At 42.5% G+C, this 71,842-nt stretch overlaps 6 protein-coding genes across 18 annotated transcripts in view; all 6 read left to right on the plus strand.

Moving 5' to 3' along the window:
• LOC146968600 (uncharacterized) overlaps window positions 1-7,376 on the plus strand; it is a 25,037-nt gene extending 17,661 nt beyond the window's left edge. For all 5 annotated transcript variants that reach the window (XM_085760009.1, XM_085760012.1, XM_085760013.1 and 2 more), the window contains 8 exons: window positions 267-308; window positions 548-3,976; window positions 4,058-4,166; window positions 4,792-4,908; window positions 5,003-5,311; window positions 5,476-5,592; window positions 5,686-5,807; window positions 6,701-7,376. In XM_085760009.1, coding sequence (XP_085616135.1) covers window positions 267-308; window positions 548-3,976; window positions 4,058-4,166; window positions 4,792-4,908; window positions 5,003-5,311; window positions 5,476-5,592; window positions 5,686-5,807; window positions 6,701-6,775 — 4,320 coding nt within the window. In that variant the 3' untranslated portion in view covers window positions 6,776-7,376. The remainder of the gene's footprint in view (window positions 1-266; window positions 309-547; window positions 3,977-4,057; window positions 4,167-4,791; window positions 4,909-5,002; window positions 5,312-5,475; window positions 5,593-5,685; window positions 5,808-6,700) is intronic.
• Window positions 7,377-15,563: 8,187 nt separating this feature from the next.
• LOC146968601 (uncharacterized) lies at window positions 15,564-23,197 on the plus strand. The gene is made up of 10 exons (XM_085759283.1): window positions 15,564-15,680; window positions 17,106-17,296; window positions 18,864-19,004; window positions 19,099-19,237; window positions 19,380-19,557; window positions 20,738-20,879; window positions 21,218-21,381; window positions 21,511-21,564; window positions 22,802-22,881; window positions 23,108-23,197. Exons 1-10 carry the CDS (start codon window positions 15,564-15,566, stop codon window positions 23,195-23,197), a joined length of 1,296 nt encoding a protein of 431 aa, XP_085615409.1.
• Window positions 23,198-38,840: 15,643 nt separating this feature from the next.
• On the plus strand, window positions 38,841-40,947 carry LOC146968602 (integrin beta-like protein E). Its single transcript, XM_085760377.1, has 6 exons — window positions 38,841-38,954; window positions 39,187-39,327; window positions 39,447-39,585; window positions 39,722-39,899; window positions 40,307-40,448; window positions 40,779-40,947. The coding sequence occupies exons 1-6, from the start codon at window positions 38,872-38,874 to the stop codon at window positions 40,945-40,947; spliced, it is 852 nt and encodes a 283-aa protein (XP_085616503.1). The 5' UTR covers window positions 38,841-38,871.
• Window positions 40,948-46,121: 5,174 nt separating this feature from the next.
• LOC146968603 (uncharacterized) lies at window positions 46,122-51,645 on the plus strand. Its single transcript, XM_085760014.1, has 11 exons — window positions 46,122-46,322; window positions 47,612-47,802; window positions 47,972-48,112; window positions 48,231-48,369; window positions 48,506-48,683; window positions 49,100-49,241; window positions 49,579-49,722; window positions 49,855-49,913; window positions 49,998-50,813; window positions 50,925-51,004; window positions 51,236-51,645. Exons 1-11 carry the CDS (start codon window positions 46,206-46,208, stop codon window positions 51,323-51,325), a joined length of 2,097 nt encoding a protein of 698 aa, XP_085616140.1. The 5' UTR covers window positions 46,122-46,205; the 3' UTR covers window positions 51,326-51,645.
• A 3,655-nt stretch (window positions 51,646-55,300) lies between these two features.
• On the plus strand, window positions 55,301-60,481 carry LOC146968604 (uncharacterized). Its single transcript, XM_085759284.1, has 12 exons — window positions 55,301-55,417; window positions 56,491-56,678; window positions 56,904-57,044; window positions 57,165-57,303; window positions 57,450-57,627; window positions 57,887-58,028; window positions 58,333-58,488; window positions 58,617-58,663; window positions 58,761-58,823; window positions 58,956-59,822; window positions 59,934-60,013; window positions 60,251-60,481. Exons 1-12 carry the CDS (start codon window positions 55,301-55,303, stop codon window positions 60,338-60,340), a joined length of 2,208 nt encoding a protein of 735 aa, XP_085615410.1. The 3' UTR covers window positions 60,341-60,481.
• A 4,421-nt stretch (window positions 60,482-64,902) lies between these two features.
• dysf (dysferlin, limb girdle muscular dystrophy 2B (autosomal recessive)) overlaps window positions 64,903-71,842 on the plus strand; it is a 143,544-nt gene continuing 136,604 nt past the window's right edge. For 4 of the 9 annotated variants that reach the window (XM_085760239.1, XM_085760242.1, XM_085760246.1 and 1 more), the window contains exon 1: window positions 68,519-69,047. In XM_085760239.1, the coding sequence (XP_085616365.1) occupies window positions 68,975-69,047 (73 nt within the window). In that variant the 5' untranslated portion in view covers window positions 68,519-68,974. Of the gene's footprint in view, window positions 65,285-68,518; window positions 69,048-71,842 lie in introns of those variants that run through there. The other 5 variants (XM_085760245.1, XM_085760237.1, XM_085760241.1 and 2 more) reach the window with 4 other exon arrangements.

The following is a 71,842-nucleotide window of genomic DNA, read 5'->3' on the forward strand; positions in this document are numbered from 1 at the left end:
TGATATAAATATTTACTTTTACCATTAGATTACTATTGCCCTAATCTGAAGGATTTAGGCGTTTTGTGTGAACAATAGAAAAAATATGTTTGCCAACAAGTGTTTTTTTTTAATGTGTGTTAAAAAAAAAAAAAAACTTAACAGGTGAAATTTTTGTTGTTGTAGTGTTGACCTGCGTTTTGCCCCATCATTATAGACTTGCAGACTTTGTTTAATTTCACCTGCCACTAATCAGCATTATTTGTCGTTGCCTATTCTTTTTGTAGAGTACAAGTTCCAAAAGTCCAAAGGATAGAGATGCATCACAGGTAAGAATCAACATCTTTGTTTTTTAATCAAGCATCTTATACTTACTGACTGTTCCTCTAGAATTAGACCCTCTACCACCAATGATAGGCATTTCCCAGATTTAGCTCAAGACACTTTTTGTCTTTTTCACCAGTATTTTTCAAAAAACTGTTTGCAATAAACAAATAGGTTAAATTATCAATTTCATCTTATGAGTTAGTTGTGTCAGAGATTGATTCCTTCTTTTTTCTCGGTCCAGGGTCAAGATGACTTTACTGATGACTTTTTTGATGAGCAAAATTTCAACTTGGAGGACTTTGTCACAGTTGATGAAGTTGGTGATGACGTGCAGGACAGAAGCCCTGACCATCAGAGGTCCTCCTCTCCCAGGCGGTCGTCCAGGGGGAGAAAAGAAAGGCAAAGCTCAGACACATCATCTACTACCAAACAGACAAGGTCGTTGAAAGACCCTGTGAGCTCAGCCTCTTCCTCATCTTCCTCCTCATCCAGGTCGACTAAAGACTCAATGAAGAGAAGCTCATCTTCAAACTTGTCCTCTGTGTCACCGAAAAAGACCAAGGACTCATCTGAATATACAAAATCTCCCACAAAATCCCCATCCTCTGCCAGTGTAGGTAAAACCTCTGCAGTCTCCTCTTCGCTGTCTCTTGAAACCCCTTCCTCCTCTGGTCAGAAAGCACAACAGAGCAAAACAAGATCTCCAGCCAAAGCATCTAATATGTCATCCTTAGGTAGGACTCGATCGTCTTCGGCTGCATGCGAAAGGGAAAAGGTGGTATCACCTGCAGCTGTCAAGGTGTCTAAAGAGAGTCATCCTCATCAAGAGGCAAAAGCCACAGCAAGTGCAGTGGAAAAGACTTACCACAAGATGTCAGCAGAGGCCATTGCTGCAAAAACTGTTGAGTCAGAGACAGAAATAGAAACGCCATCAGAGATGCATCCACCTGCACAGGAACAAGGGTTAGAACTGAGTCAAGCCCAGATTTTGGAGATTGATTTTAAAGACGACACGGTCAAAGACCCGGAGAGAAGCGAAGAAAGAAAGAAAGATGATGGAGTTGACAAATATCCAGAGGAGGATGATGATGACAGTGACAATTACCAAATCCTTGATTCACTTGACGAAACGGATGAACAGATGGATGATAGGGACAAAGGAGGCAGCTCTGAAACACAGCTTACAGAACTTGAGCAGAAGCCAACTTTGTATGAGGGAGCCTTGGACAAACAGGCCTTAAGCAGTGTCAAAAATGAAAGCAAAGCTTACCTTGAGGGGAGCAGTGAAAAGGGAATGGATGTTTCTTTTCAAATCATCGACAGCACTACTGAAAATCAAGCCACAACAGGTTTAGAGGACCACCACTCAGTTGAAGGTAACAGTTCTACAGTAAAACAACAGCCTGAAGAAGATGTGATTCAAGCAGGGAACAAATCTGATGATACATTTTCAGGTAAAGATGTAATAGATAAAGATCAAGATATAAATAATGAAGATAGAGCCCAAGTGTTGGATACAGGTAGCAGACAATATCCAAGAGGTAAGGGAGATGGAAAGAAGGCAAAGCAAAAAGAAGAGGTGGCCAAAGGCGAAATTATTTCAACAGAGTCCTGCAAAGTCTCCAAAGACACGGAGAGCCCTGGTGTAAAAGAAGACGACCCTTTGAACAACCTTGACAGTGACTTTACTGAACAAGAAACTTTTGAGATACTTGATTCAATTGATGATCAGGTGGCAATGGAAGAAGACAGCCACAACCTTGAAACTCCCATTAATCAGACGCCTCAAGAAGACAACAGGCAAATAGAGGAAGAGGAAGAAGACTCCTATCAGGTGATTGATTCTGTGGAAGATCAACAAACAACTACAGAGGCAGATTCTGCTTCTGACAATACAAAAGTTGTGGTGACTGTCAGACAAGATGATAGATCATCAAGGAGGACCAGCCTCAGGAGCAGAGGATTGAAAACCGAAGAAAAGGAGAAATCACCAAAGAAACAGAACAGGTCAGTTAAAAAAAATGAAAGACAAACAAAGACTGACACCACTGCAAAAGGTCCTAAATTAGACAAAGACATAGAAGACATCACCGGCGAGATGTATGAAATTGTAGATTCTGTTGAGGATGAAGTGGTTCAAGATGCACCTGTCACAGAAAGGTGTGGTAGAAGGAGGAGTGCTAGAGGAAAGAAAGAGGATAAAATTACTCAGAATCTCAGTGAAGAATCTGAAAAACCTTATGAAGAGGAAGCTTCCTATGAAATTTTAGACTCTGTAGAGGATGAGAGTGCTGCTAAAGAACCAGCTCAAATGACAAGATCTACCCGGGAAAGAAGGGGAAGAAGAAATCAACGAGATGCTACGGATGACAAAACAAAAAGAGAGGACACACCAACTGCTAAGAGGCACAATCCTGCTAGGGGATCAAAGGAAAGAACATCAAGAAGAGATGAGAAAACACCTCAAAAAGAGAGCACACCAACAAAGCAGAGTGAGGTAGGAGAGGCAAGTCAGGAGGATTCAATCTACAAAATCTTAGACTCTGTGGAGGACGAGGCTGCTAAGGATGAGCAGCCTGCTACAGGAGGAAAACGGAAAAGGGGAAGACCAAAGAAAGAGGTCAAATCATCTAAAAATGACACAACACCACTAAATGATGAAAAAGGTGCATCTGAAAAAGTTGGTGATGAAGATGAGGTGACATATCAGATTCTGGATTCTGTGGAGGATGAGATGGTTGACAACCCCCCCTCCACAGAGCAGACTAAGGAGGAAATTCCAGTAGACAAGGACGAGCAAACAAAGGAAAGCAAATCTCTCACCGAATCACCCAAAGATGAGGAGGAAGAAGAGGAGCCAATGTATGAAGTTGTAGATTCTCTTGAAGATGATCAAGTTCAGGAAGAGCTGATGACCACAAAGGAGTCAAGTATAACGGAAAGAGTTATGACAGAGGATGAAGCTTATTCAAAAGTAGATGCACCAATATGTAGTATTAATGAAGCAGAAGCAGACATAGTGGTCATCAGGGAGATAACTGATGGTCCATCTGGTCCAGAAGAGTCTGATATGGAGAAAAAAGAAAGAACACCAAAAACGGACATTGATGAAGATGGAAATATAACTGCAACAAACTCTCTGGTAAACCTGGATGAAGTGAGCGAGGAAGAGGAGGATTACCCTGACGACACGGTCGAGAAGGAAGAACTGAGGAAGAGGCAGGCTGCTGCTAAAGACAAGCAGCTCGCCAAGGAGCGGGAAGATAGGAGGACCAGGGAGAGGGAACGAAGGAGCCGGAGCAGCAGCAGCAGTAGCAACAGAGGAGGAGGCGGCAGCAGCATGGGAGGGACAAGGAAGGCCAAAGAGAGGAGAAGGGAAGAGGAGGAGAAGCTAGAGGTAGACACCAAGGAGCTGGTAACTCTGGATGAGGTGGGAGCAGATGAGGCTGAAGAGGAAGGAGCCTCTCAGGGTCAAGAGTGGGATGGTGAGATCACGGAGGGAGAGCTGCAGACGCTCGTCACTCTGGATGAAATTCTAGAAGATGAGGAGGAGGGCAAGGAGGAACAAAGCACACAGGAGGCCCACCCACCCAACATGGAGGAGCAAAGTATACAGGAGGCCCATCCACCCAACATGGAGGATGAATCAGTGGATTCCCTAAACCCAGAGGTAAAGATGGAAATTTAGAAATTATACACACTGTAAAATGCAGATTTGGCATCACAGAACATATCTTGTCTCTGTTTTTAGACTTTGGTGACTTTAGATGAAGCCGCTTGTGATGAAGAAGAGAAGGTCGACGAATATGAAGCTCTGAAAGCCTCAACATCTGCTGAAGACAAATCTGACGTTGCTGCAGGTTTGTCACATTAACGTGCACTGAATTATTTTAAAATTGGCCCATTGCCATAATCCTTATAGTCATAGCAGTAGATTTGTTACCTTTAATTGTCGGTGCAAGCTATTTTTAGAACGGTGGAGCAGAGCCGTGAGCTGCTCAGAGCTACGCTACGGAGGCTCATGGGATTTCTTGGTTTCCCTCATCAAATACACAATCCAACAATTCCAAAACGCTCTGGTAGACAAGTTGTGACCTGCACATTCACCACGCTATGAGATAATAACAGAACGTTACCAGACAGAGTTGTTTTAGAGGCAAATGCAGAGACTCCGACAGGAACGTGCATCAGCGGTTTTGCATGAATTTACCTCTAAAACAACTCTGGTAACGTTCTGTTATTATCTCATAGCGTGGTGAATGTGCAGATCACAACTCTCCGTAGCATAGCTCTGAGCAGCTCGCGATTCTGCTCCGCTGTACTAAAAATAGCTTATACCGACAAATAACAAACCTACTGCTATGACTTTTACAATCATGGCAATGGGCCAATTTGCCAAAATGTTGAACTATCCCATTAAGGTTTTAGTGTTGATGTAAGCCTGAAAATGTTTTTATTTTTTTTTTATTTTTTTTTTTACTTCAGATGAGAGTGTGAACTTTGTCACGGTTGATGAGGTGGGAGAGGTTGAAGAGGATGAAGAGAAGGAAACAACCACGACGAGAAGAAGCCGAGCCAAGAGGAGGACCAGACAAACCCCTGGTGACACAAACACACAAGTCTTATCTCTGGAGTCTTACATGAAAGATTTGTCATTTGAATGTTTGCTTAATAGTTTCATTGACTTTCACCTTAGTGAGAAAATCTACCCGAGGGAGAAAAGTTGGTACAAAAGATGAGGAAAAAGAAGAAAAGGAATCGACTGGTTCTGATCCACCACCAGTTGCTTCACTCGATGACTCATCACCTTCGGGCAAAGATCCACCGACGTTGTCAAGTCCCAGTGAGCAAGAGATCCAGACGGCAGAAGTGGAAAGAGCAAGCGATAGCAACATCTGTGTAGCTTCTGGTGGACAGGATCTGCAGCCTGAGAAGCAGAACCTGGAGCAATGCATGGAGCAAGGAGAGGAGGAGAAGGAAGGAGGGAGCGGGAATGACGTCAAAGGTACAGAGATGAGAGGATGACAAAAGAGTTGTAGCGTATATTTACTCAGATATATCAGTCAAGTGATTATCTACCAGTCGAGGTAATTGACTTAACATTGCAGCCCTAGTACCATTGCCAGGGTTTAAGTGATCTGATGGGTCTTCCCTCTTCTCCTCCTTCAGCTGTTAGTAAAAGGAAGAGTGAGCTGGTCGGACCTGAAGCAAAGAGATCTCGTTCTCAGTCTCCTTCTGTTGCTGCCGACTTCAAACTGCCACCGTTCACCCCTCACAACCCCCTCGGTGAGAAACCAAAACATTGATTTCATTTTGTATCGATTAGATTGGGTTTTGTTCTTCTGTTTCTTTTAAACTGCTGTTTCTGTTTCTGTACAGGTCAGGAGTTTGTCGTCCCCAAATCGGGGTATTTCTGTAATCTCTGCTCTGTTTTCTACCTGAATGAGGGAACTGCCAAGGAGCTCCACTGCAGCAGCCAGAAACACTACGATAACCTGCAGGTATGCAAAAACACGTAGAGTTGAGAGATCAAAACATCACACAAAAATTAAGGAAATTAATGTTTTTTTGTTGTAACAAATAAATCTTATACCATTGGAAAGCCTGTTTATTTCCCTTTTTGGACAATTTTTCATGGGCGCACGTTCCTTATAAATGTGACATTGTTTAAAAGGGAAATAAATAAAGGCTTTTTAATGGTATAACATTTATTGCAAAGAGGCATTGTTACAACAAATAAATAAACTACTATTTCCTTACTTTTTGTGTGATGTTGACATGAAATGCAGCGTGGTCCCTCATTTATTTGAACCTATCAGAACGACAGCAGTCGTGATCGGTTAAGTATTCTCTACTTGTCCCACGTTTCGTTTCGCTAACACACAAAGACAAACCAAAAGGGAAAGATTAGACATTGTTACATTAGAGGATGCGGACACCGTGGACAGTGAACGGATGAGTCAGTTCTCACTTCCTGTTGGTGGCCAGCAGAGGGAGAGTCAGAGGCAGCAGGTCCCAGTGTGGTAAGAACAAAATAAATAAACGCAAATAGGTTAACATTCACATGTATTTGTTGTTGGTCACACCCAGTCGGTACTCCAGGCCAAATGCTAAATTGGACCCATGAATGATTTCATGTTTAATTTCCATTTCATTGTAATTTAAATATTTACAACAGAAGTGTAGAGTGAATTGAATTTCTTAAGGTCCTCTCCAAGCTAACAGAGTTACCGCCAGACTAGCCTGAAAGCTGTAGCTCATTCACTTGGTCGCTGTATCTGTAGACTTTATAAGAAGTGATATAACCATTATCTCCCGCCGTCAGTCCACGCTTCCTTTACAGACTCTAAATTAAATTGTAGATTGTTTATGTTGCTCCCCTCTCTGTTTTCAGAAACACTACCAGAAGCTTCAACGAAAACCATCAACAAGTTTAACAAAACATTCGAAAGGCTCTGTTTCTGAATGATCCTGACTTCAGCTGACCTTTTGTTTTGTTCTAGAAATAAAAATGTGAATACTGCAAGTGTACTACAAATCAGTTTGTAAAGGTCACATAAACTAATGTCTGTCTGGCATCATCTTTGATGTAAATAATTATAAATTATACAGCCACCATAACTGGACGACTGGAGAAATATTTTTGGTCAGAATGGTTCCATCGGGAAACTTGTGTGTCTTTGGAGTGAGAAAGAAGAAGATGGCTGCGATTAATGTGAGGATGATGTTATAACTACTTAGAACAGCTGGAGGTACACAAGGTGGTAGCTATCAAAATCTTGTAAGGTGTTTTAATGCAGAAATATTTGTCGACAGAAAAAATCCTATAATTTTGCCATGCAGATTAATTCAGTTGTCGTTTAATTAATCAAAAATCATAATATGAGTCCTGTGTTGTGAAAGGTCAGTGTTCACACTGACTTGGTTACGCAATTTTTTATTTATTTGGCCCAGACCAGGTCACTTCTGGCATTGGTTGCTGTGTCTTTTAACAAGGGTCCAATGTGTTGAGTAATTTCAGTTTGCCTTGTTTTCTTTTTATAAAATATAAATAAAATGAGAGTGTCTCATGATGTCTGGCCAGTTGTCGTCCTTGTCTTCTAGAGCTCAGTCATCGCATTGAAGATCAAACATCTGTGACTTAAAAACCTTGAAGCTTAATCTTTAATTTCATGAATACATTTTGCAGGAAAATCTTCCTTGTATCTCTGAGACTCTGTTCAGTAAGACAAATACATGAACTGCATTTAATGTATTTAATTATCTCATTCCAAAAAGCACACAAGCAACATCCAAGGCCAAAACCACATATTTTTAAGTTTGAGAAAAATAGAAATTTGATTTCTTTATATAAAATCGATTAAGAAAACTGTATGTAGACAAAAGAAACCCAAATTTATTTTTTCCACAATTGTGCAGAGGTAATTCTTTGATGGTGAGTGAAACCACTGAATCAGTTGAGAACAGGAACGAAAACTGCTGCATGCATGACCTGTCACACCTACAGACAGATCCAAGGATCCACCCATGAATCATCCATGCAGACACAAAATGTGTCTTTGTTTTTTTGTTTGTTAGCCGACTGAGGAAGCTTTAGTAATATAACATTTGAGACGAGACAATGCTTAAAGGCAACTTTTCATGTTCATTCAGGACATTAATTGGCTTGATCCTCTGCATCAGTGACCAAACTTACCTTTGCAGCATTAAAGAATTGTTGCATTAATTTAAAATGAAATGTTACCAGTCAAAGCAAAACCAGAAAGCAATTAATTTTTAAGCAACAAACCTTGACCATGTAGCCGCCACTATTCGTGACCTGTAGTCTATGTTGCACTTGCTCTTGACTCGTAAAAAGCCTGAGGGAGGTTTCTAAAGGAGGAACTCTGAAGAAGCCTCAGGTAGGGATTTCACACTGGCTGAGCTCCGTGATGGTTCCGGTTCGCAAAGCCAATTTTGAACCACCCCGTGTATTCTATGAGGGGCCGTCAGGGACATAATTCAGAATTACCACTCACACACACATGTAAAACAAAACACATTCACACACAATAGTAAAAACTTCACACACTTACAAGTGAAATGCTTCCAAACACACAACTGAAACGCTTTCACACACACAACTGAAATGCTGTGCTCTCATACACACAACTGAAACGCTCTCATACACACAACTGAAACGCTTCCACACACACAACTGAAACGCTTTCACACACACAACTGAAATGTTGTGCTCTCACACACACACAACTGAAATGCTTTTATACACACAACTGAAATGTTGTGCTCTCATACACACAACTGAAATGCTTCCACACACACAACTGAAACGCTTTCACACACACAACTGAAATGTTGTGTTCTCACACACACAACTGAAATGCTTTTATACACACAACTGAAATGTTGTGCTCTCATACATACAACTGAAATGCTTCCACACACACAACTGAAACGCTTTCACACACACAACTGAAATGTTGTGCTCTCATACACACAACTGAAATGCTTCCACACACACAACTGAAATGCTTCCACACACACAACTGAAATGCTTCCACACACACAACTGAAATGCTTCCACACACACAACTGAAACGCTTTCACACACACAACTGAAATGTTGTGCTCTCATACACACAACTGAAATGCTTCCACACACACAACTGAAACGCTTTCACACACACAACTGAAATGTTGTGCTCTCATACACACAACTGAAATGCTTCCACACACACACACAACTGAAACGCTTTCACACACACAACTGAAATGTTGTGCTCTCACACACACAACTGAAATGTTGTGCTCTCATACACACAACTGAAATGTTGTGCTCTCATACACACAACTGAAACGCTTTCACACACACAACTGAAATGTTGTGCTCTCACACACACAACTGAAATGTTGTGCTCTCATACACACAACTGAAATGCTTCCACACACACAACTGAAACGCTTTCACACACACAACTGAAATGTTGTGCTCTCATACACACAACTGAAATGCTTCCACACACACAACTGAAACGCTTTCACACACACAACTGAAATGCTCTCAAGATTTCAGTGTAACAGGAAGGCGTTTCAGTGTAACAGGAAGGCGTTTCAGTGTAACAGGAAGGCGTTTCACTGTAACAGGAAGGCAGCTAAAAAGAGGAAGTGTGGGCTATTTTTCTTCTTTGGAGCATTCTGAGGAGGCACATGCGGCCTACATGTAGCCTACCACGTTTACATGATGTTTTTTAATTCGGAATTAATTATTCTGAATGAAATAGTTCGGAATTAAAATATTCTCCTTCGAGTTTACATGGAAATAATAATTCCGAATTGGGGTTTACATGGAAAACACATTAAATCGCCTTTATTTAATTCTGCTTAACGTCTGGGGGTCGGGAAGCGTTCTGATTGGACAGGGGGTACACGTGTTTATTTTACGTCTACCGGAAGAAAACAAACTCCATTCTCAGTGTGTGAAGTGAACAGCTGCAGCCGCGAGCCGCTCCGCTGCTCCTAAACTTAACAACAACTTAGAAGCAGAAAGTTTCTCCACTGCCAGGATCGCCAAAGCTCACTGATCGCCAAAGCTCACTGATAGCCTTCCCCGCCTGGCCGCCCCCAGCGGCGGCGGCGGCCAGGCTCACACACCCTCACTGCCAGGATCGCCTGCCCCGGGTGTGTGAGCCTGGCCGCCGCCGCTGCTCCGGCGGGGATCCTGGCAGTGAGCTTCGCCTTCCCCGCCGGAGCAGCAGCAGCGGCGGCAGCCGGGCACCGGGGTCTGTGAAGCGGGTTTATGAAGCCTGGTTGTCCCGACATGACTCACTCACTGCGGCTGTAACGTTGTGTTGTAGCCGCCGCCACTGCTGCTGCTCCGGCGGGGAAGGCGAAGCTCACTGCCAGGATCCCCGCCGGAGCATGGCGGCGGCCAGGCTCACACACCGGGGAAGGCCATCCTGACAGTTAAGAGGAGAAACTTTCTGCTTCTAAGTTGTTAAGTTTAGGAGCAGCGGAGCGGCTCACGGCTGCAGCTCTCTGAGCTCGGTTCACTTCACACACTGAGAATGGAGTTTGTTTTCTTCCGGTAGACGTAAACAGGGTGCGATTTGCCGGGGGGGATGGGGGGGATGGTGGGGATTCCCCCCATCCCCCCCCCCCCCCCCTCTGTTTTCGATGTCCCCCCCTCTGGTCATTTATTATTATCCCCGGTGGGGAAACGTGTTGTCCCCCCCTCTGGTCAGACAGAGCCTACTTTAGATCAAGTCTACATCATTTGAACCGTGAGCCTTCTCATCCCCCCTACAGTAGCGCACAGCGTCTCCCAGACCGTAACCCAGGCTACTGTCAATTCTGGAAAAAAAAAAAAAGGCGAGAGATGCCGGTTGCACTGGGTCGGGTCTGTCTCCAGGTTTGAGCAAATAAAAGCCGGTCTCAAGCCGGGTCGGTTCTCTATATATGCTTAATGTTTGGGTGCAACAAAGTCATTAACAAAATCAACATAATCTGTCCCTTCAAAATAAAGTTAGTGACGTGTCTGTTTGGAGCAGCTGCTGACAGATGGGCAGCTGACAGTGACAGTTTCCTCATCACTAAACCTGGGCCACCATCCGATCCTTCCTTGGGACAAAGTCTCTTGGACATATATTGTTCTGTGTTTTTCCTCTCTTTAACCGTCTCATTTCAGTTTTTGTCGGTTGGCAAGCTGGTGCACCCGCTGTTTCTCTCCGCGCTCGCTCACTCACTCACTCACTCTCGATGCGCATATAAATGTTATAAAACAAAATAAAAAGGAAAAAAAACACAGATGCGCAAATTGAAATGACCTATAGGCTACTGTAGTCTATTCAATGACCAGCTGATCACCATGCTTGTTACGTCTCTATGAACACAACTACAGGCTTTCTTTTATTTAGGCCTATTTATTTTTGCCGTGGTCCGACCGCATCGGGTCCAGGGTCAACACGGTCGGACCTGGTCGGGTCTCTGCTCATTTGCTCAAACTCGGAGCCAGACCCGGTCCACTAGGAGACCAGAGTCTGTTTGAGAACGGTAGTTGTCAGGTGCGGAGGTAGGGGGGGGGTGACTATAGTATAGTATAACCCCACCCACCGCAAACTATCCCCCCCTCTGTTTTTTTCACAAATCGCACCCTGGACGTAAATACATAAACACGTGTACCCTCTGTCCAATCAGAACGCTTCCCGACCCCCAGACGTTAAGCAGAATTAAATAAAGGCGATTTAATGTGTTTTCCATGTAAACCCCAATTCAGAACTAAAGCCGCAAGCGGCTATGACGCTCCACGCCACTCGGCGTCGCGCTCCCACGCCCCCCGCCACCCCCGGGGCGCTCTTCGAAACCCCACGCACCACCGGACGTGGGCAGCTAGTTAAGGGTCGTTCCCTCATCAAACACGTGAAGCTTCGAGCAAATCGGACAATGTACGATGGAGTTATGGCAAGTTTACGGTTCGTCCACCAGGGGGCAGTAACGGGATGTGTGCCGTTGCGTTCAGGGTCGTTACCTCATCACACATGTGAAGTTTCGAGCAAATCGGACAATGTCGATGTAAAATATGGCATTTCCTGTGTCCACAAGGGGGCGACTTGAGCGAGCTTGCGTATGATCAAATGGAGGTCACGTACATAAATTCTGAAGCAGTTCGGACGAAGTACGTGGGAGATAGAGCAGCTCGTGTATGCATGGCGAGGCCTCAGAAATGGCGGCAGCCACAGTGGCCACGCCCTTTGACCGACCGACCTGCAGAGCACAAGCTGTAATCAGGGCGGTCTGAGGATGATGTGTAGCGAATATGAAGCCGATCGGGCGAAACCCCTAGGAGGAGTTCGTTTTCGATGGACCGCAATTCCTGTCGCCGCCACACGGGGGCCATTAGCCGTAGCCTCAAAGCGTTCGTAATGTAGCTTCACCGACTTGTTTTGCAGAAGTGGAACGAAGTTGCTGGGGTGAACTATGTAGTATTAATTCATGTTAGCATAATTAATGTCGACTTCCTGTTACCACCGGGGGGCGCTATGAGTAAGGTCGGAAGTTAATAGGTCAGATTGTTCAGGAAGGAGTCATCATCATGTCTAGCAAGTTTGAAGCGGCTACGATCAAGTATGTCGGCGTGAGAGCCGTTGAACTGAAATGGCGCCGAACACGAAAGTCGCCAAAATGTGTGGCATCATAGCAGCCACGCCCTTTGACCTATAGACACGCAGAGCACAAGATAAGATCAGCATGGCTTCTACATGGTCCATAGCCAATTTGAAGTCAATCGGATGAAATCTCTAGGAGGAGTTCGTTCAAATAGGAAAAAACTACAAATCAAGATGGCGGACTTCCGGTTGGGTTTAGGGCATGGCTCCAAGAGGATTTCTTGTTTGTCTCCCCATGTTCTATAACCCCACCAAATTTCATGCATGTAGGTGAAACACAGAAGTGGGGCTCGCCGTTTCCAACTTTCTAGGGGGCGCTATTTAGCCATTTTGGCACGTCCATTTTTAACGACTTTATCAGACAAAACTTTTTGCGTATCTCAGGTGCGTGCCAAAAATCGTCCGTTTTTGAGCATGTTCAGGGGTCCGTATTTCTCGTTGATTATTTTGGATTTCGAATTTCAATAGGGTCCTCCCTGTGACGTTGTCACTGGCTCGGGTCCTAATTATTATTTCCATGTAAACTCGAAGGAGAATATTTTAATTCCGAACTATTTCATTCAGAATAATTAATTCCGAATTAAAAAACATCATGTAAACGTGGTAGGCTACATGTAGGCCGCATGTGCCTCCTCAGAATGCTCCAAAGAAGAAAAATAGCCCACACTTCCTCTTTTTAGCTGCCTTCCTGTTACAGTGAAACGCCTTCCTGTTACACTGAAACGCCTTCCTGTTACAGTGAAACGCCTTCCTGTTACACTGAAACGCCTTCCTGTTACACTGAAACGCCTTCCTGTTACACTGAAATCTTGAGAGCATTTCAGTTGTGTGTGTGAAAGCGTTTCAGTTGTGTGTATGAGAGCACAACATTTCAGTTGTGTGTATGAGAGCACAACATTTCAGTTGTGTGTGTGGAAGCATTTCAGTTGTGTGTATGAGAGCACAACATTTCAGTTGTGTGTATGAGAGCACAACATTTCAGTTGTGTGTGTGAAAGCATTTCAGTTGTGTGTGTGAGAACACAACATTTCAGTTGTGTGTGTGAAAGCGTTTCAGTTGTGTGTGTGAAAGCGTTTCAGTTGTGTGTGTGTGGAAGCATTTCAGTTGTATGTATGAGAGCACAACATTTCAGTTGTGTGTATAAAAGCATTTCAGTTGTGTGTGTGAGAACACAACATTTCAGTTGTGTGTGTGTGAAAGCGTTTCAGGTGTGTGTGTGAAAGCGTTTCAGTTGTGTGTGTGTGGAAGCATTTCAGTTGTATGTATGAGAGCACAACATTTCAGTTGTGTGTATAAAAGCATTTCAGTTGTGTGTGTGAGAACACAACATTTCAATTGTGTGTGTGAAAGCGTTTCAGTTGTGTGTGTGGAAGCATTTCAGTTGTGTGTGTGAGAGCACAACATTTCAGTTGTGTGTGTGGAAGCATTTCAGTTGTGTGTGTGAGAGCACAACATTTCAGTTGTGTGTGTGAAAGCGTTTCAGTTGTGTGTGTGAAAGCGTTTCAGTTGTGTGTGGAAGCATTTCAGTTGTGTGTATGAGAGCACAACATTTCAGTTGTGTGTGTGTGAAAGTGTCTCAGTTGTGTTTATGAAAGCATTTCACTTGTAAGTGTGTGAAGTTTTTACTATTGTGTGTGAATGTGTTTTGTTTTACATGTGTGTGTGAGTGGTAATTCTGAATTATGTCCCTGACGGCCCCTCATAGTATTCAGCCCAAAAAAACAATAGTTTCAGAACCTGAAAAGCTGGTTCTCAAGGGAACCACAAAATGGTTGTTTCTTTCCTGGGAACCATGAAATCATCAGTTGGCGTGTCTTATTCTAGGCTGTGAGGATGAGCAGGAAGACAGAGCCAGTGACTGAAAACATGGAGAAAAAATACTTTGTTGGGGTCTGTTAAGGAAACTTTGGTGGTGGTTTGGGCAAGAAAAGAAAAGCTAGAAAGCAGAACAAGAAAGAACAAGTGGCATGAATTTCCCTTTAGGGCTTAATAAAGTAAAGCAATTATTTTCTTTGAACTCTGGGAAGAAATGGACAAGGCTGGGTTGACTCCAGCACCAGACCAAATAAAGAATAAACTTAAAAAAAAAAAAAAAAGCTTAAGAATGAATACAGAGACAGCAAAAGAACAAAAATGTGTAGTAGTAACATACTCTCACTTTGGTTCCACTTAACCTGATGTGAATGTGGCCTGGTTCACCAGAAAGCACCAAGGTTCGGAGACTCCAGAACCAGAACCGTGTCTGTCTGAAAGCACCCTCAGTGGCTCCTGCCAGAGCTGGAGGCAGGTAGATGAACATAACCACTTTAACAAAGAGTCATAGTATGCTTCACAGCCAGATACTGTCAAGTCAGTTTTTAAAAGAAACCATTGATGTTCTTGATGAAGTAGTGAGATAAGACAGATGATTTCTACCTTCTGTTTACAAGTGAGTCTCATTTCTTATGGCGTTCCATGGGGTGAAAAGCTGTCAGTAGCCAGAATGCACAACGCAAATCAAGCCACTATTACCTCCTGGACTTCGTCATTAGAAAAAATTAAGAACCTTTTGTGCCCCCAAACTGATGTCTAGAGCCTTGTATGTTGTGTGTTTCCTCTGTTTGTTTTTTTGTCCAAGTATAGTCTGATGTTCTGAGCCTGTCCTTGTACTGATGTGTCCTTGCTGCCTGGGGTGGGGTGGGGTGGGAAGGGGGATGTCTTTTCCTTCTTGTATTTATTTATTTTTATTTTTATACATATATAATTTCCCTTTTTGCCTTGTTGTTGTTGAGCCCTTTCTGCTCTTGTCCTGTTTTTATGTTTTCCGATGGAAACCAATAAAAAGTAAAAAAAAAAAAAAAAAAGGTTAGTCTCATTTCTGTGGAACAGACAAGTGGTTAAGACAACACCATTCTTTTTAGTCCCTTTTGTCAACATTGAAGACAATCTTTTAACCATTACACAAGATGAATGTTTCCTCATACCAGAATAGCTCTGGTTGTTTGATTGACAACTAAGTGCTAGACAAAAAAACAATGGGTGGTGGAATCGGGGGTTGTTCTTGTACGTGTTGGTATTAAAGAGCTGCCTTTGTGTAGAGAGACTAATCCGTTCACCATGTCGCTCTCTCTGGTGCTGCTGCTGCTTTTCGTTGGCAGCTCCCAGGCTTCTCATTTTCTGGGGACAGTGATGACCTACCATCCAAAAAACACTTTCTCAGATGGATCTGTCCAGGTATGTTTTTATTATGTTTTGTTTGTGTGTTTTTTGTTGTTGTTTTGCTATTAAAATAACTTATTGTAATTTGTAATAACAGTATCTATGTGATGTTACATTATTTAAGGTTTAAAAGTACAGTAAATGTTTTATTTAAAGGGATAGTTCAACATTTTGGCAAATTGGCCCATTGCCATAATCACTATAGTCATAGCAGTAGGTTCATTACCTTTAATTGTAGGTGTAAGCTATTTTCAGTACGGCGGAGCGCAGCAGCTGGCTGCTCAGAGCTACGCTATGGAGGCTAACGGAATTTCTTGGTTTCCCTCATTAAACTCATCAAATTCAACATCCTAAAACTCCACAGCGCTTTTGTAGACAAGTTGTGACCTGCACAACCACCACGCTATGAGATAATGACGGAACGATACGAAACGGAGCCGTTTTCGAGGTAAATACAGGGTAAATACGGAGACTGCTTGCTGAAAAACTGTCCCTGAACGCAACGCGCATCAGCGGTTTTGTATGAATTTACCTCGAAAACGGCTCCGTTTCGTATCGTTCCGTCATTATCTCATAGCGTGGTGGTTGTGCAGGTCACAACTTGTCTACAAAAGCGCTGTGGAGTTTTGGGATGTTGAATTTGATGAGTTTAATGAGGGAAACCAAGAAATTCCGTTAGCCTCCATAGCGTAGCTCTGAGCAGCCAGCTGCTGCGCTCCGCCGTACTGAAAATAGCTTACACCTACAATTAAAGGTAATGAACCTACCGCTATGACTATAGCGATTATGGCAATGGGCCAATTTGCCAAAATGTTGAACTATCCCTTTAAAGTCTACAGTCACTCTATATGCTAAAAAGAAAAGAGCAGTCAGGATAATTATCAGAGATGGTTATAGGGATCATATAAATCTATTGTTTTTACAGTCAAAGTTATTGAAAATGTATTGGTCAATTACAACATATAACTGCCAGGATATATTCAGAGCATGATCAGTCACAGAGGGAACATACGTATAACTTCAGGAGATTGTTTAAGTTCAAGAAGGCCAAAGTGGGAACTACCAGTAAAAGTTTTTGTGTGTCTGTATGTGGTGTAAAACTACTGTGTGAATGATGAGCGCAGAGAAAGTCTAAATATAATTTATGGAGAAAGGGTAGGATTAAATAAGCACTGCTTCTTCTCATTCCTTTTCGAACATGTACAATTGTATTTTTTTTATGACTTGCTTATGTTACTTCATAACATTCTACATATGAACTTACATGTTCTAAAGAAATTCATTCTAATTCAAGAAAAAGAACAATGGGAGATTAAGGTAAAGATGATGAACAAAACAACAGAAGCAAACAAAGGAGAACATAGAATCATTTGATTAATGGAGGTCTTGAATATCAGCAGGATAAAAAAAAAAAAGCATGTCTTCACTGTTTTACTACAGGTGGTGGTTCGCTACAAGTCAAACTTTGATAATTGTCAACATAGGCTAATTTGGAGTTGCCACAGTGGCGTTTGTGGGACTGAGAGTTTGATAGTGACTAATGTTGACATGGAAAACACTAATGGCGTGTGGTGTCAGACTGAGACAAAGTCCACTCGGCTGGTCCCCAGCAACGCTCCTTTTCAACTCAGGTAAGGGCATCACGAATCTGCAAAATGTCGTAATGCTTTCCATCTAATCTGAAAATTCAATTGTTATTGTATTCTATTTGCTTGTTCCTTTTTTTGTCTTTGATTAATGTGACAGTGTGTTGAAACTTTATGTGCTGTCATTCTTGGCCAGGTCTCTCTTGCAAAAGAGATCTTGGATCTCAATGGGACAAACCTGGTTAAATAAAGGTTACAATAATAATAACTAGAAAATTTCCTCTCGGGAAATTTTGAATGGGCCACGGGAGCTACTGCGGGTTGTGCCATCTCTGTCAACATGGGAATCAAACCCACGATCTTAAGGTCAAGACAGAGCTGATCAGACAGACACATGATCATCTTTCTATAAGCACTGATATGGAGGAGCTGTAACCACATTAGGTTACCTGTGTGTGTGTGTGTGTGTGTGGATTGTTTATGAAGTTAACGAGCTCTGGCCTGAGGATCAAAGAGGTTACCACGGCGATAGAGGCCCCCGCAGGCTGAGACAGACAGAAACGTGGAGAAAAAGAGCGATTTTCTGCCTCTGCACCGGTCTCACATTTAGGCTTCGCGTGACAAAACGGTAACTCCTATCAGAACAAAACACAGATCACATTGCTCTAAGGACTTCCTGAAAATTTCGGTACGATTTGGTGTTTCTACAGTAAATATTTTGGAGAGGATGGCAGTTTTTAAACATCAGGCCGTTCTGCTTCTCTCAGAAAATATTTGTATTGGAGTCAATGAGGAGCAGGGACAGACGTGGCCGCACTCAGAGGCTGATTCTGTCAATTCTGTAAGTCTCTCTGATATTTTGAGCAGATGATGAGATCGAGGATGAGCTCGTCTACAAACGTGGCGGAAATTATGTGTGTAAAAAAGTCTGGAGTTTTTCTGGCCTCTCTCCCACTCTAACCGATGATGTCACCCGCTCTGACACGAACATTCCGTCCAATACACACCCATTATAATCTCATAATTTCTCCAAAAATGATCATGGTCATTGAACAGGGATTGATCAAAAACTATATGACCTATCAAAACGTGGAGTAATACGCCAATACACAAGACTTGTGTCTACTTTTTAAAGTTTAAATTGAGTCTCTAGGTGAAAGTATGCCTGAGCAGTAGAGTTTGTTAAACTCCAATGATTGGTCTTTTTTGCTCTTTTTTTCCCGCCCGTCCCATTGACTTTAATGCAAAATTTTGCGCAATTCGTACACTGTTGAGAAAAGTAATAGCACACCGATCCTGATCGAACCGCACGTTTTGATATATAATTTGTCCCCGAAAAAGCGTCCGGAAGATGAAGGAGAATAATAAGAAAAAAATCCACACAATAACAGTAGTGCCCGGGCGGGACCAGTGCCCGGTGCGATTGCCCGTGGCCCTAATAATCTATTGTGTGATGAGGCTGAAAAAGGAGTAATTTTAGAATTTAACATTGAATATTCAAATCGAAAATGTTCTAAATAAGATATAGCATCCAGATGATTAATGCCAATGATCAATGCTGCACTGCTGCAGGCACAGAATAACTGATATCATCTGTGACCTTTGACCAAAGAGCGAATGGTGGTAACTGGATCAGTAACACCAAAAATAACATCGTATCATGGAGAGCTGTGACTACGGTTGAACTGAGAAACCGGTCAGACACCAGCAAAGCCAACACATCGCCACAGACTACCATCATACCTGCTGTGAGGTAAGCCTCCTCCCTGTTTGTCAGTAATCATACATCCATATTTACATGGGGAGTAATGAAGAGGGTTACACATTTGTTCCTGTGTTCCTCTCAGAGTTCCTTCAAACTGTCAGAGAGATTTCAACCTGTTGGCATTTGACCCTGATGGAGACGAGGTCAGATGCAGATATGGAAGCACACAACTGTCCGAGTGTAACCCCTGCACACCACCGACTGTCCTCAGCCTCACGCCAGTGAGTAACCAGCCTTATAGTGTAGTGGCAGAAGGATTTGAATACATTTCATTCCAAATTAACTGTACCATCTTGCATTTTATCGCCTGGGAGAAAATGTTTGCTCATGTACATACTGTGTTTTTTTTAAATTGTTTTTTAGTCGTGTACGTTGTCATTCAGCCCCACCATGAGCTCAGATGAAGGTCCGTACGTCGTCCAGCTGGTGATGGAGGACTTCCCCAGACAGAACATCACCCTGACTCATACTGACGGTTCACAGGAGGTGAAAACTACAAATGATGCTATCAGCAAGATACCTGTCCAGTTTGTTTTACAGGGTAAGAGCTCATGTTTTCACAGACTGGAGTTTTGCAATTGCTACATTGGCAATTTTACCTTTAAAGGGACATTGTGTAGGAATTCCTCCCATCTAGCGTTGCGGTTGTATATCGCAAGCAACTCAATCGTATTTTTCATGCTGCATTCACGTGAAATTGGGCAGACGGCAGACGGACGACAGCCGCTGCACGTAACGGCATAAACAAGCCTCTATGTAAACAAGTGGTCCGTCAGCATGAGGCAAAACAATACACGTGACAATATGTTGTCATGGCAATGTCGTATTGTTTACCTGACCCACGTTTTACCGGCTTTCTCTCGACTTCTGTGACTAAAATGACATCTGGTTTGTTAGCGACGGCCGTCTGCCCGACTGCAGGTGAATGCAGCATCAGTGTAACGCTCCATTCCTCCTCACTGCGTTACCGCGGTGACTTTTCACAGACGCCACCTCCACCTGAGCCGACAGCTCCGGTGTCTCCGCTGAGTTTCCGTGGTTTCCTACCGTCACGCTGCCACTGAACGTAAAAACATGGAGACACCACATGGCAGCAGCACCGAGCTTACCCGCTCCATGTAGATATGAATGATATGAACGGCTCATTCAGAGCTGAAAGGAACACTTCAGTTTGTTGATGGGGGGGATTACTGATTAATGAAAAACATACTTTTGAACGAAGTAATCGATTTTCCTGAATAGATAATTGTAAAAAGTTACACATTGTCCATTTAAGAGGTGGAAATGTGAGCGTACTGTCAAACTTTATTCTTTTACTCACTAACAGCTGTCCAGTTCGGGAAAGTAATCCTAATATTAACTCCTGACTGTCATGACTTTTCTTCTGCTACAGTTAGCAGTCTAACCAGCTAGCTGCGGCTCGTCTTGTCACTTTATAGAATTGAATATTCTAAATGCTAAGTGCTGCTCAGAGACCTTATTATAACTTCTTGTGCTAAAACAGTGACCAAAGTTCTTGTCGAATGACAATCACCACCAGCTGTGCTCGACAATGTACCCCAAAGTAAACCTGTGAAAACCCAGTAAAATGAGCCCTGTATTTTTTAACAGCTGCACGTGTCACATGGTTGAACAACATTTGAAACTTACTCCCCTCAGGCGTTCATGGTACGAATATTTCTGCTGCCCTCATGGACGTTTCGTTTTCCTTGTTGTTCAAGTGGATCCAGCGGCACCGTCCTGCACAGATGGAGACTATCTGCCCAGGTTCCTCTGTCCAACCCCAGCCCACAGGACTCAGCTGTACGCCCCTGTGGGTCAGTCCCTGGAAATCAGTATCAAGGCCCAGGCAAACTCCTCCAAGTAAGTTAAAAGAAAACCAGCAGTTTTAGAAACAGTATGTTGAATATAGCCGCAGACGCTTTCAGGCCCAAGAGAAAACATGGAAGACTTTCTACAATGCATTGTGTCACAAGTGTTGGTGGTAGGTTGTTGAGCTAGTTGTAGCATAACAAGCTCAGATTTTTTGCCATGTTGTTAGACCACAAATGCAAAAACAACAAATATATCCCCACCCTCTTTAACAAGAAAACAAGATTCCAAAGAAATCTGAGTCATCAAACGTTCTCTTGTTTAGGAAAAACCTGCACTGCACCATTTGTTGACAGGTAACAAGATCTTGCTCTCCTTGTTTTTCCAAGTATCAGTGAGCTGCTGTTCAGTGGGCCGTCCAACATGAGCGAGAGCACACCTGCAGCAGAAGAGTACATCCTGCGTTGGACACCTTTACAAAACGAGGAAGGAGAGAGCCATCCTGTCTGCTTTGTCATTCAGTCATCCAACATGTCAGTCTCTTGTCCAATAAGTTAAACCCTAAAGAAACCTCTGTAGAGGCACTTAAACTAGACTAAAAATCTATCTGAACTAATTCTGTTGACCTTATGAAAAACAGTTACTAACTAAGTTCCTGTGTTGGTTTGTTACCTCAGGACAGACAGCAGGAAGTATCACTCGGAGCTTCGATGTGTCGTTGTGACAGTTGGAGAGGGTCGGTCCAGTCTTGACTTGTCTTAATCGTGATTCATCTCAATCCACAGCTTTGATGATGTTAAGGATCAATGTTTGACTTTGATTCCTGTTCACAGCCCCAATAACAACTGCAACTACGATTGCAACTACAACCGCACCAGCTACAACTACAACCACACTAACTACAACTACAACCTCTCCACCAACAACTACAACCATACCAACTACAACTACAACCACACCAACTACAACTACAACCACACCAACTACAACTACAACGACTCCACCAACAACTACAACCACACCAACTACAACTACAACGACTCCACCAACAACTACAACCACACCAACTACAACTACAACCACACCAACTACAACTACAACCACACCAACTACAACTACAACCACTCCACCAACAACTACAACCACACCAACTACAACTACAACCACTCCACCAACAACTACAACCACACCAACTACAACTACAACCACTCCACCAACAACTACAACCACACTAACTACAACTACAACCACTCCAACCACAACTACAACCACTCCACCGACTACAACTACAACTACAACCACTCCACCAACAACTACAACCATACCAACTACAACTATAACCACACCAACTACAACTATAACCACTCCAACCACAACTACAACCACTCCACCGACTACAACTACAACTACAACTACAACCACTCCACCAACAACTACAACCATACCAACTACAACTATAACCACTCCACCAACAACTACAACCATACCAACTACAACTACAACCATACCAACTACAACTATAACCACTCCACCAACAACTACAACCATACCAACTACAACTACAACCATACCAACTACAACTATAACCACTCCACCAACAACTACAACCATACCAACTACAACTACAACCATACCAACTACAACTACAACCACTCCACCAACAACTACAACCACTCCACCGACTACAACTACAACCACACCAACTACAACTACAACCACCCCACCAACAACTACAACCACTCCACCGACTACAACTACAACCACACCAACTACAACTACAGCCACTCCAACTACAACCACTCCACCAACAACTACAACCATACCAACAACAACTACAACCACTGTAAACAGCACAGATCAGAGTGAGTATCAAATCCTACTCAGTCATGTGTTGATGGATGTTCAGTATATAAAAGAAAACCACATTGTGACACACTGGCCTGCTGTATAATGCTGAGTCATTGTTCATCTAGTTGTCTTGGGTCTGAGAATAAGAATCACCTCTTCAGTTCCACTATCTGATGACGACATCAGGAACACTGTCATACAACAAGTGAGTTTCTTCTTATCTAATATTGTTAGATAGCTGTACCTGCTGCAACTAGTTGTGCAACATATGAAACATAACACAGTCATATTCAATTACTGTCTGCCTCCACCTCTATGAATACCTCTCATTATTCAGAAGTATCATGCAGTGATGTTGCCAGTTCTTTTCATGCCCATCATATCTCAGTACACTAAATCAATCACATTATGATTTTTATTTCCTTCTCCAGCTGAAAGAGGAACTGGTAAAACAAGGCCTGTCACCTGACAGCACCCTGCGCCTCTTGAGCTTTACTTCCCTCAACACGACTGTGACATAGACCCCTGGTGACTCACTTTGAAAGTCTGTCTGCCAGAGCTTACAGACTCTTTTCTGCTGGAGAGATCAACAAGACAGGGCTGTCCCCTAAGTCCAATCTTATTTGCGATTTTTATTGAGCCATTGGCACAATGGATTAGACAGAACAACAAAATCACTGGTATAAACATGGCAGCAGGTGAACAAAAGCTGGCCCTTTTTGCGGATGACGTGCTTGTTAGCCTTTCAAATCCAATAGAATCTCTGCCAGCGTTGATGTCTGTTTTAGATGAGTACGGGTCATACTCAGGCTATAAATTAAATACAAAAAAAACCCAGGTCCTTAGTTTTCAATTTGATCCCCCTCAAAGTCTCCGCTCCATTTACCATCTAGACTGGGACAAAAGTTCTATAAAATACCTGGGAATTCTCCTTCCCCTAGATATATCAAAAATAGAAGAAATTAAAGCAGATATCAGTGGCACGGCCGTTTCGGCTAATGCTGTGTTCAAGGCAGGCTTTTGAAACCGTAAGTTACAGCTTCAAGTCACAACTACGACTTGGTAGCGTTCCAGGTAACCCGTTGCTCGTGTTTTTACCGTCCTGTTGTCTGTGAAAGGTCCTTTTAACGGCCACTCGTAACTTCCGACCCGTGAACTCGTACCAGATCGAACTGGTATGACTTCACAGGAAGGAAAAACACAAAGTACGAGTTTCCTTGAACGCACCATGAGTTAGCAGCCCCCGCCCTTGTCAGGCATCAATTGGTCCTCGTGCTACGTCACCACATTCACACGCATCCCTTGGCTGCACACACAGCCCTTCATGCCGTTCTCTCCCCTCATTGGATAACACTTGTATCCCACAAGGAAAATTTTCTCCTCGGGTTACAGCAGAGCAGAGTGACGGAGAGACTCGTGTTTAGGCTGAAATACTTCATGTAAGTGATTGCTGACGGAAAATAGGACTATTTAGGACTTATATTAACAAAAACATTCCACTGATATCTGCTTTAACTATGGCCCTCTTAAAAAAGAAATTATAGCAGATATCAACAGATGGAACTTAATCCCTTATTTAAATATCAGTTCTCGTATAGATTCGGTCAAAATGAACATTTTACCAAGACTTTTATATTTGTTTCACTCTATACCAATTGGGAAACCAGAATTATATTTTCGAGAGTGGGATAAAATTCTTTCCAGATTTATATGGGCAGGGAAGAAGCCAAGAATAAAATATAAAACTCTACAATTACCAAAAGAGAAAGGTGGTCTAGCCCTCCCCTGTTTGTCAAATTATTATAGAGCAGCTCAAATTAGGCCATTAGTGGGATGGTGTACACGAAATTATAGCTCAAAATGGAAAGAAATAGAAATGGCAATGGGAAAGGGGCCACCAGTTAATAATTTAGTTGGAGATCCTTCATTAATTAACCTCCTCCCAGACCCCCATAACCCATGGATATCTGGCTCTTTGACAACATGGGGTGAAGTTATAAAAAAATATAATCTGAAGAGAGGAGCCGAAATGTTTAAATGGTTTGCATATGATCCAGATTTTGTGCCGAAAAACTATGACACAAGGTTCAAAAACTGGACAGAAAATGGACTTACAGCCTACTGCACACTCTTTGATCAGGATAAGGTTTTGAGCTTCCAGGACTGGAGGACAGGAAAAATTTGGTTTGCACAATCAAGATCACTTCAGATATTTACAAATTAAGGACTTTATGAGCAAGAAATTCCCAAGCGATGTTACTACAGGAAGGGATGAAATTCTTACAATTTTTCAAAGAGCCTACAAGAATGTCACCCTCCAAAAGATAATATCTAAGTTATACTCCGCTCTTCAAAATCTTAAAAGTGATCATACTTTGGACATTAAGGAAAGATGGGAAGCAGAGGGAGGCTTCACAGTCTCTCAAGAAGATTGGGACAGGACCTGCAGACAACAGTGGTCAGTGACAAGCTCCCCCTCCTGGAGGGAATTCGGTTGGAAAAATGTCACTCGATTCTTTCGTACTCCTGCACAAAAGACCAACTATTCAAATCAGACTGCCTGTTGGAGATCCTGTGGGAATACTTCAGCAAACCATTTCCATATCTTCTGGAACTGTCCCTCTGTGACTCCATTTTGGAGAGAGATTATTGGAGTCCTGGAGGATGTTTTCAAAAGGAAGATGTTTTTAAATTTCAAAGTCATATACCTATGTGATCTGGATGGACTTGATCTTCCAAAGAGAGACAAATACCTTCTGAGAGTGTTGCTAGTGGGGTGTAAAAAGGCTCTGACCAGAAAGTGGTTTAAAAAAGACAAACCAACAATTAATGAATGGATTGATATCATTTATAATATATATGTTATGGAGAGAATTACATTCAAACTCAAAAACCAATATGATATTTTTGAAGAGAACTGGTTGAAATGGCTCAGCTACGTGTCAACTGTAAGACCTGATTTCATATAGATCATAAAGATAAGGCTAAACTCTTGATTAAGAAATGTTTTGCTCCATATCCTCAAGAAACATCCTTTTATGTATGATGTGTTTATGCCTGACTCGGATGCTCCGCTTAATGAACAAATCCTCCCCTTGTCATGTTACGTTTTGTTAACCTGTGTGTTTTTGTGCCCTGTTGGCACATTTTGTATGTGTATTAAAAAAAACAATAAAAAGTAAATTTAAAAAAAAAAGAAAGTCTGTCTGCCAGTACAGTTTTAACAGGACACATCCCTTCCCTCCTTGACAAGTCACACAGAAACTACCCAGCCTGTTCTACCCAACCATGTTCCCCAGACAAAAGCCAAATGTGGTAAATGGCAAGGCATACATACATCTGTGACTGGGCCAGATTAAAACTATGATCGGTTTGAATGCAACTGATTTTTAATAGTGTTTGGTCATCTTATATGTTTTGTGCTGTTGTTGTTTTTCTGAGTGTGTTTCCTGTCTCCTGTTTCCGTCTGGTCTGCTCAGACCAGATGTATAGTTAGTCCATTAATCTTATGTTTCTGTGACACTGAGACACTTTATATTACAACCTAATTACAAGAATGAAATCTACACATTTTATTCTTTTGTCAAAATGTTCTGTGTCAACATTGCGTCCCTTAATGATTCAAGACCCAGCTTCAATTCAAGCACTAATAATTTCTCAAAAACCTCAAGTTTATTTCCAAAGCACATGCACAAATATCCGAACAACGCTGCTTGCCACATTGTCTTGATGAGACAAGACAGGAGATGGACATCGCCATGCCAACAAAGATGACAGAAATGGCAGATGTGGTGTTGAGCCAGCTGCTAGAGACAGTAACCTGCTGCTGCCACAAGAGGGAAGTAAATTACAAGGTGCTAAGAGGCAGCAGAGCCTTTATAAAGAGGGATTTTTCCTCCATTTCTTATTGAGCACCCAAGCTCTGTTTACCATCTGATATCAAACTGTTGATTATTTTATCCACACATTTTCCTTTAAATTAAATTATGATAGGATTCCTTATTGTAAAATGTCAATTTGATTTGATGGTAACGCCAAATTAAAAAACACTGCAGCTCTTGTAGAGAACCGGTGTCCAGAGTAGGTTGTGTTGGTTCCTTCAGGCTTCTTTTATCAGCTCTGGGGCAATATGATTCAATTACAGCACCCCCCCTGAAGAGGATCAGTAACCTCTAATTGATTTGATGGAAGATGCAGGTGGCTGTCATTTCTAACAAAGCATCACATGAAAGCGGATTAGTCGTTCAATGGAAAGGAAGTGACATTTCAATGTGACACTTAAAGGTATAATATGTAGGAATTACCCCCATCTAGCGGTGCAGTTGCATATCGGAACGTATTCTTGATGTTGCATTCACGTGAAATTGGGCAGATGTCAGACAACAGACGCTACACAGTGGTGACAGTTTTAACTGGCACTACCTTGAAAACTTTCTCCCAGAGCCGACAGCTCCGGTGAGTTTCTGTGGTTACCTGCAGTCATGCTGCCACTGAACGTGAAAAATGGCGATGCAACATGGTAGTCTCGGTTCGGTGTGTCCCTGACTTATGTATTCGTAACAACTTGTAACAACTCATTCTAAGGTACAAGAAAGCTTTCATTTGCATGTGGGTGTGATTCGACTTCACTGAAATACGTATATTTATGAAAGCAATATTTGATATTTTCTAATAAAAAAACAAATAAGTTACACACTGGGGCTCTAAAGTTTAGAAAGCATGAATACATTTTACAGTGTCACCTGATGGAAAACCAGAGAAAACAAAGAAGTAACAATTTAAAAACATATATAAAATTATAATTCTAACTAGTATATTCTATATTACAGATCAGCTGTGCATATCCCTATAACATATACAATATGGAACTCAATATCATGTCACCGAATAAGGTCAAGGACTCATCTGAATCTACCAAATCTCCCACTAAACCCCCAACCTCTGCCAGTGTAGGTAAAACCTCTGCAGTTTCCTCCTCGCGGTCTCTTGAAACCCCTTCCTCCTCTGGTCAGAAAACACAACAGAGCAAAACAAGATCTCCAGTCCAAGCATCTAATATGTCATCCTCAATTAGGACTCGATCGTCTTCTGCTGTCTGCTGCATGCGAAAGGGAAAAGGTGGTATCACTTGCAGCTGTCAAGGTGTCTAAAGAGAGTCATCCTCATCAAGAGGCAAGGGCCACAGCAAGTGCAGTGGAAAAGACTTACCACAAGGTGTCAGCAGAGGCCATTGCTGCAAAAACTGTTGAGTCAGAGACAGAAATAGAAACGCCATCAGAGATGCATCCACCTGCACAGGAACAAGGGTTAGAACTGAGTCAAGTCCAGATTTTGGAGATTGGTTTTAGAGACTTTTTTTTTTTTTTAAAGAAACATTGAAGCTAAATCTTTAATTTCATGAACATATTTTGTAGTAAAATCTGCAAAAAAAAAAAATGTGACTGTTTAATGAGACAAATACATGAACTGCATTAAATGTATTTGTCTAATGATCTTATTCCAAAAGCACAATGGAAACATCAGGACACTGAATTTCTTTATATAAAACCCAAGAAGAAAACAGTATGTAGGGGAGAGTGGGGCAATGTGAGACACCCCCTGTATCTAGAAAACGAAACACATTTTTGGTCATGTGACCATTATGTTTTCAAGCCCCTTCCATTTCCCCATGGCCATGAAGGAGAGGACCTCATGATGCTGTAGAAAGCATGTTTTTTTTCACAAAAATGTTATTTTTGCATGTAAAAGTAAATTTTCTTGCTGTCAACTTAATCAACTGTTGTGCCAAAGCAAATTGATTCACGTAGAAAAACTTATATGATACATGATGATGAACTACCAACACATAAAACCATGTGATGATGCTGGCTGAAAATTAGCCTGAATTTCTAAGAGAGGTCGTTTTTTCTAAAATGGGGGTGTTGGGGTAAAGTGAGACAAATGCTGCGGGGTAAAGTGAGACCATGGATGTATTATAATAAATCCATGAGTGAGACACGTGACCACACCACACACAAAGATTCACACTAGAATCTCATCCCCCAAGCCAGAAATCTTGATCAAACATGATCTGTAGCCATGCTATACTCTCAGTCAGCTCGCTTATTTATTAGTTAATTAACTCAATTTTAGTCACATTCCACTTTGTTGGCTCCCCCCACACACAAGAGGACTTTTGATCGAAATGGTCACAATTGTTGGGTCCTACAATCTGACCCCCAGACTATCTAACTGGTTCTATCTGTCATTTGAATGTTAATTAAAACATTTTGTGTTGTATTTGAGTTTGTTCTTGAGTCACTTTGTGTTTAGAAAAAAAAAGTGCTTAATTGACCAATCCCCATGATTCTGTTACTAGTCCGACATTAGTTTTGGGAAGTGTGGTTGTCAAGCTAGCTGTCAGGACTCTAACTGTTACAACATGTGTTGTTATGGTAGTTTCAGAGTGGAAAAAGTAAGTGGATCAGTTTACCCCCTTGATTTCTCTAGTCTGTCTCAGTTTACCCCTAAGCTGGGGTAAAGTGAGACGCAAGACCATTTTTTAAAAACAATCATATTTTCACTGCCCTTCGTTCTAAATACATTCTGATAATTTCCATTACTAGGAAACATCCTGAATTAATGGGAAATGTGTACATTTTACTGATAAATCATTTTAGCTCGCTTAGAGGGGAGCAAATGTAAAAAATGTCTCACTTTACCCCACTCTCCCCTACACAAAAGAAACGGAAATGTATTTTTCCACATTTGAAATGCAGAGGTAATTCTTTCTTTGATGGTAAGTGAAACCACCAAATTACTTGAGAACAGGAAGGAAAACTGCTGCATGTATCACCTGTCACCCACCAGCACACACCTGCAAACAGAACCAAGGATCCACCCATGAGTCAACCTGTCAGACACAAAATGTTTCCTTGTTCTTTGTTTGTTAGCCGACTGTGAGGAAGCTTTAGTAAAATAACATTTGAGACAAGACAATGCTTAAAGGCAACTTTTCATGTTCATTCAGGACATTATTGGGCTTGATCTTCTGCATCAGTGACCAAACTTACAACATTTGCAGCATCAAAGAATTGTTGCATTAATTTTGAAAAAACCATACCAGTCAAAGCAAATACAAAACGCATAAAAAGCAAACATTTGTTCTGTAATTTTTGAGCAACAAACCCGACAACCATGTAGCCGCCACTATTCGTGACCTGTAGCTAGTGTATGTTGCACTTGCTCTTGACTCGTAATAAGGATTTTGAGGTTTCTGAAGGGGCCTCTCAGTGGCCCCTGCCAGAGCTGGAGGCAGGCAGGTGAACATAACCGTAATAATAATAGTAATAGCATGCTTCACAGCCGACAGAGACTGTCTAGTCAGTTTTTGGAAGAAACCATTGATGTCCTTGATGAAGGAGTAAGATAAGACGGATGGTTTCTACCCTCTGTTTACAGGGGCGCACTCACACTAGGGCCAGTTGTTCTGTACCGTGATGAAGCCCGAATGCCCCCCCTCCCCTGTCCCCTGGTGGCCCGCACTCACACTACCTCGAACCCAAGCGTGCTCATTAAGCATGGTTGCCTCCGACACAAACGTCATCACGCTCTGACTGCAGAAAGAATGGCGCTTTTTAACTGTTTGACCGGTTGTCATGGTTATCTTGAAGTTTAATCAAAGCGATGTTTAAGACGCGACGTAATCGTTAAGTGACTGTTGTTTACACGCGGTTGCAGACACGTGGTGGAGAACGAGCCCGCAGCATTAGGGTGCACTCACACTCGGCAATCGTACCGTGCCCAAGCATGTTTGCCGCCTAAAGTCCGGATTCTATTGGTAGTGTGAGTGCGAGTGTTCCGTGCTTGAGTACGGTACACTTCCCTGGCCCGGCACGGTTGGGAGAGGTGTGCTTGGGCACGGTATGCTTGGCCAGGAATGCGCACAAGCACGTAATGCGCTTCGGGTTCGTTCTCCACCACGTGTCTTCAACCGCATGTAAACAACCGTCACTTAACGATTACGTCGCGTCATGCGTATGTCAACACTGCTAGCTAACATCGCTTTGAATAAACTTCAAGATAACCATGACAACCAGTCAAACAGTTAAAAAGCGCCGTTCTTTCTGCAGTCAGAGCGCATCCGCTGTGTTGGTATATCAACGTGATGACATATGTGTCGGAGGCAACCGTGCTTGAGCACGCTTGGGTTCGAGGCAGTGTGAGTGTGGGCCACCGGGGGACAGGGGAGGGGGGGCATTCAGGCTTCAGCACAGCACGGATCAACTGGCCCTAGTTTGAGTGCGCCCTTACTGTGCGCATTCCTGGCCAAGCGTACCGTGCCGGGCCAGGGAAGTGTACCATACTCAAGCACGTGTGGCAAGGTGAAGAGGGCCCGGGCGGGGATTGAACCCACACCTCCCGGGTAAGAGTCACGCGCGCTTGCCAGTCACCCAAAGGGACATCCCCTTGGCCAAGTAGCCAGGGCACATGATCAATTGGAGGCATAGTGACAGGACCACCACGTCACATCTCTCCCCCTCTTTTCACAAGCACGTCCTCGTGCTTCCGCGCAGGCTGCCACACATTAGGAATCCATGGACCCACCCCTAGTACTACATGGATCCTGCCAACAACGCCAGAATGTGGCAAGGTGAAGAGGGCCCGGGCGGGGACTTGGCACTTGGCCAAAGGGACATCCCCTTGGCCAAGTAGCCAGGGCACATGATCAATTGGAGGCATAGTGACAGGACCACCACTGTCACACACGGAACACTTGCACTCACACTAGCAATAGAATCCGGACTTTAGGGGGCAAACATGCTTGGGTACGGTACGATTGCCTAGTGTGAGTGCGTCCTACATTACATCTGTGGAACACAAGTGGTTTCAACAACTACATTCTTTTTAGTCTTTGTTGCCATTGATCATATCTTTTTTGCACAAAACATTTCCTCATACCAGAACAGCTCTGGTTGTTTGATTGGCAACTAAGTGCTGGACACAAAAACAGTGGGTGGTGGAATCAGAGATTGTTCTTGTACGTGTTGGTATTAAACAGCTGTCTTTGTGTAGAGAGACTACTCCGTTCACCATGTCGCTCCCTCTCCTGCTGCTGCTTTTCGTTGGCAGCTCCCAGGCTTCTCATTTTCTGGGGACAGTGATGACCTACTATCCAAAAAACACTTACTCAGATGGATCTGTCCAGGTATGTTCTATTATGTTATATTTTATTTTTGATTTGTTGCAATAAAATAACAATTTTAACAACAGTTATTGTAATTTGTAATAGGAGTATCTCTGTGATGATGTACAGTAGATTGTGTATTTAAAGCCTACAATCTCTCTTTATTAAAAAAGAGCAGTCAGGATAATTATCGGAGCTGGTTTAGGGATCATACAAATCTATTGTTTTTACAGTCAAAGTTATTGAAATTTTATGCGTATAATACAATATCTAACATCATATTTAGAACATGTTCAGTCACAGAGAGGGAAATATAACTTCAGGGGATTGTTTGATTTCAAGAAGGCCAAAGTGAGAACTACCGGAAGTTTTTGTGTTTCTGTATGTGCAGTTTGAATGATGCAGCGGAGAAAGTGCAAAAAACGAATTCTTAAGAGGTACAGCGATGAAGGTGTCTAATGGGACTGAGTGCTCACATTTTCTTGACTTGCCTTTCTATTTTTCTTTTGTAAACACTGCAACACTAGATATGTTCTAGTGTATGAATGTAAACATATAGAAATAACCATATAGAAGGCTAATATTGCTCCATATTGCTCCATACAGCAAGTGTCTCTTCTCCTAGGTGCCAGCTGGTGCAGGATGAATAGAAGTTGAATAATTCTGATTGTTCAGAAATATAGATCTCTCATGAAGGATATAATAGCCATAAATGATTTCAGTCATGTTAAATGGATAAATAAATGTAAGTCTAACTTTTATGTGTCTGTCTTTACGGAAGCTGGATAAATGATTTATAGAGAAAGGCCGGGATTAAATAAGCACTGCTTCTTCTCACTCCTTTTTGAATATGTACAACAAATTAATTGATTATGTTTTGACAATCTTAGATTTTTGTTATGACTTATGTTACTTCATAACATTCTACATATGAACTTGTGCCTAATGTTTCCTACATGTTCTAAAGAAATTCATTTCAATTCAAGTTTGGGAGATAAAAGTAAAGATAGTGAACAAAACAATAAAAGTATAAAAAAGGAGATCATAGATTAATTTGATTAATGTAGGAATCTGAGGCCTTGTCCACACGAGCCCGGGTATTTTTGAAACCGTGAACATATGTTCCCGGTTGTATGTCCTGTCCACATGCAACCGCGCTTTTGGAACCCTGAAACCGTGGTTTTTTGAAACCGGAGTCCAGGGTGGGGTTCTCGGCCGGGGTTGGTTTCACCGGGTGCGTGTGGACACTGCAACTGCTATTGTTTTTCTCGTTTACGTCATAGCTGCACACGTGCTGATGTAAACACTGCCAGCTGCAGAGGTTGTTTGCAGCGGTTTGCGGAAGTTGACGTGAGCTCGCAAAAATGGAGGTGACAAAGTGGATTTTTATCACTTTTTTTTTTTTTTTACATCATCTAAATGCTATTTGTATAGTTTTTCGATGAGAAAAATATAACGAAACGGTCGTCAGGGCAATCCTCTTGTCAGCTCCAAACTCACCCTCAATCACAGACCAGCTGGTTTTCCACACAGCATCATTTACAGTAACAAGTGACGCTACAGATCAGCGGGGGCCGCTGCCGGTGTGTTTTTAAAATTACAGAACTACTACTTAGCGCAGTTTCTTATTCCCCACCTTGTTTGATTGAGAGTTTTTCGGGATGATTTTCATGAATGAACAGGCAATAGCCTATGTCACTGTCAGACCGGTTACGACGGGAGGGGGGGTTGCACTGCTGTCATGCAGTGATAAAAAGAGCCTATGCAGAGATGAACGGAACGAGCCAAAAGCCTAACATTTATTTGTGACGTCCGCGGTCGATATAAAGTGGATATGTTTCATTCATCCATGTTTTGACAGACAACACAACAGCCAGTGATAATGAGTTTCGCCGCACTGACAGTCATGTGGCTCAGCAGCCAGGTGATAGCCTGGCTCTCGCCAGACCCTTGTAGTTCCGCAAAGCTACGCTGAGCTCCGCACAAGGGTCTGGGACTGCTCCATAGGCGATTCATTTCAGAAGGCGGGGCCTTGTAAAAAAATCTTGTATGTGATTGGATAAACCACTTGTCCGTTATCTTGAATGACGTGCTACTTCAGCCACTCACTGCGAGCCGCCATTGTTGTTTGACTCAAACAGTCGCTTCAGCGCTACGTCACACCTCAGAAAGTCCCGCCCGGCGATCCTGATTGGTTCATTATTTTTTGCTCCGGGGAAGAAGTTTGCATTGGCCTCGAGTCCAGACCCTTGTGTGAAGCTGAGCGTAGCGCCTCTGGTGGAGCTTTGCGGAACTACAAGGGTCTGGCGAGAGTCAGGCTAGCCAGGTGATGCACACAGCACAAGAGTCAAGACACAGTGCAGCAACATGTGCAGGCTGCTGCAGCAGTGCACGTCAAAGGGACACCGCCGAAAATAAATAATAAATAGCTTAGGCTGCACGTAGTTTTGAAATTGTTTTTGTGCATGTTTTCATCCATAAAATGACCAAAAATGAACACTACAAGCGGATTTCTTGAAAACGAATTATTTAAACAGCATTTGTATAGAAATGATTCCGTCCCAAGCCTTTTGATCCATAAGCGGTTTCCACTGTAGTTTGATTGGTTAAAACAGCCTTCCACACGTGCATTGCGTCACTTGGTAGCGGATTCCACGGTTGCGTGTGTACGGAGTGTTTTTATTACACCACTCGTGTGGACGCGGAGCAAAACTCCGGTTTCAAAAATACCCGGGCTCGTGTGGACAAGGCCTGAGTCTTGAATATCAGAAGGATCACAAACAAAAGCAAAATGCCTCTTAGGGGAAATTAATTTTTTAGCTTGTCTTCACTGTTTTATTACAGGTAGTGGTTCGCTACAAGTCAAACTTTCATAGTTGTCAAAATCTATCTTGGAGTTGCCACAGTGGAGTTTGTGGGACTGAGAGTTTGATAGTGACGACTCCAGCTACAACTACAATCACTCAACTGACTACAACCACACCAACTACAACTACCACCACACCAACTACAACTACAACTGCAGCTACAACTACAACCACACCAACTACAACTACAACCACGCCAACTACAACTACAATCACACCAACTACAACTGCAGCTACAACTACAAGCACTCCACCAACTACAACCACACCAACTACAACTACAACCACACCAACTACAACTACGACTCCAGCTACAACTACGACCACTCCACCGACTACAACCACACCAACTACAACTACAACCACTCCACCGACTACAGCCACACCAACTACAACTACGACTCCAATTACAACTACGACTCCAGCTACAACTACGACCACTCCAGCTACAACTACGACCACTCCAACTACAACTACAACTGCAGCTACAACTACAACCACTCCACCAACTACAACCACCACCACACCAACTACAACTACAACTGCAGCTACAACTACAACCACTCCACCGACTACAACCACACCAACTACAACTACACCAACTACAACTACAACTGCAGCTACAACTACAACCACTCCACCAACTACAACCACACCAACTACAACTACAACCACGCCAACTACAACTACACCAACTACAACTACGACTCCAGCTACAACTACGACCACTCCACTGACTACAACCACACCAACTACAACTACAACCACTCCACCGACTACAACCACACCAACTACAACTACGACTCCAGCTACAACTACGACCACTCCACTGACTACAACCACACCAACTACAACTACTATAACTACAACTCCAGCTACAACTACAACCACTCCAACTACAACTACAACTGCAGCTACAACTACAACCACTCCACCAACTACAACCACCACCACACCAACTACAACTACAACTGCAGCTACAACTACAACCACTCCACCGACTACAACCACACCAACTACAACTACAACTACACCAACTACAACTACAACTGCAGCTACAACTACAACCACTCCACCAACTACAACCACACCAACTACAACTACAACCACGCCAACTACAACTACACCAACTACAACTACGACTCCAGCTACAACTACGACCACTCCACTGACTACAACCACACCAACTACAACCACTCCACCGACTACAACCACACCAACTACAACTACGACTCCAGCTACAACTACGACCACTCCACTGACTACAACCACACCAACTACAACTACTATAACTACAACTCCAGCTACAACTACAACCACTCCACCGACTACAACCACACCAACTACAACTACAACTCCAGCTACAACTACAACCACTCCACCGACTACAACCACACCAACTACAACTACAGCCACACCAACTACAACCACACCACCAACTACAACCACAACCACACCAACCACAACTCCAGCTACAACTACAACCACACCAACTACAACTATAGCCCCAACAACTACAACTACGACTCCAGCTACAATTACAACCACTCCACTGACTACAACCACAACCACACCAACTACAACTACAACCACAACCACACCAACTTCAACTACGACTACATCTACAACCACTCCACCGACTACAACCACAACCACACCAACTACAACTACAACTCCAGCTACAACTACAACCACTCCACCGACTACAACCACACCAACTACAACTACAGCCACACCAACTACAACCACACCACCAACTACAACCACAACCACACCAACCACAACTCCAGCTACAACTACAACCACACCAACTACAACTATAGCCCCAACAACTACAACTACGACTCCAGCTACAATTACAACCACTCCACTGACTACAACCACAACCACACCAACTACAACTACAACCACAACCACACCAACTTCAACTACGACTACATCTACAACCACTCCACCGACTACAACCACAACCACACCAACTACAACTACAATCACTCCAACTACGACTACGACTCCAGCTACAATTACAACCACTCCACTGACTACAACCACAACCACACCAACTACAAACACACCAACTACAACTACCACTCCAGCTACAACCACTCCACTGACTACAACTACAATTACACCAACTACAACTATAGCCACACCGACTACAACAACAACCACACCAACTACAACTACAGCCACACCAACTACAACTCCAGCTACAACTACAACCACTCCACCGACTACAACCACAACCACACCAACTTCAACTACGACTCCAGCTACAACTACAACCACACCAACTACAACCACAACAACTTCAACTACGACTCCAGCTACAACTACAACCACTCCACCAACTACAACCACAACCACACCAACTACAACTCCAGCTACAACTACAACCACTCCACCGACTACAACCACAACCACACCAACTACAATCACACCAACTACACCTACAACCACTCCACCGACTACAACTACAACCACAACCACACCACCTACAACAACAACCACACCAACTATAACTACGACTCCAGCTACAACTACACCAACTACAACTATAGCCACACAGACTACAACAACAACCACACCAACTACAACTACAGCCACACCAACTACAACTACAACTCCAGCTACAACTACAACCACTCCACCGACTACAACCACAACCACACCAACTTCAACTACGAGTCCAGCTACAACTACAACCACACCAACTACAACCACAACAACTTCAACTACGACTCCAGCTACAACCACAACCACACCAACTACAAACACACCAACTTCTACTACAGCCACACCAACTACAACTCCAGCTACAACTACAACCACTCCACCGACTACAAACACACCAACTTCTACTACAGCCACACCAACTACAACTCCAGCTACAACTACAACCACACCAACTACAACCACAACAACTTCAACTACGACTCCAGCTACAACCACAACCACACCAACTACAAACACACCAACTTCTACTACAGCCACACCAACTACAACTCCAGCTACAACTACAACCACTCCACCGACTACAACCACACCAAGTACAACTACAGCCACATCAACTACAACTACGACTCCAGCTACACCTACAACCACTCCACCGACTACAACTACAACCACACCAACTACAACTACAACCACACCAACTACAACTACAACCACGCCAACTACAACAACAACCACACCAACTACAACTACGACTCCAGCTACAACTACAACCACTTCACTGACTACAACAACAACCACACCAACTGCAACTACGACTCCAGCTACACCTACAACCACTCCACCGACTACAACTACAACCACACCAACTACAACAACCACACCAACTACAACTACGACTCCAGCTACAACTACAACCACTTCACCAACTACAACCACAGCAACTACAACCACACCAACTACAACTACAACCACTACAACTACAGCTACAACTACAACCGCTCCACTGACTACAACCACAACCACGCCAACTACCACTACGACTCCAGCTACAACTACGACCACTCCACCGACTTCAGCCACACCAACTACAACCACACCAACTACAACCACAACCACTCCACCGACTACAACCACAACTGCACCGACTACAACCACAACCACACCAACTACAACCACAACTACGACTCCAGCTACAACTACAACCACAACCACACCAACTACAACTCCAGCTACAACTACAACCACTCCACCAACTACAACCACACCGACTACAACTACGACTCCAGCTACAACTACAACCACTCCACTGACGACAACCACAACCACACCAACTACAACTACGATTCCAGCTACAACTACAACCCCTCCACCGACTACAACCACAACCACACCAACTACAACCACAACTACGACTCCAGCTACAACTACAACTACAACCACAACCACAACCACACCAACTACAACTACGACTCCAGCTACAACTACAACCACTCCACCGACTACAACCACAACCACACCAACTACAACCACAACTACGACTCCAGCTACAACTACAACTACAACTACAACCACAACCACAACCACACCGACTACAACTACAACTATGATTCCAACTACAACTACAACCACTCCACCGACTACAACCACAACCACACCAACTTCAACAGTTTTTGGGACTGAGAGTTTGATAGTGACTATTGTTGACATGGAAAACACTAATGGCGAGTGGTGCCAGACTGAGACAAAGTCCACTCGGCTGGTCCCCAGCAATGCTCCTTTTCAGCTCAGGTAAGTGCATCATGAATCTGCAAAATTTCCTACTTCTTTCCATCTATTGTGTGATAAGGGTGGAAAACGAGAAAGAGTCATTTTAACATTTAACATTGAATATCCAAATTGAAAATGTTCTAAATGAAATAAAACCCGCTTGACATATAGCATCCAGATGATTAATGCCAATGATCAATGCTGCAGGAACAGAACAAGTATAACTGATGTGATCTGTGATCTTTGACCAAAGTGTGGACAGTGGTAACTGGATCGATGACATCAAAAATAACATCACATCATGGAGAGCTGTGACTACGGTTGAACTGAGAAACCGGTCAGACACCAGCAAAGCCAACACATCGCCACAGACTACCATCATACCTGCTGTGAGGTAAGCCTCCTCCCTGTTTGTCAGTAATCATACAACCATATTTAAACAATTTCTGCGGGTTTTCCCTTTACATTGGGAGTAATGAGAGGATTACACATGCGTTCCTGTGTTCCTCTCAGAGTTCCTTCAAACTGTCAGAGAGATTTCAACCTGTTGGCGTTTGACCCTGATGGAGACGAGGTCAGATGCAGATATGGAAGCACACAACTGTTTGAGTGTAACCCCTGCACACCACCAACTGTCCTCAGCCTCATGCCAGTGAGTAACCAGCCTTATAGCGTAGTGGCAGAAGGATTTGAATACATTTCATTCCAAATTAACTGTACCATCTTGCATTTTATCGCCTGTGAGAAAAGTTTTGTTCCTTTACTGTACACATAAAATCATTTTGCAGTCGTGTACGCTGTCATTCAGCCCCACCATCAGCTCAGATGAAGGTCCGTACGCCGTCCAGCTGGTGATGGAGGACTTTCCCAGACAGAACATCACCCTGACTCAGACTAACGGTTCACAGGAGGTGAAAACAACAAATGATGCTATCAGCAAGATACCTGTCCAGTTTGTTTTATGGGGTAAGAGCTCATGTTTTCAGCCTGGAGTTTTGCTATTTCTACATTGCCAACTTTATCTTGAAGAGGTTTTCACTCAATGGAAATGTGAGTGTACTGTCAAACTTCAGTCTTTTACTAGCTTGTCACTTTCCTATAGCGTTGAATCTTCTATCAATTGTGCTGCTCAGAGACCTTGTTATAACTTCTTGTGCTAAAACAGTGACCAAAGTGCTTGTCGAACGTCAATTACCCCCAGCTGTGCCCGACAAAGTACCCTAAAGAAAACTCGTGAAAATCCAGTAAAAATCCTTTAACAGATGCGTGTGTCAGATGGTTGAACAACATTAGAAACTTACTCCCCTTAGATGTTCATGGTACAAAGATTTCTGCCGCCCTCATGGAGGTCTACGTTTTCTGTGTTGTTCCAGTGGATCCAGCGGTGCAGTCCTGCGAAGATGGAGACTATCTGCCCCGGTTCCTGTCTCCAACCCCAGCCCACAGAACTCAGCTGTACGCCCCTGTGGGTCAGTCCCTGGAAATCAGCATCAAGGCCCAGGCAAACTCCTCCAAGTAAGTTAAAAGAAAAGCAGCAGGTGTAGAAATGGTACTTTGAATATGACAGCAGATGCTTTCAGGGCCAGGAGAAAACATGGAAGACTTTCTACAATGCATTGTATGTCAATGTCTGTTGGTCTTGTTCCTGGTTATTTCAATTGTAGCGTAACAAGCTCAGATTCTCGCGATGTTTTTAGACCACAAATTCCACATCCCCAACCTCGAGAAAACATGATTCCAAAGACATCTGAGTCATCAAACATTCTATTTTTTAGGAAAAACCTGCACTGCACCATTTGTTGACTAATATAACAAGATCTTGCTCTCTGTTTTTTTTTTTCCAAGTATCACTGAGCTGCTGTTCAGTGGGCCGTCCAACATGAGCGAGAGCACACCTGCAGCAGGAGAGTACATCCTGAGTTGGACACCTTTACAAGACGAGGAAGGAGAGAGCCATCCTGTCTGCTTTGTCATCCAGTCATCCAACATGTCAGTCTCTTGTCCAATAAGTTAAACCCTAAAGGAACCTATGCAGAGACACTTATACAAGACTATCAATCTATCTAAAGTAGTTCTGTTGATGTTATGAAAAACAGTTACTAAGTTCCTGTGTTGGTTTGTTACCTCAGGACAGACAACAGGACGTATCACTCGGAGCTTCGATGTGTCGTTGTGACAGTTGGAGAGGGTCAGTCCAGTCTTGACTTGTCTTAATCATGACTCATCTCAATCCACAGCTTTGATGATGTTAAGTATCAATGTTTGACTTTGATTCCTGTTCACAGCCCCAACAACGACCACAACTACGATTGCAACTACAACCACACCAGCTACAACTACAACCACACTAACTACAACTACAACCTCTCCACCAACAACTACAACCATACCAACTACAACTACAACCACTCCACCAACAACTACAACCACTCCACCGACTACAACTACAACCACACCAACTACAACTACAACCACACCAACTACAACTACAACCACTCCACCAACAACTACAACCACTCCACCGACTACAACCACAACTACACCAACTACAACCACAACCACACTACCCACAACAACAACTCCAACTACAACTACAACCACAGCCACTCCAACTACTACAACCACACCAACCACAACTCCAACCACTACCACAACCACTCCAACCACAAGTACAACCACATCAACTACAACCACTCCCCTGGCCACAACAACTGGTTCTGCCCCTGTAAACAGCACAGATCAGAGTGAGTATTCTACACAGTCATGTGTTGATGGATGTTCAGTATATAAATGAAAACCACACTGTGACACATTGGCCTGCTGTATAATGCTGAGTCATTGTTCATAGTTGTCTTGGGTCTGAGAATAAGGATCACCTCTTCAGTTCCACTATCTGATGACGACATCAACATTGTTGTACAACAAGTGAGTTTCTTCTCATGTAATATTATTTAGTAGCTGTACCTGCTAGCTCTGCAATATATGAAAAATAACAGTTTTTTGATTTAAAAAAATGTAATGTGTAGTCAAATTCAAGTACTGTCTGCCTCCACCTCTTTGAATACCTCTGATTATTCAGAAGCTAACGGTCTTGTTACCAGTTCTTTCCATACCCATCATATCTCAGTAAACTACAATTGATCACATTCAGATTTTTATTTCCTTCTCCAGCTGAAAGAGGAACTGGTACAACAAGGCCTGTCAGCTGACAGCACCCTGCGCCTCTTGAGCAGCACCTCCCTGAACACGACTGTGACATAGACCCCTGCTAACTCACTTTGAAAGTCCATCTACCTCTACCAGTACAGTTATAAGAGGACACATCACTCGACCTAACTGGTCACACAGAAACTACCCAACCTGTTCTACCAAACCATTTTCCCCAGACAAACACCAAATATGGTCAATCTGCTCTTAGTTTCCCCGCTGCATCAACCTAGAACCTGGAATACACCGGTGGCCTTGGGCCAGTTTAAAACTATTTGGTCAGCTGATATGTTTTTTGTTGTCATTTTTCTGAGTGTGCTTCATTCGTCTTTACGTTTTTCTCTGTGCTCTTGATGTCATTGCAAATGAAGGTAATTTATATAAAGATCAAATTAAATTAAATTTTCATGTTCATGAGGTGATTCAAGACCCAGCTTCATTTCAAGCACTAATCAAATCTCAAAAACCTCAGGTTATTTCCAAAGAACATGAACAACCATCCAAACTGTTTCAACTTTAACTCCAAATGCTGCTTGCCACATTGTCTTGATGAGACAAGACAGGAGATGGACATCGCCAAGCCAACAAAAATGACAGAAATGGCAGATGTGGTGTTGAGCCAGCTGCTATAGACACTAACACGCTGCTGCCCCTAGAGGGCAGTAAATTACAAGGTGCTAAGAGGCAACAGAGCCTTTATAAGGAGAGATTTCTCCTCCATTTCTTATTGATGTGTATTTTCTAGCTTTACCTAAGCACCCAAGCTCTGTTTACCATCTGATATCAAACTGTTGATTATTTCATCCACATATTTTCCTTTAGATTAAATTATGATAGGATTCCTTATTGTAAAATTTCAATTTGATTTGATGGTAACGTCATTTTAAAAAAACACTGCAGCTCTTGTAGAGAACCGGTGTCCAGAGTAAGTTTTGTTGGTTCCTTCAGGCTTCTTTTATCAGCTCTGGGGCAATTGAAAATTCAATTTACAGCACCCCCCTGAAGAGGATCAGTAACCGCTAATTGATGTGATGGAAGATGCAGGTGGGTGTCATTTCTGTCATTGAAAGGAACTGATGCTTCAATGTGACACTTAAAGTTTAGAAAACATGAATGAATGACTTTGTTGCACTAAGAAAATAATTACTGGTTCCTGATGGAAAACCAGAGAAAACAAAGAAGTAACCAATTTAGGTGGAAAAGTATCTATGAATTTAAATGATTCTTTTTTTTTTCGCTAACAATTGTGGCAAATGTATGTGTATATATATGAAAACCTTACAGGTGAATTTGTTGTTGTAGTGTTGACTTGCATTTTGCCTGAGCATTATAGACTTGCAGTCTTTGTTTAATTTCACTTGTCACAAATTGTCACCTGTTGTTTTTTAAGAATCAACCTCTGTTTTCTTTTTTAATGAAGCATTTTGTATTTTTGTCTTATCAACTGTTCCTCTACCACCAATGATAGGCGTTTCCCAGATTTAGTTCAAGATTTTGTTTCCCTTTTTGCCAGTATTTTTCAAAACTGTTTGCAATAACGAAATAAGGCAAATTGTCAATTATATCTTAATGAGTTAGTTGTGTCAGAGAGTGATTCCTTCTTTTTTCTCGGTCCAGGGTCAAGATGGCTTTACTGATGGCTTTTTTGATGAGCAAAATTTCAACTTAGAGGACGATGAAGTTGGTGATGACATGCAGGACAGAAGCCCTGACCACCAGAGGTCCTCCTCTCCCAGGCGGTCGTCCAGGGGGAGAAAAGAAAGGCACAGCTCAGACACATCAAAAAAAGGTCAAGGACTCATCTGAATCTACCAAATCTCCCACTAAATCCCCATCCTCTGCCAGTGTAGGTAAAACCTCTGCAGTTTCCTCCTAGCTGTCTCTTGAAACCCCTTCCTCCTCTGGTCAGAAGACACAACAGAGCAAAACAAGATCTCCAGTCAAAGCATCTAATATGTCATCCTCAATTAGGACTCGATCGTCTTCTGCTGTCTGCTGCATGCGAAAGGGAAAAGGTGGTATCACCTGCAGCTGTCAAGGTCTAAAAAGAGTCATCCTCATCAAGAGGCAAGGGCCACAGCAAGTGCAGTGGAAAAGACTTACCACAAGGTGTCAGCAGAGGCCATTGCTGCAAAAACTGTTGAGTCAGAGACAGAAATAGAAACGCCATCAGAAATGCGTCCACCTGCACAGGAACAAGGATTAGAACTGAGTCAAGCCCAGATTTTGGAGATTGGTTTTAAAGACGACACAGTCAAAGACCTGGAGAGAAGCGAAGAAAGAAAGAAAGAAAGATGATGGAATTGGCAAACATCCAGCGAAGGATGATGACAGTGACAATTACCAAATCCTTGATTCACTTGACGAAACGGATGAACAGATGGATGATAGGGACAAAGGAGGCAGCTCTGAAACACAGCTTACAGAACTTGAGCAGAAGCCAACTTTGTATGAGGGAGCCTTGGACAAACAGGCCTTAAGCAGTGTCAAAAATGAAAGCAAAGCTTACCTTGAGGGGAGCAGTGAAAAGGAAATGGATGTTTCCTTTCAAATCATCGACAGCACTACTGAAAATCAAGCCACAACAGGTTTAGAGGACCACCACTAAGTTGAAGGTAACAGTTCTACAGTAAAACAACAGCCTGAAGAAGATGTGATTCAAGCAGTGAGGAGGTCAAAGGTGAAATTATTTCAACAGAGTCCTGCAAAGTCTCCAAAGACACGGAGAGCCCTGGTGTAAAAGAAAACGACCCTTTGAACAACCTTGACAGTGACGTTACTAAACAAGAAATGTTTGAGATACTTGATTCAATTGATGATCAGAAACTTCGATGGTGAGTGAAACCACCAAATCACTTGAGAACAGGAAGGAAAACTGCTGCATGTATCACCTGTCACCCACCAGCACACACCTGCAAACAGAACCAAGGATCCACCCATGAGTCAACCTGTCAGACACAAAATGTTTCTTTGTTCTTTGTTTGTTAGTCGACTGCGAGGAAGCTTTAGTAATATAACATTTGAGACAAGACAATGCTTAAAGGCAACTTTTCATGTTCATTCAGGACATTAATGGGCTTGATCCTCTGCATCAGTGACCAAATTTACAACATTTGCAGCATCAAAGAATTGTTGCATTAAAGCAGAAGTAAGCGATCCGGTTGTTTTGGCCAACTTCCTGTCAGCCGATGGAGTTAGCAGTCCCCGTCCTCGTCCGTACGCCACCACATTCACGCGCATCCCTTGGCTGCACACACAGAGAGGATCGCCCCTTTATGCCGTTCTCTCTCCTCATTGGATAAAGGTTGTAGGATACAAGGAAAGTTTTCTCCTCGGCTTACAGCAGAGCAGAGTGACTGACAGACCCGTGTTTCAGACCAAACACTCTATATAAGTGATTGCTGTCTGAAGATATAACTATTTAAGACTTATATTAACTCAAACATTCTGCTTACTTCTGCTTTAATTTTGAAAAAAAGATGTTGCCAGTCAAAGCAAATACAAAACGCATAAGAAGCAAACTGTAATTTTTCAGCAACAAACCTAGACAACCAGCCGCCACTATTCGTGACATGTTACACTTGCTCTTGACTTGTACTAATAAGGATTTTAGGTTTCTAAAAGCGGAACTCTGAAGAGGCCTCTCAGTGGCCCCTGCCAGAGCTGGAGGCAGGCAGGTGAACATAACCGCTTTAACAAAGAGTCATAGCATGCTTCACACCCGACAGAGACTGTCTAGTCAGTTTTTGGAAGAAACCATTGATGTTCTTGATGAAGGAGTAAGATAAGAAGGATGGTTTCTACCCTCTGTTTACAAGTGAATCTCATTTCTGTGGAACAGACAAGTGGTTAAAACAACTACATTCTTTTTAGTCCCCTTTGTCGCCATTGATCACAATCTTTTAACTATTACACAAGACGTTTCCTCATACCAGAACAGCTCTGGTTGTTTGATTGGCAACTAAGTGCTAGACACAAAAACAGTGGGTGGTGGAACCAGAGATTGTTCTTGTACGTGTTGGTATTAAACTGCTGTCTTTATGTAGAGAGACTACTCCGTTCACCATGTCGCTCTCTCTCCTGCTGCTGCTGCTTTTCGTTGGCAGCTCCCAGGCTTCTCATTTTCTGGGGACAGTGATGACCTACTATCCAAAAAACACTTTCTCAGATGGATCTGTCCAGGTATGTTCTATTATGCTTGTTATTTTATTTTTGATTTGTTGCAATAAAATAACAATTTTAACAACAGTTATTGTAATTTGTAATAAAAGTATCTCTGTGATGATGTACAGTAGATTGTGTATTTAAAGTCTACAATCTCTCTTTATTAAAAAAAGAGCAGTCAGGATAATTATCGGAGCTGGTTATAGGGATCATACAAATCTATTATTTTTACAGTCAATGTTATTGAAATTGTATGCGTATAATACAATATCTAACATCATATTTAGAGCATGTTCAGTCACAGAGAGGGAAAATATTAGCCAGGCTAGCGCCGCCTACTGGTTCCGGCAAATTTCATTTGCCTCAACCATGTAGTCAGGAAACTAGCAATGCGTTTCTGGCGGACGGACCAATCAGCGAACAGACGGGTAAGTGAAGGCGATGACGTTGAACTCAAGCGCTCAAGATTAACCTATGAGCTTAACCGGTGTATAGCACACGTGACCACCAAGCAGCAGCGATTAGTTGAAGCAAATGTAAGCAACCGCCTCCCGGAAGCAAACGAATCCCTATGGCTCGTGTTCAGACGCTACATGAAATGTAATGAAATAAGCGGCTGATGCATCAGGCTAGGAAAATATAACTTCACGGGATAGTTTGATTTCAAGAAGGCCAAAGTGAGAACTACCGGAAGTTTTTTTTGTTTCTGTATTATATGTGCTGTTTGAATGATGAGCGGAGAAAGTGCAAAAACCAAATTCTTAAGACTTACAGCGATGAAGGTGTCTAATGGGACTGAGTGCTCACATTTTCTTGACTTGACTTTCTATTTTTCTTTTGTAAACACTGCAACACTAGATATGTTCTAGTGTATGAATGTAAACATATAGAAATATATATGACCAAATAGTGAGGTGTATCTACAAACAAATGTATATCAATAAAAGTATAGATCTCTCATAACGTCATGAATGATTTCAGTCATGTTAAATGGATAAATGAATGTAAGTCTAACTTGAATGTGTCTGTCTTTACGGAAGCTGGATACATGATTTATGGAGAAGGGGTGGGATTAAATAAGCACTGCTTCTTCTAACTCCTTTTCGATTATGTACAACAAATTAATTGACTATAAGACTAAAGATAATGAGCAAAACAATAAAAGAATAAAAAAGGAGATCATATAATTATTTGATTAATGTAGGAATCTAAGTCTTGAATATCGAGAGGATCACAAACAAAACCAAAATGCCTCTATCAGGGGAAATTCATTTTTTGGCTCGTCTTTTTTGTCTGTCTTACTACAGGTGGTGGTTCGCTACAAGTCAAACTTTCATAGTTGTCAGAGTAGGCTAACTTGGATTTGCTACAGTGGAGTTTGTGGGACTGAGAGTTTGATAGTGACTACTGTTGACATGGAAAACACTAATGGCGAGTGGTGCCAGACGGAGGGAAAGTCCACTCGGCTGGTCCCCAGCAACGCTCCTTTTCAACTCAGGTAAGTTCGTCATGAATCTGCAAAATGTCCTAATGCTTTCCATCTATGAAAATGTTTTAAATTAAATAAAACCCACTTGACATATAGCATCCAGATGATTAATGCCAATGATCAGTGCTGCAGGAACAGAACAAGTATAACTGATGTGATCTGTGACCTTTGACCAAAGAGCGAATGGTGGTAACTGGATCAGTAACATCAAAAATAACATCGTATCATGGAGAGCTTTGACTACGGTTGAACTGAGAAACCGGTCAGACACCAGCAAAGCCAACACATCGCCACAGACTACCATCATACCTGCTGTGAGGTAAGCCTCCTCCCTGTTTGTCAGTAATCATACATCCATATTTAAACATTCTACGTACTTGTGCTTTACATGGGGAGTAATGAAGAGGGTTACACATGCGTTCCTGTGTTCCTCTCAGAGTTCCTTCAAACTGTCAGAGAGATTTCAACCTGTTGGCGTTTGACCCTGATGGAGACGAGGTCAGATGCAGATATGGAAGCACACAACTGTCCGAGTGTAACCCCTGCACACCACCGACTGTCCTCAACCTCTCGTCAGTGAGTAACCAGCCGTATAGTGTAGTGACAGAAGGACATTTCATTCCAAATTAACTGTACCATCTTGCATTTTATCGCCTGGGAGAAAATGTTTGCTCATGTACACAAACTGTGTTTTTTAAAAATCCTTTTGCAGTCGTGTACGCTGTCATTCAGCCCCACCAACAGCTCAGATGAAGGTCCGTACGCCGTCCAGCTGGTGATGGAGGACTTCCCCAGACAGAACATCACCCTGACTCAGACTAATGGTTCACAGGAGGTGAAAACAACAAATGATGCTATCGGCAAGATACCTGTCCAGTTTGTTTTATGGGGTAAGAGCTCATGTTTTCACAGCCTGGATTTTTGCTTTTGCTACATTGCCAACTTTATCTTTAAGAGGTTTTTACTTACTGGAAATGTGAGCGTACCGTCAAACTTTATTTTTTTACTAGCTTTTCACTTCCCTATAGCGTTGAATCTTCCATCAAGACATTGTGCTGCTCAGAGACCTTATTATAACTTCTTGTGCTAAAACAGTGACCAAAGTGCTTGTCGAACGATAATCACTGTGCCCGACAAAGTACTCTAAAGAAAACTTGTGGAAACCCAATAAAATGAGCCCCATTTCCTTTAACAGCTGCGTGTGTCAGATGGTTGAACAACATTAGAAACTTACTCCCCTCAGGCGTTCATGGTACAAAGATTTCTGCCGCCCTCACTGAGGTCTACGTTTTCTGTGTTGTTCCAGTGGATCCAGCGGCACCGTCCTGCGAAGATGGAGACTATCTGCCCCGGTTCCTGTCTCCAACCCCAGCCCACAGAACTCAGCTGTACGCCCCTGTGGGTCAGTCCCTGGAAATCAGTATCAAGGCCCAGGCAAACTCCTCCAAGTAAGTTAAAAGAAAAGCAGCAGTTATAGAAACAGCATGTTGAATATAGCCGCAGACGCTTTCAGGACCAAGAGAAAACATGGAAGACTTTCTACAATGCATTGTGTCACAACTGTTGGTGGTAGGTTGTTGAGCTTGTTGTAGCATAACAAGCTCAGATTTTTGCCATGTTGTTAGACCACAAACGCAACAACAACAAATATATCCCCGCCCTCTTTAACAAGAAAACAAGATTCCAAAGAAATCTGAGTCATCAAACATTCTCTTGTTTAGGAAAAACCTGCACTGCACCATTTGTTGACAGGTAACAAGATCTTGCTCTCCTTGTTTTTCCAAGTATCACTGAGCTGCTGTTCAGTGGGCCGTCCAACATGAGCGAGAGCACACCTGCAGCAGGAGAGTACATCCTGCGTTGGACACCTTTACAAAACGAGGAAGGAGAGAGCCATCCTGTCTGCTTTGTCATTCAGTCATCCAACATGTCAGTCTCTTGTCCAATAAGTTAAACCCTAAAGGAACCTCTGTAGAGGCACTTAAACCAATCTATCTAAAGTAGTTCTGTTGATGTTATGAAAAACAGTTACTAAGTTCCTGTGTTGGTTTGTTCCCTCAGGACAGACAGCAGGAAGTATCACTCGGAGCTTCGATGTGTCGTTGTGACAGTTGGAGAGGGTCAGTCCAGTCTTGACTTGTCTTGTCAATCCACAGCTTTAATGATGTTTAGGATCATTGTTTGACTTTTATCCCTGTTCACAGCCCCAACAACGACCACAACTACAACTGCAACTACAACCACACCAGCTGCAACTACAACCACACTAACTATAACTACAACCACTCCACCGACTACAACCACAACCACACCAACTACAACTACAACCACACCAACTACAACTACAACCACACTAACTACAACTACAACCACTCCACTGACTACAACCACAACCACACCAACTACAACTACAACACCAACTACAACCACAACCACATCACCCACAACTACGACTCCAACTACTACAACCACTATAACTACAACCACTCCAACTTCAACTACAACTACACCAACTACAACCACAACCATTCCAACTACAACTACACCCACACCAACTCCAACCACTCCAACTTCAACTACAACTACACCAACTACAACCACAACCATTCCAACTACAACTACACCCACACCAACTCCAACCACTCCAACTTCAACTACAACTACACCAACTACAACCACAACCATTCCAACTACAACTACAACCACAACTACAACCACTCCAACTACAACTACACCCACTCCAACTACAACTACAACCATTCCAACTACAACTACAACCACAACTACAACCACTCCAACTACAACTACACCCACTCCAACTACAACTACAACCATTCCAACTACAACTACAACCACAACTACAACCACTCCAACCACAACTACAACCACTCCAACTACAACTACAACCACTCCAACTACAACTACACCCACACCAATTACAACCACTCCAACCACATCAACTACAACCCCTCCCCCGGCCACAACAACTGGCTCTGCCCCTGTAAACAGCACAGATCAGAGTGAGTATCAAATCCTACACAGTCATGTGTTGATGGATGTTCAGTATATAAATGAAAACCACATTGTGACACACTGGCCTGCTGTATAATGCTGAGTCATTGTTCATCTAGTTGTCTTGGGTCTGAGAATAAGGATCACCTCTTCAGTTCCACTATCTGATGACGACATCAGAAACACTGTCATACAACAAGTGAGTTTCTTCTTATCTAATATTGTTAGATAGCTGTACCTGCTAGCTCTGCAATATATGAAAAATAACACAGCTTGTTGATTAAAAAGTGTGATGTAGTCAAATTCAAGTACTGTCTGCCTCCACCTCTATGAATACCTCTGATTATTCAGAAGATAACGGTCTTTCCATACCCATCATATCTCAGTAAACTACAATCAATCACAATCTGATTTTTATTTCCTTCTCCAGCTGAAAGAGGAACTGGTACAACAAGGCCTGTCAGCTGACAGCACCCTGCGCCTCTTGAGCAGCACCTCCCTGAACACGACTGTGACATAGACCCCTGCTAACTCACTTTGAAAGTCCATCTACCTCTACCAGTACAGTTTTAACAGGACACATCACTCAACCTAACTGGTCACACAGAAACTACCCAACCTGTTCTACCAAACCATTTTCCCCAGACAAACACCAAATATGGTCAATCTGCTCTTAGTTTATCTGCTGCATCAACCCGGAACAATTTACAACTTACACTTAAACTCAATACACTATGATCACTTTGAATGCAACTCAATTTAATAGTTCGGTTTAGGGTTAGCTGATAAGTTTTTTGTTGTCATTTTTCTGAATGTGCTCCATTCGTCTTTACGTTTTTCTCTGTGCTCTTGATGTCATTGCAAATGAAGGTGATTTATATAAAGATCAAATTAAATTACATTTTCATGTTGATGAGGTGATTCAAGAACCAGCTTCATTTCAAGCACTAATCAAATCTCAAAAAAACCTCAGGGTTTTTTCCAAAGAACATGCACAACCATCCAAACAACGCTGCTTGCCACATTGTCTTGATGAGACAAGACAGGAGATGGACATCGCCAAGCCAACAAAAATGACAGAAATGGTAGATGTGGCGTTGAGCCAGCTGCTATAGACAGTAACCTGCTGCTGCCCCTACAGGGAAATAAATTACAAGATGTTAAGGGGCAGCAGAGCCTTTATAAGTAGAGGTTTTTCCTCCATTTCTTATTGATGCATATTTTCTAGCTTTACCAAAGTGCCCATGCTCTGTTTACCATCTGATATCAAACTGTTGATTATTTCATCCACATATTTTCCTTTAAATTAAATTATGATAGGATTCCTTATTGTAAAATTTCAATTTGATTAGATGGTAACGTCATTTTAAAAAACACGGATTGGAAATTCAACTACAGCACCCTCTCTGGAGAGGAACAGTAGCCTCTAATTGATGTGATGGAAGATGCAGGTGGGTGTCATTTCTAACAAAACATTATATGAAGGTGGATTAGTCTTTCCATGGAAAGGAACTGAAGCTTCAATGTGACACTTAAAGTTTAGAAAACACGAATGAATGACTTTGTTGCACTAAGAAGATAATTACTGGTTCCTGATGGAAAACCAGAGAAAACAAAGAAGTAACCAATTTAGGTGAAAAAGTATCTATGAATTTAAAATTATAACTAGTGTATCCTATGTTATCAGCAATGTTTGTTGTCACCTGTTGTTTTAAAAAAATCAACCTCTGTGTTTTTTTTAATGAAGCATTTTATATTTGTGTCTTACTTACTTACTTATTAACTGTTCCTCTACCACCAATGATAGGCGTTTCCCAGATTTTGCTCAAGAATTTTTTTTTTCTTTTTCGACAGTATTTTTCGAAAGCTGTTTGCAATAAACAAATAAGTCAAATTGTCAATTATATCTTATTAATGAGTTAGTTGTGTCAGAGATTGATTCCTTCTTTTGTCCAAGGTCAAGATGACTTTACTGATGGCTTTTTTGATGAGCAAAATTTAAACTTGGACGACTTTGTCACAGTTGATGAAGTTGGTGATGACGTACAGGACAGAAGCCCCGACCACCAGAGGTCCTCCTCCTCTTCCAGGCGGAGAAAAGAAAGACAAAGCTCAGACACATCAAGACCAAGGACTCATCTGAATCTAACAAATCTCCCACTTAACCCCCATCCTCTTCGCTGTCTCTTTAAACCCCTTCCTCCTCTGGTCAGAACGCACAACAGAGCAAAACAAGATCTCTAATATGTCATCCTCAGGTAGGACTCGATTGTCTTCTGCTGCATTCGAAAGGGAAAAGGTGGTATCACCTGCAGCTGTCAGGGTGGGTATAAAGACTCATCCTCATCAAAAAGCAAAAGCCACAGCAAGTGCAGTGGAAAAGACTTACAACAAGGTGTCAGAGGCCATTGCTGCAAAAACTGTTGAGTCAGAGACAGAAATAGAAACGCCATCAGAGATGCTCCCACCTGTACAGGAACAAGGGTTAGAACTGAGTCAAGCCCAGATTTTGGAGATTGGTTTTAAAGACAACACAGTCAAAGACCTGGAGAGAAGCGAAGAAAGAAAGAAAGATGATGGAATTGGCAAACGTACAGCGAAGGAGGATGATGACAGTGACAGTTCCCAAAACCTTGATTCACTTGACGAAACCATAGACTGTAAAAAGAATGGACGTAGCATCCGAGACGTTACCCATTGGTTTTGGGGAGTCGTTTTTGTGACTCAAATATGGCGGCCTGAACAGCGCCATGTTGGATTGGCCGGCCGAGAACCCGTCCACTGGCCTTGATGCAGCCTGTCTCCGGACTGCTCTGGACCTGTCACTCAATGTTTCCGCGCCCTAATTGGCCAGAGTTTTAACCTAATAACAGTAAAACGGTAGAGTTAAAAAAAAAATTCACCCCCATCAGAGTGTGTGCGGGGGTAGAAACTATCGATTGAGACCAAAAAACGTTCTGACACCAGGCTTTGATCATGTTTATTGAGGATGTAAGGTCGGCGATTTTAACATGGGGGTCTATGGAGAATGGTGCTTTCTGACACCAGCCCCCAGAGGAAGCCGAGGGGATTGCAGTTTTTTGAACGCGGAAGTGAGCTTCACTTCTCAGACCGACAACTGCCCCCTTGGACGAAACAGATGGATGATGGGGACAAAGGAGGTCTAAAACAAGGCAGGGCAAGGCAATTTTATTTGTATAGCCCATTTTTACAAGCAGTTTGTCTCAAAGGGCTTTACATGGCATCATAACAACATCCTTTGACGCCCTTAGACCCTCACATCGACTGAGGAAAAACTCCCACCAAAAAACCCTTTTAACAGGGAAAAATTGGAGAAACCTCAAGGTGAGCAACAGAGGAGGGATCCCTCACCCAGGATGGGCAGACGTGCAATAGATGTTGTATACAGACAAGAAAACAGTTTACAGCACAGAATATGCAAAACATGGAAATGTTAACAAGAGCTGATGAAGGCAGCGTCTGTTGGAAGGGAAGGCAGGGAGAGCAAGCCAACTTAATGGGAGGACTGGATGGCAGACTGGTTCATGGTAATGGCAGGCAGGTCGGTTAAACAACAGTTTGGGTGTGTAGGTGGCAATTGGTGCAGAGAGATGGAGCTCCAGTGGATCTGTGGAAACAGAGAGTGCGAGACACCAAGGCCAAACTACAAAGTGCAATAGATAAAGATAATGACAGTTCAAAATGTGTGAGAGGAGAGGGCTCCATGTAAAATGATGTGTCCCTCAGCAGTCTAAACCTATAGCAGCGTATTCAATGGTTCGGAGCTACCTGAACCAGCCCTAACTAAAAGCTCTGTCATAGAGGAAGGTTTTAAGCCTGAACTTGAATGTAGAGTGTCTGCCTCTCTGACAGAGCTCACAGAACCTAAGCAGAACCCAACTTTGTATGAGAAAGCCTAGCCAAAACAAATATAGCATAAAAAGCACCGTTCATGACCTGTAGTGTATGTTGCACTTGCTCTTGACTCTTAATCAGGTTTATGAGGTTTCTGAAGGAGGAATTCTGAAGAGGCCTCTCAGTGGCCCCTGGGAGAGCTGGAGGCAGGCAGGTGAACATAAATACTTAAACAAAAAGTCATAGGATTCTTCAGAGACCACCGTGTCAGCTTTCAGAAGAAAACATTGATGTTCTTGATGAAAGAGTGAGATAAGACAGATGATTTCTGCCTTCTGTTTGGAAGTGAATCTCATTTCTGTAGAGCAGACAAGTGCTTAAGACAACGACATTCTTTTTACTCCCCTTTTTACCACCTGTCGACATTGATCACAGTCCTTTAACCCATTACACAAGACGTTACTTCATACCAGAATGGCTCTGGTATGAGCTCTGCTTGTTTGATTGGCAACTAAGACGTCTTAAGTGCTAGAGACAAAAAGCAGCGGGGGTGGGTGGTGGTGGTGGGGGGGTTGTTCTTGTAGGTGTTAGCGTTGGTATTAAACTGCGGTCTTTGCGAAGAGAGACTAATCCGTTCACCATGTCGCTCTCTCTGGTGCTACTGCTGCTCGGAGTTGGTAGCACCCAGGCTTCTCATTTTCTAGGGACAGTGATGACCTACCACCCAAATAACACTTACCCAAATGGATCTGTTGAGGTATGTTTAGTTTTGTTTTATTTTTATTTTTATTTGTTGCATTAGAATACCAGTTTCATCAACAGTTATTCTTATTTGTAATTCATTTCACAGTAGTTTGGTAATGTTAGTGTTGTAAGGAAGTACAGTAAATGCTGTATTTTAAGTCTACAATCTCTTAATGCTACAAAAAAGAACAGGTTGTAGGGATCATACACACCTATTGTTTTTATGGTCAAAGTTATAAAAAATTATGGATCAAATAGAATATAAAACAGCATAAATTGTTTAAAAAATCAACTGCCAGGAAATATTCAGAGCATGTTCAGTCACAGAGAGAGAAAATATAACTCAAGGGAATTGTTTGATTTCAAGAAGGTCGAAGTGAGAACTACCAGGAAAAGCTTTTGTGTTTCTGTACAGTATGTGGTGTGAAACTATGAAACAGTTTGAGTGATAAATTGAGGTGATGACCAAACATTAAGAGAAAGTACAAAAACATGATTATATTTATAATAGAAGGGTGAATCTACACACAAATGTGTATCTATACAGTATAAATATATATGTATCATAAAGTATATATCAGCCACAAATGATTTTTGTTATGTTAATTGGATGAGTGAATGTACATGAATGTAAGTCTAACTTTGATGTATCTGTCTTTAAGGAAGCTGGATAAATGATGTATTAATGATTGATGGAAAAGGGTTGGGGTGGGGTTTGTAACTGGATCAATGACATCATACATTTTCGAATATGTACAACAAATGAATTGATTATGTTTTGACAATCTTGGATTGTTGTTATATGACTTGCTTATGTTATTTCATAACATTCAACATACAAACTTGTGCCTTATTGTACTTACATGTTGGAAAGAAATTCATTTCAATTCAAGTCCTCAGAAAAAGAACAATGGAAGATAAATGTAAAGATAATGAACAAAACAATAAAAGTAGCAAAAAAAGGAGAACATAGAATCATTTGATTAATGGAGGTCTTGAATATCGAGAGGATCACAAACAAAAGCAAAATGCCTCTGATCTAATGAATACTTCATTATTAAGCATGTCTTCACTGTTTTACTACAGGTGGTGGTTCGCTACAAGTCAAACTTTCATAGTTGTCAAAGACTAACTTGGAGTTGCCGCAGTGGCGTTTGTGGGACTGAGAGTTTGATAGAGACTACTGTTGACATGGAAAACACTACTGGTGAGTGGTGCCAGACTGAGGGAAAGTCCACTCGGCTGGTCCCCAGCAACGCACCTTTTCAACTCAGGTAAGTGCATCATGAATCTGCAAAATGTCCTAATTCTTTCCATCTATTGTGTCATAGGGGTGAAAATAGAGTCATTTTAAAATTTAACTTCGAATATCAAAATTGAAAATGTTCTAAATTAAATGAAACCCACCGTGCTTGACATATCCAGATGATTAATGCCAATGATCAGTGCTGCAGAACAGAACAAGTATAACTGATGTGATCTGTGACCCTTGACCAAAGAGCGAATGGTGGTAACTGGATCGATGACATCAGAAATAACATCATATTTTGGAGAGCTTTGACTACGGTTGAACTGAGAAACCGGTCAGACACCAGCAAAGCCAACACATCGCCACAGACTACCATCATACCTGCTGTGAGGTAAGCCTCCTCCCTGTTTGTCAGTAATCATACATCCATATTTAAACAATTTCTACGGACTTGTGCTTTACATGGGGAGTAATGAAGAGGGTTACACATGCGTTCCTGTGTTCCTCTCAGAGTTCCTTCAAACTGTCAGAGAGATTTCAACCTGTTGGCATTTGACCCTGATGGAGACGAGGTCAGATGCAGATATGGAAGCACACAACTGTCCGAGTGTGACCCATGCACACCACCGACTGTCCTCAACCTCTCGTCAGTGAGTAACCAGCCATATAGTGTAGTGACAAAAGGACTTGAATACATTTCATTCCAAATTAACTGTACCATCTTGCATTTTATCGCCTGGGAGAAAATGTTTGCTCATGTACATACTGTGTTTAAAAAAAAAAAATCCTTTTGCAGTCGTGTACGCTGTCATTCAGCCCCACCATCAGCTCAGATGAAGGTCCGTACGCTGTCCAGCTGGTGATGGAGGACTTTCCCAGACAGAACATCACCCTGACTCGTACTGACGGTTCACAGGAGGTGAAAACTACAAATGATGCTATCAGCAAGATACCTGTCCAGTTTGTTTTACAGGGTAAGAGCTCATGTTTTCACAGCCTGGAGTTTTGCTTTTGCTACATTGGCAACTTTATCTCTAAGAGGTTTTTACTTACTGGAAATGTGAGTGTACCATCAAACTTCAGTCTTTTACTCGCTGTCCAGTTGGGGAAATTAACCCTAATATTAACTCCTGACTATTAGATGGTTGATCAGCATTAGAAACTTCCTCTCCTAATGCGTCCATGGTACAAACACCATTCTCACGGACGTTTACATTTTCTGTGTTGTTCCAGTGGATCCAGCGGCACCGTCCTGCACAGATGGAGACTATCTGCCCCGGTTCCTCTCTCCAACCCCAGCCCACGGAGCTCAGCTGTACGCCCCTGTGGGTGTTGGTGTTTATATCATCATCAGGGCCGGGGCAAGTTCCTCTTCGTAAGTCAAAAGAAAACCAGTGGTTGTAGGAACAGTAAGTTGAATATTAACAGCTGCAGATGCATTCAGGGCCAAAAGACATACATGGAAGACTTTCTACAATGCATTGTGTGTCAACGTCTGTTGGGCTTGTACCTTGCTGTTTCAGTTTTAGCATGAGCTCAGATTTTGGGAAATACCCCTGCCCTCTTTGACAAGAAAACAAGACTTCAAACTCTTCTCTTGTTCAGGAAAAACCTGCGCTCCACCATTTGTTGAGTTAAGTTACCTAACAGGACCTTGCCCTCTGTTTTTTTTTTTAAAGTATCACCGAGCTGCTGTTCAGCGGGCCGTCCGGTATGATCGAGATACAAAGAGAGAACACAAATACGGTAGGAGAGTACGCCCTGAGTTGGACACCTTTCCAAGGCGAGGACGGAGAGAGCCACCCTGTCTGCTTTGTCGTCCAGTCATCCAACACGTCAGTCTCTTGTCCAATAAATAGAAACACTGTAGACTAAAAATCTATCTGAACTAATTCTGTTGATTATGAAAAACAGTTACTAACTAAGTTCCTGTGTTGGTTTGTTCCCTCAGGACAGACAACAGGACGTATCACTCGGAGCTTCGATGTGTCGTTGTGACAGTTGGAGAGGGTCGGTCCAGTCTTGACTTGTCTTAATCGTGATTCATCTCAATCCACAGCTTTGATGATGTTAAGGATCAATGTTTGACTTTGATTCCTGTTCACAGCCCCAATAACAACTGCAACTACGATTGCAACTACAACCGCACCAGCTACAACTACAACCACACTAACTACAACTACAACCTCTCCACCAACAACTACAACCATACCAACTACAACTACAACCACACCAACTACAACTACAACCACACCAACTACAACTACAACGACTCCACCAACAACTACAACCACACCAACTACAACTACAACGACTCCACCAACACCTACAACCACACCAACTACAACTACAACCACACCAACTACAACTACAACCACACCAACTACAACTACAACCACTCCACCAACAACTACAACCACACCAACTACAACTACAACCACTCCACCAACAACTACAACCACACCAACTACAACTACAACCACTCCACCAACAACTACAACCACACTAACTACAACTACAACCACTCCAACCACAACTACAACCACTCCACCGACTACAACTACAACTACAACCACTCCACCAACAACTACAACCATACCAACTACAACTATAACCACTCCAACCACAACTACAACCACTCCACCGACTACAACTACAACTACAACTACAACTACAACCACTCCACCAACAACTACAGCCATACCAACTACAACTATAACCACTCCACCAACAACTACAACCATACCAACTACAACTACAACCATACCAACTACAACTATAACCACTCCACCAACAACTACAACCATACCAACTACAACTACAACCATACCAACTACAACTATAACCACTCCACCAACAACTACAACCATACCAACTACAACTACAACCATACCAACTACAACTATAACCACTCCACCAACAACTACAACCATACCAACTACAACTACAACCATACCAACTACAACTATAACCACTCCACCAACAACTACAACCATACCAACTACAACTACAACCACTCCACCAACAACTACAACCACTCCACCGACTACAACTACAACCACAACAACTGCAACTACACCCACACCAACTACAACCACACCAGCTACAACTACAACCACTTCCCTGGCCACAACAACTGGCGCTGCCCCTGTAAACAGCACAGATCAGAGTGAGTATCAAATCCTACTCAGTCATGTGTTGATGGATGTTCAGTATATAAATGAAAACCACATTGTGACACACTGGCCTGCTGTATAATGCTGAGTCATTGTTCATCTAGTTGTCTTGGGTCTGAGAATAAGGATCACCTCTTCAGTTCCACTATCTGATGACGACATCAGGAACACTGTCATACAACAAGTGAGTTTCTTCTCATCTAATATTGTTAGATAGCTGTACCTGCTGCAACTAGTTGTGCAACATATGGAACATACTATGTTTTGATTAAGAAGACTAGAGGCTAATGTGTAATATTTCAAAGTAACGTCTGCCTCCATAAGCACCATGCAGTGATAACAGTGATGTTGCCAGTTCTTTCCATGTCCGTTATACTCAGACAACCACAATCAATCACAATCTCATTTTCCCCTTCTCCAGCTGAAAGAGGAACTGGTCCAACAAGGCCTGTCAGCTGACAGCACCCTGCGCCTCTTGAGCAGCACCTCCCTGAACACGACCGTCACATAGACCCCTGGTGACTCACTTTGAGAGTCTGTCTACCTCTACAGGGAAAATATGTTGCTGGTTTTCGGGAGTTTCTTTCAACTGCATTTTCATCAGTATCACTGTGCTCTGTATGAGGAGGTGGGATGGAGCGCCCTTACCCATCAGGAGAGATATTCACTGGGACAGTTTTAACAGCACACATCCCATTTTACCTCAGCAATTTACCAAACTGGTCACACACAAACTACTCGACTCGTCCAAGTGATTACGTAACGCTCCATTGAACCATGATCAGTTTGAATGCAACTCATTTTAATGGTGTTGGTCAGCGTTTTTCTGAGTGTGCTTCATGTCTTTTAATTTTTCTCTGTCATTGAAAACGAAGGTCTGCCCTCAAAGACTCCTCGAGATTTAAATAAAGATTAGATGAAATTAAATATTGTTGAGTTGATGAGGTCACATCTCTACGGAAGCATATTGCATTCACTTGAAGAGTAATTTATTTTTTGGTCTGTTTTTCGAGGTGATTTTTTCTGTTTCTCCGAGTAATTTTTTTCCCTGTTTTTCTGGCTATTTTTTCCCCCTGTTTTTCTGACTAATCTTTTTTCCTGTTTTTCTGGCTATTTTTTCCCCCTCTATTCCTCATTTATATACAGTCCATGGTGTACTCCTTCCCTGCTACATTGAGCAACAGGCTTACAATAGAAGGATAAAGTCTAAAACATAACAGGAGTATCATACCCTGTGTGTAATTATATCACATGCCTTAATTGACCCGGTACGGTATTTAAAGTTGAAGACGGGGCATATGTGCGGAGCAGGAGTCACCATAGATGGGAGTCTTGCAGGTTGGATGTTCTCGCGAGATTTCGAAGTATCTCAGTGAAAAAAATTAGCACGAAAAACAGAAAAAATTACTCAAAAAAACAGGGAAAAAAATTACTCAGAAAAACAGAAAAAATTACCTTGAAAAACAGACCGAAAAAATTAATTACTCAGAAAAACTGGATTTTTTTTTTATTCAAGTGAATGCAATACGCTTCCGTACATCTCCACCAGATTTAGTGTAGTGAGGGTTATTTGAATGTTATGTTTCTGTGACAATCAGACACTTTATATTACAACCTGTTGAAAAGAATAAAATTTCTTTTTATTAACACATTTTATTTCTTTTGTTAAAATGTGCTGTATCAGGTTGGGTCCGTTCCTTCAGGCATCTTCCATCAGCTCTGGAATAACTTGATCGGAAATTCAGTAGCCTAGAGAGGATCAGTAACCTCTTATTGATGCGATGGAAGATGCAGGCGAGTGGCATTAGTTTCTAACAAAACATCACATAAAGATGGATTAGTCATTCCACGAAAAGGAAGTGAGCTGGACGCTTCAATGTGACATTCACAGAAGAGAAAACATGAATGAATTTTACAATGCGACTTTGTTGCACCAAGAAAATAATAACTGGCTCCTGATGGTGCGTCAATGTGCGGTGGCAGAAAACCAGAGAAAACAATGAACAAATTAAATGGAAAAACATCCTTGTCATTACAATTATAACTAGTAGGCTATATTCTATTTTACAGCTATTTTTTTCCCCATATAGTAACATACCCAACCCTAGTAACCTTGTATTTACAAACCAGTAAGAAACTAGTAAATCTGCTATTTGAAACGTGTGTCCTGATAAACACTCACACACACACACACACTCCCAAAATGTGTTGATGACTCAACCGAAGCCCAGTGGGTCACGCTATAAATAGAGCACATTCTCTGCCTTTCACCGACTCACTTAGCTGCGATCAGGTGAAGTGAAGAGGTCGCAGTTTTTCTTGTCCAGTGAATCGTGAAATTGACCTTAGACTCAAACGTTGCCTTAAAAACCATTTAAATTCCTTCACTCTGCCTTCTCTTGAAAAACTGGTTTTAACACACGGAGGTCACATGAGGAGTCTTCACCTCCACATTTCAGTGTTTGTCAGGAGTTCATCCACAGAGCTTGTGACTTCCAGCTTGTTTTTCTGTTAAGATTCCTTTCCTCCAAATGTTAAAGCCCGACTGCGGAGGAATAGTTTGTTTTGTTTTATGGTTGCAGAGCCTTAAGCAAAATTTTAATTTTGGGGCCCTCTATTACTGCGAATAATACTGATTATTAATTACTCACACACCTACTATAAACTTATTTCATTTTCTAATCTGTCATTACTGATACACTTTCTAGTGTAGTTAGATTGTAATCCACAGTGGAAGCAGATAACAGATTTATAAACTTGCAGAAAAATATGGAAAAGTCAGAAACCCCCCCTACTGGTCTCACAGAGAAGTAAAGACATGAAACCTCAGAGTTGCAGCAGTGTTGTTTACATCACCCTACTGTCAGCCTGGCATGTGTTTACCCATCTATGGCTTTTAATCTGACAATGAAGCAAATTCAGCTACAAGAGCAGCCCGGCGTGGATTTACACTTAATATTCAAAGTGATATAGTGGTGTACTGAATATCATCGCACCTACTCACAGTAACAAAATAAACCAATAGTAGACATTGTATCTGCTTTTAAAGCCCCTGTACAGACTTTTCATTTAGTGTGGATTTTGGCGGCCCCTGTGGATGAAAGCGGTGGAATGAAGATGCATTTTCCACTGTCATGTCAGAAAGAAGACGGGGCTTACTTCTTTTTTTTTTTTTAGCAGCGTAATGTATCTATTCGTATCGTTTTGTCAGTGGTCCGGCCCGACCATGCCTTCCAGAGGTATAGAATTAGACTACTTAGAAATAGCGTATCTTCACACTGATGGGCTCAGATGAGGGGACTGCATGGTGTTGGGACGCCGTGGTCGTTTCCACTTACTGCCCACCACGATGGAGTTAATGACTGTGAAGTGCCCTCAGTTCATTCCACACCAACGCCAGGATGCGGATGCCACATTCACCTTTCCTAAATTGCTCTTGGGGCCCCCCTAGTGGTCAAAGGGCCATAAGCAGGTGCTGTGTAATTCGCTCATACCTCCGGCCGGCTCTGGTTGCAGAGTTCCTGTCAAGTGAATCATGAGAAAGAACCTCAGAGTCAAGGGTCGTCTAAAAACCATTTAAATTCCTTCACTGTCTTGTCTGTTGAAAAACTGGTTTTTAACACATGAAGGTCACATCTTAACCTTCACAACTGTCATAAGGTAAAACAATAACATAGTGTTGCTCTAAAAGTCTTCACATCTGCTAACATCAGAGCTCACATCACCCTGCGCCCAGACGGGTTTTATCCGATCTGTAAAAGTCTGAGGCTAAGCTAAGATGACATCACTGTCTCACACTGTAGGACTCGTCATCTCGTCTGGTTTCTGCACAGGATGTGTGCAAGTTTGAGTTCAACAACCTCCTTACAACCGTAAATGGGAACTTGAATGGAACTGAAGTAGAGCTGTCCCGATTATCATATTTTGATAATTGAAGCTTCACGGACATGAAATCAATCAAAATTGAAGCGATCGTAGCGGAAATAATGAAAGTAATGGCAAACTAACACTTATCTCCAAAAGCAGGCAGGTTTCCAGGATGCCAAGTAGCCTACTCATTTTAATGCAACAATTGCCGATGAGAACTGGTGTCAAAAAGGAAAAAAAGGAAAAAAAAAATCGATCACAGACTTCATGATCGATTACCATGACACCGAACAAAGCAATTTTTTGGGTCAGCCCTAAACTGAAGTAAGGCGCTGAAATTTAGTTTAGTTTATTTATTTGTTTCATTCATTGAAAACAGAAAACTACAACGGAGTATTAGGCCACATTGAGAAAATAATAAAAAACACAGACTTTGAGAATAAAGTCATAAATTTACGAGAATAAAGTCGTACAATTCCTTCGAGAAAAAAGTCATAACATTACGAGAATACAGTCGTAAATTTACGAGAATAAAGTTGTAAATTTACGAGCATGAAGTCGTAAATTTACGAGAATAAAGTCGTACATTTCCTACGAGAAAAAAGTCATACATTCACGAGAATAAAGTCATAGATTTCCAACTACGTATACGGAAACACACATGACATGTACATATCCCCCCCAAAACGTAGGTCAAATTTAACACAACGATAATTCGTAGGAAGAATAGCTGCAGCAGTGAGGGGGGCGGGGCTTCCATGCATGTGGCCACGCCCCCTCCACACCTGATTCATTCATGCATTCATTCATATTTCCCTCTGGATGTAGACGACACACTGCTGCGTTATCTGTCCCCACAAATCTGCATCAGCAGGCACATTCTCCACAACACACACACTCTTACCCTTTGTTAGGACGTGTGTGTGTGTGTGTGTGTGAGAGAGAGAGAGAGAGAGAGAGAGAGAGAGAGAGAGAGCTCCCCACGTGCTCTGGTTTAAGTTGGCAGCGTTTGCATTGTTGATTGTGTGAAGGCATGTGTGTGCCCTGGAAGCAATGTGTGCCTGTTTTTGGGGGCTGGCCCTTTAAGCCAGTTGTGGTTGAAGAGACAGTGTGTGTGTGTGTGTGTGTGTGTGTGTGTGTGTGTGTGTTGTGCATGAGTCAGCCAGTGCACCTTGCTTCCCTCTGAGTGTGTGTGTGTGTGTGTGTGTGTGTGTGTGTGAGAGAGAGAGAGTCGGGGGGAGGGAGGGTAGGGGGGGGCAACAGCTGAGAGCTGCAGCTCCACCAGTCACTCTCTGCTCCTTAATTCATTCTCAGTGCCTCTCGTCCACTCTTCTCTCTCTCTTCTCTCTCTTCCTGTTAAAGGACGAATGCTCATTTTAAGGATATAATATCTTGGACACACTGACGCCCATATATGGACCACATGGTGTCTGCCGGGGGGATCTGACCAAGCTCTGCAGTGTGTGTGTGTGTGTGTGTGTGTGTGTGTGTGTGTGAGCCATGCTGCGTGTGTTCATCCTGTGCGCAGAGCGTCTGCTAACGCCGGATGACGACATCAGCGATGCGTACTGCCAAGTCATCTATGAAGGTAGGGATGGATGGATGGATGGAGAGAGAGAGAGAGAGGAAGAGATAAAGATTAGAAGTTAAAGTTCACATACTGTGTTTCAGACTGTGACAGTGTGACTCTCTAACAGCTGAGGTTATTATTGGATATCCTCCGCCAGTCTGTTTGGGGTGGGGCAGAGAGAGAGGGAGAGAGAGAGAGGGGGAAGAAGAGAAGTGGTGATGATGGAGAATCCCCCTCCCCTCCTCCTCTCATGTCACTTTAAAGGGATAGTTAAACATTTTGGCAAATTGGCCCATTGCCATAACCCCTATAGTCATAGCAGTAGGTTCGTTACCTTTAATTGTCGGTGCAAGCTGTTTTTAGAACGGCGGAGCAGAGCCGTGAGCTGCTCAGAGCTACGCTACGGAGGCTCATTATGGGATTTCTTGGTTTCAAACTCATCAAACTCATCAAATACACAATCCAACAACTCCAAAACGCTCTGGTGGACAAGTTGTGACCTGCACATTCACCATGCTATGAGATAATAACAGAACGTTACCAGACAGAGTTGTTTTAGAGGGAAATACAGAGACTGCTTGATGAAAAACTGTCCCTGAAGGCAACACGCATCAGCGGTTTTGCATGAATTTACCTCCAAAACAACTCTGTCTGGTAACGTTGTGTTATTATCTCATAGCGTGGTGAATGTGAAGCTCACAACTTGTCCACCAGAGCGTTGTGGAGTTGTTGGATTGTGTATTTGATGAGTTTGATGAGGGAAACCAAGAAATCCCATAATGAGCCTCCGTAGCGTAGCTCTGAGCAGCTCACGGCTCTGCTCCGCCGTTCTAAAAATAGCTTGCACCGACAATTAAAGGTAACGAACCTACTGCTATGACTATAGGGATTATGGCAATGGGCCAATTTGCCAAAAATGTTTAACTATCCCTTTAAGATGCATTCAGGGTCTGAAAAATGTTCATGTTCTTCTGAGATGTGAGGTGTTTGACTGAGCTGCTTTGTTTATACAGTAGTAACAGGACAGTTTATCCTCTGGGGCCTCTCTCTCTCTCTGTCTCACACACACACACACACACACACACACACACACACACACACACACACACACACACACACCCTTATTTGTCCATCTCTGATATTTCATCCCCTGTCCTCCCTGCTGCCGTTTAACCACAGCAGATAAACTCAGAATATGCTTCATGTTGCTGCACAACAGTTCCCCTTTGTGACACACACACACACACACACGCACACACACACACACACACACACACACACACACACACACACACACACACACACACACACACACACACACAGTGACTGAGCAGCTGAGTGTTGCCTTCAGGTTTCCTCGGATCTGATAATCAGGTTAAAGCTGAAACACCGTCTCTGCTCTGAAAACTGCTGCGTCATCTTTTCTGCTCTGAGCTCAGCACATTTACAGGATGTGTTTCAATCCAGAGCTCACCATCGTTATCACCTCTATCCACGTATAAGATTCATTTTTAATTCTTTGTTTTCAGTTCATTTTTGTCTTTACGTTCAGTTGAATCTGTCGCGTCACGTTTTGCCAGCAGAGAAATGAAACGTTTACTAAAACCAGTGTTGTGAAGTTTTCCTCCCCTCACTGTTAACAACCAGCATCCCAGCTGTAAACAACATCAGGAGTGATGTTATCTGTCATGTGGCTGCGTTCATGATCCAGATGATTCGTTTTTTAACCTGAGGCACATTACTGTAACTGAAGAAAATCAGTTTTCCCTTAAACGCACCGCGACACAAACTCACTGAACCTTCGCTTCAAAACTTCGGTCGGGATTCACACGTTTGATCGTCATGTAGTTTCTGTACTATCACAAAGAATCAGATACTTTATTGATCCCTGATGTATATACATATATACTCACTGTATATTTATCTTTATATTTATCGGTGTTTTTCAACCTTGGGGTCGGGACCCCATGTAGGGTCGCCTGGAATTCAAATGGAGTTGCCTGAAATGTCAAGTAATTTATAAAAAAAATTACTGATAAAAATATGTTTTTAACATTCTTTTTAAATTATGATTAAAAACACCACACACAATCCTAAACAGCTGTATTCATACTTTCACTTTCTCAAATTAAAATCGAGTTCAAATAAAATGCAGCATATAGAAATCTGAGCTGGTGCATCTTGATTGACGGGGTTGCCAGATATTTATCTTTATATAAGATATAAATATACACATTGGTAAATATTGATTTTTGAGTTTAAAAGTCATAATTGTCAAGTTTGAAGTCACAAATTTATCAGAAAGAAAGCATGGACATCCTCTGACATAAAGTCGCAAATTGGCAAGAAAAAAAAGGAAATTTACAAATGCCAAAAATCATTAAAATGTTTGTTCCTCGCGAAAAAACGTTCTTGCAACTTTGTGACGTCGTGATGCCCTGTGTTTTTTTTCCTAATAAATTTCAGATTTTTCCAGCTCATTTTTTTTTTTACTTTAACCCTTTAATTTCAACAATCAATATCAAATTGTGACTTAGAGTTTTTAAAACCAGCACAAAAAAGGTGACGTGTTAGAGAGTGCGTTTGGCTTGACCTTCAGGCAGCGATGTGTGTGTGTGCCCTGCCTCAGGCCTGCAGGTGGCAGTCTCTTAATGAATGAGTGTGTGCATACATTAGTGTGTACGTGTGTGTGTGTGTGTGTGTGTGTGTGTGACCCTGAGAAAACCCCGCAGTTTGTCTATAGATTCAAGAAAAACACAGGTTTGGTTTCAGAGGTGTTGATGTTTTTCATGAAGTTCCCTCAGTCTGAAGAAAACCTCTTTGTTAGATTGTAATTTGCATACATTTCCAGAACTGAAATCTGAACAATGGATAAAGCCCCTTTCAAAATTCTTCTTTTATTTCGTTGACACAGACTGATCATAAAGCTGCAGATAGTTGTCGTTTTTCTTCCCATTGCTTCACTTTGACACAAAATCAGACCATAAAATGTACAAATGTGGAATCGACTGAGTAAAGTAGGAAAGTAAAAGGGAGGTGGAGAATGAACTGGCAAAGATGTGGGACACATGGGGGGAAGAACCAGGAGACAGGAGAGGAAAACAGCACAGGAAATGTTGAGATTTCCTCTGGATGTGAGGTGTGTGTGTGGTGTGTGTGTGTGTTAGTTCCCGACTTGCTCACTCGTTGCCCTCTTTCCCTGCGAGTGTGTTGTGTCGTCGGACCGAGGCTCAGAAGCCGGCTTTTTCTAAAAGACACATCTCGTCTGGAGAGAAAAAAAAGGAGCTTTTATTTTGTAGTTTTGGGACGTTGGCTGATGCTGTGAGACCAAACAGGAAACAATCTGTGGATAATTAGTTTGTGTAAAGCTGGGACTTTTCCATTCCACCAAACAAGGACGGAAGCTGCCGACGACTCGTTAAAGACAAACTCGACTCTGGTTAAAGAGTTGGTTTCATTTTCAGGATATTCCTCCTTTTTTTGGGCTTCTTTTTCACACCTTCGCTCTTTATCCTCTGGCCTCCCATTGGTCGTTGGTTTTTCCCAGTGTTCGTGGTTGGAGCACATTGGTTTTATCAGCAGCTGTCATAGCTCCTCTGGTCATGTGACCGGCCGTCCCTCTGGGCCTGGATCTCACCTGCTGAACCCAGTCACCTGAGCCACTCGCTTTTAGGTTTTTGGACTCGAGCTGAGGTTTTTTTTCCCGCCATGTTGCGTTGCTTTCTTCAGCGGGCCAACAACCTGAGACACTCTGACCCGCTGGCGAGCGTCACCTTCAGAGGTAAGAGGAGGATCATGGGAGATTCACTGAAACTCAAAAACTAAAGCTCAGGTGCTGTAGTAGAACGGCGTTTCCTTTTAAATCTTACCTAAACCCAAATCCTCGGCTGATTTTCATTGGCTGTGGAAACAAGTTTTGAACACAACACTAAGAAACAAAATGACCATGACTATTGAGTCGTACTTCTTGCTTCTTGTAGCTCATAGTTTGGTCTCCACCAGCTCCTGAGGGAGACGTTTGACTCTTTAGCCGCTAAAAAGATCACGGACCGAGTGAACCCAGTACAACGAAGGTAAAGCTGAAGACAGGTGCAGCTCCAAGTGGTCGGTTCTTGAAGGTTCTTCACTGAGAGTATATGCTCTTGTAACGAATATGCACTCATAAAGGACGTGCTAACCAACTTGCCAAGTGGTTTTCAACCAGGGTTCGAACCCCACCTACTGTAAGGCAGGCCATGAGAAAAACACAACGCAGAGGGCCAGATACCCCCATCGGGGGTCATTCCTATGTTCCCACAGCCCTATGTTCCCACATTTCTAACTTTTGTTGTCACTGAAAATTAGGCCCTATGTTCCCACAGCCCTTTGGTCCCACCAGGTTGGGTTTAGGCAATGAAGAAAGGAGTTGGTTAAGTTTAGTAAAAAGACCAGGTAGGACAGATAGATAGAGTCCAGATAGGTAGAGTCCAGTGGGAACATAGGGCTGTGGGAACATAGGCACGCTCCCTGACATCGGCTACACTTTCATATTTCGTTAACAACCATTTTAAATCAAATTTGAGGCAACTCTGTGACATAGAAACAGTGTCTTTGCTTAAAGCTGCCGACTGGGAGTTTTAAACCTGTGAGTTCAGGCAGCATGATGATGATGAAGAAGAAGAAGGCAAGGCAAGGCAATTTTATTTGTATAGCCCGTTTTTACAAACAGTTTGTCTCAAAGGGCTTTACATGGCATCACAACGACATCCTCTGGCCTTAGACCCTCACATCGACTGAGGAAAAACTCCATGGAAAACCCTTTTAACAGGGAAAAACTGAGAAACCTCAGGGTGAGCAACAGAGGAGGGATCCCTCACCCAGGACGGACAGACGACGTGCAATAGATGTTGTTACAGACAAGAAAACAGTTTATAGTTTATGACACAGAGTGTGGGAAACATGGAAATGTTAACAAGAGTTGATGAAGAAGACACTTCATTCATTCATATAGCACACTTCCTGCCAGATGCAACTCAATGAAGCCAGTTTGATGTTTGATGATGTTGATTTAATGAACATTCAGCTCCTCTCAAGTGAAAACGTCTGCAGTCAGTTTGTTCCCAGAGTTAAACCAGTTGACCTTAAGGTTTGAACCTATCTGGGTGGGTGGGTGGGTGGTTGGGGGGGTTGGATGCTGAGTGGCTCAGGGTGGAGGTGGCCTCAGCAGCTCCCTGTTTTTCCGTCGGTTTGTTGTTGTTGTACTTTCCACGAGTCGGTGTCTGCCTCCTTAATAAGGTGAGCGCTGCTCTTAACTTCCTGCCTTTGTCTGAGCCCGGTTTCCTGGTGCCATCACACACGAGCTCATTTATTCTTGTGGGAACCTTCTTACCCCAACATCAACCTCAATCAAATCCTACTTTTATTTTGATAATCAAGCCTGAAGGGGCCACACTCTGAAAGTGTTGTTGTTGCATGGATCAGGTTTTACAGATTTAAACTAAACATCTCTGGCGTCTTGTGGACCATGGTCTTCTACAGGAGCCATGTGTCAATGTCTTCTCTCCAGACCTGAAGCGTATTTGTTTATTTAGATCTCAGTTGTTGATGTAAAGTAGTTTTTTTTGTCAGTTTGCAGTGTTTCAAGCAACAAACACACAAACTATCTTTAAGAATTGATTTATTTATTTCATAAATTATGATCAATTATTGTCCAAGTTCACATCTTCTGCCTGTGAATGTGAATTTTGACATTTGTGCTTTAAAAACGACGAGGAGTTTCTATTTGGTTATAAAAAAGTCTCATATTAATGTGGATGAATCTACGCTACCCACACTTGTTAATGGGCCCATTTTAGATAAATATATCGTTTTGTCTCTATCGTTATTTTGTTATTATTAGTGGTGGCGGAAATGCTGGGCGAGCCGACCAGCGTTTCTTTACTTTCAGTTTCGTGGCGAGTCATGAGAATAACGCCGCTGAATTGCAGTTTATGGTGGGAACTACGACGGTATGTGATCGTCTTTGAACCTCTGACTTTAATTCTTGATGAATGAAAACATGAGTCTGTCTTTCGCCGGTCAAAGAATTTCACGGTGCGCGGAGGCTCATAAATGTAGTGTGAAAACGCTTCGCTTTTCCAAAACTCCTCGTTGTCCCTTTAAATGATTCATCAATTACCAAAATCTATCGATGAATCCACTGATGATTTAATGTGTAGATAACTGATGTAAAATAAGGAAAAGAGTTTTGTCTCCATCATCATTTCACATGTCAGTTTAAACATCTTGTCTCAGACTCTTCAGTTTTCTTTAAGATCCACATCAGAGACGAGACATGCAGGTCCTGGTGCATTATGGGCAATGTAGGAGCCTCATGAGAGCTAATGAGAAGTAAATAAGGCTTCTGCACCTAAAAACACCTCAAAGGACGATTTGCAGAAATAATAAAAAGACACTATGGGATGTTTCTCATCTTGAATCTCTGGACTTCTCTGGTTTACAGCGACTTCAGGAATTTAGAGCAGAGAGAGAGCGAGAGAGAGTTCCCTCCCCTCCTGAAACACAGATACCATGTCCATTTATAGTAATTAGAGACGA

This window comes from Trachurus japonicus, chromosome 18 (genome assembly GCF_045865225.1).
Source record: "Trachurus japonicus isolate A0001 chromosome 18, Traja_1.0".
NCBI lineage: Eukaryota > Metazoa > Chordata > Actinopteri > Carangiformes > Carangidae > Trachurus > Trachurus japonicus.

Excerpts from the sequence above, each read along its gene's own strand:
- LOC146968601 (XM_085759283.1), top strand. The coding sequence starts at position 15,564 with ATGTCGCTCTCTCTGGTGCTGCTGCTGCTTTTCGTTGGCAGCTCCCAG. Across the intron at positions 21,565-22,801 it reads CGTTGTGACAGTTGGAGAGG|TTGTCTTGGGTCTGAGAATA; the intron begins GTCGGTCCAGTC and ends TTGTTCATCTAG. Across the intron at positions 22,882-23,107 it reads GGAACACTGTCATACAACAA|CTGAAAGAGGAACTGGTAAA; the intron begins GTGAGTTTCTTC and ends TTCCTTCTCCAG.
- LOC146968602 (XM_085760377.1), top strand. The coding sequence starts at position 38,872 with ATGGAAAACACTAATGGCGAGTGGTGCCAGACTGAGACAAAGTCCACT. Across the intron at positions 39,900-40,306 it reads TGTCCAGTTTGTTTTATGGG|TGGATCCAGCGGTGCAGTCC; the intron begins GTAAGAGCTCAT and ends GTGTTGTTCCAG. Across the intron at positions 40,449-40,778 it reads GCCCAGGCAAACTCCTCCAA|TATCACTGAGCTGCTGTTCA; the intron begins GTAAGTTAAAAG and ends TTTTTTTCCAAG.
- LOC146968603 (XM_085760014.1), top strand. The coding sequence starts at position 46,206 with ATGTCGCTCTCTCTCCTGCTGCTGCTGCTTTTCGTTGGCAGCTCCCAG. Across the intron at positions 48,370-48,505 it reads CTGTCCTCAACCTCTCGTCA|TCGTGTACGCTGTCATTCAG; the intron begins GTGAGTAACCAG and ends ATCCTTTTGCAG. Across the intron at positions 51,005-51,235 it reads GAAACACTGTCATACAACAA|CTGAAAGAGGAACTGGTACA; the intron begins GTGAGTTTCTTC and ends TTCCTTCTCCAG.
- LOC146968604 (XM_085759284.1), top strand. The coding sequence starts at position 55,301 with ATGTCGCTCTCTCTGGTGCTACTGCTGCTCGGAGTTGGTAGCACCCAG. Across the intron at positions 57,628-57,886 it reads TGTCCAGTTTGTTTTACAGG|TGGATCCAGCGGCACCGTCC; the intron begins GTAAGAGCTCAT and ends GTGTTGTTCCAG. Across the intron at positions 58,824-58,955 it reads AGCTACAACTACAACCACAC|CAACTACAACGACTCCACCA; the intron begins TAACTACAACTA and ends CCACACCAACTA.